The sequence below is a fragment of the Miscanthus floridulus genome, chromosome 13 (genome assembly GCF_019320115.1).
Source record: "Miscanthus floridulus cultivar M001 chromosome 13, ASM1932011v1, whole genome shotgun sequence".
Classification (NCBI taxonomy): Eukaryota; Viridiplantae; Streptophyta; class Magnoliopsida; order Poales; family Poaceae; genus Miscanthus; species Miscanthus floridulus.
The window spans coordinates 29,561,381-29,632,403 of NC_089592.1; the positions used below are offsets into that span (position 1 = coordinate 29,561,381).

General features: G+C 45.3%; 2 protein-coding genes across 5 annotated transcripts; one reads left to right on the top strand and one right to left on the bottom strand.

Annotated features, from left to right (window-relative positions):
• The first annotated feature begins 47,397 nt into the window (after window positions 1-47,397).
• LOC136501740 (WRKY transcription factor 44-like) lies at window positions 47,398-49,489 on the top strand. 4 transcript variants are annotated; one of them, XM_066497267.1, is made up of 3 exons: window positions 47,398-47,484; window positions 48,446-48,665; window positions 48,846-49,489. In XM_066497267.1, exons 1-3 carry the CDS (start codon window positions 47,420-47,422, stop codon window positions 49,236-49,238), a joined length of 678 nt encoding a protein of 225 aa, XP_066353364.1. In that variant the 5' UTR covers window positions 47,398-47,419; the 3' UTR covers window positions 49,239-49,489. The 4 variants fall into 4 exon arrangements, with proteins under 4 accessions (XP_066353364.1, XP_066353366.1, XP_066353365.1 ...); XM_066497269.1 differs by lacking the exon at window positions 47,398-47,484 and adding an exon at window positions 47,527-47,691; XM_066497268.1 differs by lacking the exon at window positions 47,398-47,484 and adding an exon at window positions 47,916-48,320.
• A 2,030-nt stretch (window positions 49,490-51,519) lies between these two features.
• LOC136501743 (enoyl-[acyl-carrier-protein] reductase, mitochondrial-like) lies at window positions 51,520-57,255 on the bottom strand. The gene is made up of 8 exons (XM_066497273.1): window positions 56,950-57,255; window positions 56,709-56,852; window positions 56,486-56,588; window positions 56,205-56,304; window positions 52,558-52,634; window positions 52,403-52,481; window positions 51,983-52,101; window positions 51,520-51,848 (listed from the first exon to the last, which is right to left on the bottom strand). The coding sequence occupies exons 1-8, from the start codon at window positions 57,131-57,133 to the stop codon at window positions 51,755-51,757; spliced, it is 900 nt and encodes a 299-aa protein (XP_066353370.1). The 5' UTR covers window positions 57,134-57,255; the 3' UTR covers window positions 51,520-51,754.
• Window positions 57,256-71,023: the final 13,768 nt, after the last annotated feature.

Consider the following 71,023-nt stretch of genomic DNA (forward strand, 5'->3'; position numbering starts at 1 on the left):
CTTGCGCTATGCCTCTGGCCCGGTTGGATGTCACTCACACGTGGTTGTGCTTGCCGTGGCCATGCCATTGATGGCACTATGGCGCATGGGCTATGCCTATCGTGATTGCGCGCTCCTGTCTACTAGCGCCTGGACATGGGTCTCCACAGTTGTGCCAACCACATCCAGCCAAGGCACGCACATGCCAAGCCACCGGCCGTACCCCACCACCCTCTCTCTATTTCTCATCTCTCTACCGCCGTCGAGCCGTGCCCACTTGCGAGCTAGAGAGCGGTCACCTCTAGTCAATTCTGCCCATCTGCACCTTCACCCTCCTGTTTTCTCATCGCTCGACCTGCACAACCATGATGATGCCCTAGCCAAGGGCCAGTTTGGCTCCTTTCCACCGGTGTGCCGTTAAGGCCATGCCTCGGCCATGACCGAGGGCAGACCTCCATTCCTCCACCCGAGTCCAATTACTTGCGCCACTACATTCGCCTTGCTCTCCTCTTAGCCCTGCGCACCCCGGTCCAGTCACTACCACCTCTACTCCACCGCGGACGCGACCATGCCACCGTAGTATGCCACCGCATGGTTTGGCCACACATGGTCGGGCTCCCTCCGTCGCTCTACGCTCCAACCCTCACTGTGGCTTGGCATATGGTAGTCCCTTGATGCTCTCATGGTAGCTGGTTGGGACCGTAGCAGCTCTAGTTCGTCAACGCGGCTGTGCCACCATCATAGTCGGCCACCCGCTGCCATAGCCATCTCCAGCTCGTCCCGCAGCCCCACGTCGTTGCTAGGTGTAGGTAGTACAACCCTAGATGAGTGTCGGCCCGACCGACAGGCTAGAGTGGACCTCTACTGGCCGGTGTAGATTCTCCATGCCGCCGCTCGCCGCGCCGCCATGCGCGGGGTCACCAGGGGGTGTGCGCAGGAAAATTTCTGAAATTCTAGGGGGTTAAGCGAGAGTAGTTGTGAGTGATAGGAATAGTGATAGGACTCCGGTGTAGTTTGGAAGAATCTGGGGTGTTGGCCGCAAAAGTGCCTCGCGTGCGGGCTCTCTCTCTATCGTTGCGTGGCTCGAGTCAGCGGGCCGTGTGTGCGCGCGCGTGCTGCACCACGTGTGTGGGCCGTGCGGAGAGATTCATTTTTCGTTTTCATAAGGAATTACAAATAGTTTTCTAATTTAATTTCTGAGCTGATCTTTGGTAATTAATATAAAAATCATGTAGGTGTCCAAAAATCGTGAAGCAAATTTTGTTAGATTCCTAAAATTGTGCTCTATCTATTGGTATATTTAGTTCATGTTTATATGTGTTGACATTAAGGGATATTAAATCAATCGTGGACGCTTAATAATATTAAGTTAATTATTGTAGGAATTTTTGTGGTAAATTGGTGATAGCTTTAGTCCTGAAATTTTTATAGTAGCTTCATTGTATTATTATGTGCTCACTGTAATTTTTGTGGGTTTAGAATAGACTAAGCATTAGGGTAGTTAAATGTTCTTTGTTTCAATATACATTAGATCATCAATAGAAATAAAGATATATCTTTCACTTGTAAAGCTAGGTGTTTGTTAGTTGAACCCAACCCTTTGATTTGTAAAGATGATAGTTAGCTTAGTACCTTGGTCATTAAAGCTAGCTTAGTAGCTTAGTATGTTTATTCTTAGTCTAAGAGTTGTTGTTGCCTAAATGCTAAGTGTTGCATCATCATCGCATGCATATAGAGAACGAGTTGGCGGAGATCGTGACCACCGGCGATCATGAGTTCGTGGAGATCATTGAGGAGTACGAGGAGGAGATTCTCATGCAGGAGGTCCTAGAGCCGCCACTGACTGACTTAGCTGATACCACGCCTGCCCAAGGTAAGCCTCGGTGCATAACCCCTTATTTTTTATAATCACTGTTTATATATGTTATGTGCATTTATATTATAGAAATTTTATGGAAACCACATGCATAGATATACCTGTCCTAAGAGTCTTACTAGTGCAGGTTCGAGTAGATACTATGCTTAGGTCATCGGTAGTGTGAGTAACCTGTCTTTGCTCATAATAGGGGATTATTATTACTCTCATAATAAAATAATGAAAGGAAAAATAGAGACATGGTAGGGATATTGTATGGATATTGGTGGGTGTAATAGGTTGTGTCCCGAGGCCAACGGGGCATAGCTTGGTTACACTATTCTTCTTATTCGTGTCGATTAAGGACCATCTGTTGTTGTGGATGTTAGTTAAGTCACAGATTTCTTATCCTAAGCACATACTTGCTTATGGGAGCGGGAAGGCTTGTTAAGCTCTTGTCGTGGGTTTTGACTTTTTCTAGACCGACTGATTGGAGGTGGGGAAAGATGAAGGTATAAGCACCATATTGAGACCGGGTCTCAAGTGTGGGGGCTTGGAGCCTAAATTTGGACGGGAACCTAGACCCCATGACTGGAGTGGAATAGGTTAGTCTTGCTTATGCCTAGGGCACAAGCGGGACGTGTGTTTTGAGGTACCCAACTGGAATACATTGGTTCACGAATCGTTGTTTCCGTGAGACGGTACGACTTGGCTAGGGTCTAGCACCGTAGTAAGAATTGGAAGATGAAAGATGGTGAACTGGTTCTGATTGCTTAACCCTTTCTTGAAAGTAGAACATGTGCTCACCTAGAATGGTTAGCTAATAAAGTAATCATGACTGCTAATAAAACTTGATCCTAAGGATATACTATTAGTAATGCTCTTTCGCAAACAAAGAAAAACAACAAACCATATTGCCTATCATATCCCTTGGAGTCGGGAGACTATTCCCACCAGTCGGGGTAAGTCTTGCGAGTACATCGTGTACTCATGATTTATTTACCCTTGTTGGAGGTGCAGTTTGAGAAGTAACTCTTATGTGGAGGATTCTTCTGGTGGGCACAGACGGATCCCTGTATCGTTTCCGCTAGATGTTTATTTTCATTCCGCTGTTTAATTATCATACTCTGAACTCTAGTATTGTAATAAATAATTTCCAAGAACTCTTATTGTATGAAATAGACTAAGTATTGTAAGCTCGTACTCATTATTAGATTATGGATGTAAAATGTGGATTGTTTTGAGTTCTTCCTTGGGGTGTGCTTGACGGAACTAACCGATGTAGCTTACTTTCGAGGTGCTTAGTATCTAGTGGAAGACGAGCACATCCGAAAGCGTGTTATTTCGGGCAGTTCTGCCACATATAACCCGTAGTCCCCAAGCCTAAAGCCGACTACTCGGTGTCGACTATAGGATCTTGTAGATGTCCTTAAGGGTGCGGCCGAGTCACCCCTGAAGACAATGATCAATGACCGTTTGTCACCGAGTGGTTGAATGCTTGTAAATTTGGTCTTCCATCCTTGAAACCGAGCCTCCGAGCGTAGTTGGAGTGAAGCCGAGTAAACTGTGACAATGGCCGAGCCCCCGAGCTTAGTAGTGTGGTATCCGAGTAGATGGATGAGCATATACGTGTACGCTTGTCATGAGAGCATGTACGTATGTCCTGCATGCTGCCTTGATAATGTTCATTGGTTTGCTTGCATGCCATTGGTGCCGATGCTTCTTGTCGAGGTTATCTAGTGTTGTGCCCTCCGTCTTGGAGATTCAGAGTAGCCGTTGGGGCTTGGACTGAAATGGCTTGCTTTTAGGAGACATGGTACGTGCATGAATACATGCAAATCCTGCTAGCTTGCAAGGCTTCTTAGCATATACGTGCTTAATTCTTGATTGCTATTGGCTTGCAGTTCGGATGTCTTGTTGCTCGATTCGCTCAAGGTGGAGACGGCCTGCTTCAAGCTCGGACAGCTCGCTAGCGGCTTGCTCAACAGCTCGCGATCAGCGAAGGTGTAGGAGCAGCCGTCCTCGCTGCCGACCAGAGTACTCGTAGCCGTCGTTCTTCGCTGAATTGCTTCGTGCATGCCCTGATGATTTGCTGGCTAAATCTCCCCGTGAAGGTACGATGCCACTTTGACGTTGCATGTCGTCTCGAAGATGGCGTTGTCCCTGTGTTGGAGTAGGACTCTCTTGCCGTACGTGCTGGGTAGCTGAGCCGTCAAGGCCCTGGAACCAGCAGCATGCGATACAGACATGGTCTGGCCTGTCTGGACTTGCTATCTTGTTTGCTTGGTCAAGCTTGATGTCGCGATCTGCATGTCAGGCTTGAAGCATGATGTCCAGGTGCCGCTGTAATATGACACAGTCGAATCGCCGAATACTCTGAGTTGGCGGAGGGGTGTGTAAATGTCAAAGATGACAACCTTGAGGTCAGCGTGCCACTGCTTGAGTGCTTTAGATTGTCCCATATTGGTGGACGCTGCTTGACTCGGCACAGCGAAGCGTGCTGACGTGAACTCCATCTGAACGCCGAGTTGCCATAAAAGTTTGTTGACAACAGATGACGTTGGCAAGTGGCGAAGGCCGTTGTAGGTGACCAAGCCTCCGAGCTTTGTGCCGACTAAGCTGAGGCGATGATCCAGCCCCCGAGCTTAGTGCTAACTAAACCGTGGCTTTGTTTTTGAGTCACTTAGGACTTTTTGAGAAATAGAATAGTGGTCAAGCTAGACTTAGTCTTGATATATCGGATGTTTACCATATTGTCTTGTTACACCTAGTAGGCGCATAAGACGGTGTTATCCGAGTAATGTTTTAGTAGTCGACGTAGTCATTATGGTTGTGAAGAACCATGGGAGACCTTCAGTCGGTGTGAAGTGCGTATGGTAGCACTTGTGATCAAGGGACCTTGATGACTGTTTCTCGATAGGCATATGCAACGAGGACATTGAAGAGATAGCATCTTCCTTTGCTAATCAGTTAAATTTGTCATAGACTAGCTTGTAGCCCGTAGACAATGAAAGATTGTATTGAATCGCCGATGGATTCTGTTGGTGTATTTGTAAGCCGAGTGCCCAAAGAGGTTGGCTTGTAATATAACTTTTGTTTAGAAGGTAGACTGTTTGTCTTGTGGAAGACTGTAGCCTGCATATATCGGATGTGTACTATATCGTCTTGCTAGGCATAGTAGGCACATAAGATGGTTTATCCGAGTAAAAAGTAGTTAACGTAGTCATTATGATGAAAATCATGTTAGACCCTTCCGTCGACGTTAAGTGCGTAATAGCACTTGGTCAAGGAGCCTTTGTAGCGATTGTTCCCTGTTAAGGTCCCGCCCCATAGTGAACGAATCAGGTGCCTTACTTCCGAGAATCACCCTACCCAGGACGACATGTGATAGTTTAACTAAATGTCGGTAATTGGCACACACCGCCATAGAGATGTGAGCCGTTCGAGTAGTCAGCGTATCTCGCAAAAAGGCAATATAGCCAAGTCTCTGGCGTATGCAACTTGTCAAGATTACGTGCCGGGTGACGACATCATAGTTGGAGAGATGTGTAGCAGCGTCGATAGCCGGCCTATCTTGTAGTTTAGAAAGTAGCTGCATGGCTACTTGTCGAAGATATGAACAACGCTAGGTTGTGTACCTTGTAAAATAGATGTGACATTAGTCGCAGAGATGTGAGTCATCAATGGCATATCTCTGTAGTGGACGTAAGGTAGTAGTGTGGCCACCCGTTCGTGTAGTGAGAAGGAACGACCGGAGCCGTTACATGCTGACGGTGATAACCGCCTATTGACGGTCATTAATATCAATTATAAACCGTCAATATAACCTGCATATATAATTAATTCCATCACCAAGCATAGTTATAGGGTTTGATTCTAACAAGTTCCATGAGTTTTGGTGCTCTCACTTGTCTCACAGGATATTTAATTTTTCATAGAACAAAATTATCTCAAATGGTGAATTGGAGTGCACCATTGTGAAGAGCTCGTCGAGCTGATCGAAATGGATATATTATTTGCTATATTTGGAGTTTGGAATGAAAAGATACAAATTTCACAAATAAAAGAAAAACTTCATATCATGAGCTGCGGGATTAATTGAGACATATGGTGGAAAGTTTAGTACCAATGAGACTAATTAAGAGGGGGAGGGTGCCCGGCGCCCCCATATATAGCAGCCTCTACCCCCTCCCTGGAGCCATGTTGGAAACCCTAATTCATATCTCTGATTCAGATCAAGACACACCAGGAGGCCGGATTAGGTCTAGAGCTCTCCAATGTAGTAGATTAGTAGCTCGGGAGTGAGGGTCGAGTTTGGCTCATGCTCAAGTTTCGGATCTAGTCTTAGATGCTAGGCAAAGCCTTATATCTTCACTTCTACATCTTGTAAGACTTATTATCAGTTTATCATATTCTTATCTGCATGGCTATGCTTACTTTGAATATATATTTTGCTTAGTTATGGTTATGAGTACTTTTGTGTGCGGATTCATAGAGCACTTAGCTTGCTAGTTTACCATGGTTGGGCTAAGTAGCCGAGCTGCGTATAAGCATGGTGCTTATATGATGCTCTGCCTGTGAGTACACCTAGTTCTCTAGTTGTATGGTAGCAGCGGGAGGTGGCAGCCCCGTCTATCCTTTGTAGTCCATATCAAATTGAGCAGATTCTTAAATTATAGGACCATAGTCACGTCAGTAAAGTTATCTTTTATGGATGCTCTACTGTCTAAGCGGCGCTCCGAAGTGCACAAAAGTAAAATTATTCTTAGCTATAGTCGGGTATATATATATTGATCTTCTAATAAGAATATCATAGGAATCTACCTCACTCGTTGTTCTCCCGAGTTGACTAGTTTACATTATCTTAGTGACCTATCCCGTTAGTGTCATTATGCTTTATTCCTATCATTACATTCACCCCTACTTTAGCTATGCTGGAATGTTGATTGATAGACATTCCTTTATTACTCAATAAGTCTTTACTCTATTGTTTCTCTGTGGTAAAATATAAATAACGATACCTAGAATACTCTCGGTAAAATGCTACAATGGTATTCTGTGCGCTTGCGGAATCCTTTATATTCTATTTGCACTTATACATACCAACAAGCATTTTTTACGCCATTGCAGAGAAACAATTGGCGTAAAGATTTGGATCATTAACATACCACTAGTTTTTAGTAGGATTACCCATGTTCTGTTGAATTGTGAAATAAGATAGGACAGGAGACACCGTTACGACCTTTCGGCAAGCTTCCACGAGAAAAGAAGAAACATTGGAGAACCCCAGGGTGCCTGAACATTCAAGATCCATCAACATTAGAACCCTATCATCTCATAGGTTTGTATAGACATATATATATTCTCTAACCATGTGTAGATTGGAGAAAAAGGTCGATGTCACAAGAATTCAAATTACATCTCAAGTGATGAAAACAGATGCTGCACTACTCACAAATTCCATCATGTGAGTCATGGTAAGTATGATCAAGAAAGGTGAGATAGTCTTGCTCATGGACTTTAAACTTAATGAGTAGTTATCTTTTAATTTTTATAATCCACTGCATGTTTACTTTAAATAACCCATGCATCCATCTCGTTTAGTTTAAATTCTCTCATATCAAATCCATAACATATTTAGTTCCTTGCATATATTCATGCTACTTACATCTTTTATTAAAAAAATCTCTCACCATGATCATGCTCTTTCATCTCTATTTGAGTAAATCTCTAAAATGCTTTCATGCTACTGTTGTTTGCTATAGTATGCTTGGGTTTGGGGTATCTTCATACATCTTTTAAATTAAGCATGGTGCTTAGTTTAGGAGTACTGATCTTACTTCCAAAGGCTTTTTAAATTAAGTGTGGTGCTTAGGTTGAAAATACTTAACCAAGAATATGCTCTAGTAGATGGCAGTTATTTTGTTGGACTAACCCCTATAGAAAACTCTAAAATTTAATTTAGGAAAGTCACAAGATGAACTCATCCCGGAGATGAAGCAAGGCACATGATGAACTCCAATAACTTTGCACAAAGAAGACATAGCTCATCCTTCATGGATGGAAGATCTATGAGTATCAAAGTTTATTCACTTCGTCTTTTGCTACAAGTTACTTTTGCCATGAACCATGCTAGAATGCAGCGGACAAATAAAATTTGTTAAAAACATGATAAACAAAACATATGCTAAAGTAATCCTAAAACCATCTTTTCAATAGCATAGATGAAAATAACACAAATTATGGATAACAACCCATATTTCAAATCGGTTGTATTCCTTCGGGTATGTGTCCATTAACATTTTGCAGGAAGAATGAATATAAGCTATGCATGTTTAGGGTTTGGTACGAACCTACTAAACCACCACTACAGCTGTGGAAGTGGATGAACAAATCGATAGGCTAAGAGCAACATTAAACGACAACCTAGCATTAAGCTTTCCCAAGACTCAAGCTTGGATGCTGATGAGAAGCATGATATAACCCACCTTGTATTATCCATAATACATCTACTCCCATCATCTTCGGAGACACCAATTCACACATCAACAACAAGAACCAGGACAACAAGATTCCACTACATCATAGAGTGCAATCTCATGTCAACAAAATGTCATCAATCAGTGGTGGTCTGTTGATGGTATCTCGTGGAATCATGAACAACCATGGGCACAAGAAGATATCCCTAAGTCGTCGGAGATAAAGCTTTCATACAAATTCCAATGTGGTTCCTTCCTCGACTATCAAGATGGCTGACGTATCACTAACAAACAAAGAAGAAGAACTCTCCGCCATGCCATTAGAGGACAAAGACAACCAAGGAGGAACTTGAGTTTACATCTCCAATGGATCCCAACTCGTCAACCAAGAATCAACAAAAATCAAGAAAGGTTGATGGAAGAAGAGCATGCAATTGTCTGTATACTCATCGGTTGGTGCAAAGACAAAGCTTAATGTAAGGAAAGGTCCTGCTCAACGGACTATGAGCTCTCACCAACAGGTAAATCGGATAAGCCTCCTTCAGGTATGTTTGTCATTAATCACTTCAATAAAACGAAGGAAAACATAGGGTATATCCAACCAAGCAATATGCAACATAAAATCAAATTCATAGGAGAATTCTATCATCCAACTTGATTCTGCATTCTGCAAAATTCAAGTATGGCGATGGAGTTATTCAAATCATCTTATGTCATGTTGCTAATTTGTCTTGGTCATCCCTTCCTTTATGATCAGCTCAACTTGTTAAATCTCTAAGAAGTAAAAATTTAAATAATCATGCTCCTTTGGTTCACCATACATATTCTTGTTTCTTCTTAAATCTCTTGAGCCTTTCAAGCTTTCTTGTTCTGTTATAAATATGCTTTGGAATACTATTCAAATATAATCATTGGATCAAAACATACTTGTATAGAATTCGGTTATACAAATAAGGAATGTTAGGAGATCATTTGTAGAAACAAATCAAGGTTTGAGGAATTCTTCAAAACAATTTCACACATCTTTGCCTTAACCTTGTTGAAAATTTGAAGTAGTGGTGAACAAAAAGGCATATTATTTAAAACATGGGATAAAGATTTTATGCTAACTAAAATGCTAAAGCCAACTCTGTTATAGCATAGAAATGACCTTCAGCTCTATGACAACACTATCCTTGCTTTGAATCATTTGTATAATCCTTCGGGTATATGTTGTCTACTAATCCCTTGCAGAGAAGAAATAATAAGAGGAGCAGAAGGTCCGATCAAAATGCCAAGAAAGAACAAAAGATGGCATAATGAAAGAGTGAGAAAGAAGGAGTGCAACATATGAGACAAGATGCTCATGAACAACTCAAGATGCAAGGAATGAAAGGACCACCAAAAGTCATCTACCCTTCATCACATGGTGTCATCACGCTCCAATGATGAAGGTAACATCTTAAGGTAAGTGGTCATTGTTTTCCCCTTGATCTTGGTATGCACATAAAAGAAGACACAAACATGTTCAAGTTATAACTTTGCTTGACCCAACCGGATTAACTCAACATGTCTTGTTCCTTAAGTTTGTTCATAGCACCACTTTCTTGAACTCGGTCTTAACCAAATCAGCTAAAAATGTTGCATATCTTATCTTTGGAAGATGATAGTCATAGTCATCAAAAGTTTGATACATTATATAAAGATGGATAATATTTCCATAGGTTAAGCAACTCCACTCTTTTTGTCATAGTCAAAATGCTACATTCATGCTCATCCTTCTGATCTTATCACCCATGTTATAAATGAACAATGCACACAACATCAATCTTATCAATTCAATGTGCCTAAGGCTAAAGAAGAATAAATAAGGTTTTGGTTTTGTTGGTGTTTTCCCACCAACAGAGCACTTGTACTTGATCTCTATGTTGTCTTTATGAGTAGAACACACTTTGAGTAAAGTGTGGGACAGTCGATCCCCCAAATTCTACAAGTAAAAGTTCTGAATCGACAATGGGACATAACCATTGATGAGAGGACAGCTACCATACAAGGTATGTTACATAAATCATGCACAATGGTAGGTAAGCATGGGACACGAGATGGCCAGCCTCCAGCAACAACAGCAACAGCAAAATCAAAATTGGGAGGCTCTGTTTCAGCACCTCACAAAACAAAATTATCTCAAATGGTGAATTAGAGTGCGCCATTGCGAAGAGCTCAATGAGCTGATCCAAATGGATATATTATTTGCTATATTTCAAGCTCAGAATAAAAAGATACAAATTTCGCAAATAAAAGAAAAATTCCACGTCATGAGCTGCGGGATTAATTAGGAGATATAGTGGAAAGTTTAGTACCAATGAGGCTAACTAAGAGGGGGAGGGTGCTAGGCGCCCCTGTATATAGCAGCCCCTACACCTCTCCCTGGAGCCATCTTAGAAACCCTAATTCATATCTCTGATTCAGATCTAGACACACCAGGAGGATTAGGTCTAGAGCTCTCCAATGTAGTAGATTAGTAGCTCGGAAGTGAGGGTCGAGTTGGGCTCATGCTCAAGTTTCGGATCTAGTCTTGGAGGCTAGGCAAAGCCTTGTATCTTCACTTCTACATCTTGTAAGACTTATTATCAATTTATCATATTCTTATCTACATGTCTATGCTTAGTTTGAATATATATTTTGCTTAGTTATGGTTATCATTACTTTTCTGTGCGGGTTCATAGAGCGTTTAGCCTACTAGTTTACCATGGTTGGGCTAAGTAGCCAAGCCGCGTATAAGCATGGTGCTTATACGATGCTCTGCCTGTGAGTACACCCTGTTCTCTGGTTGTATGGTAGCAGCAGGAGGCGATAGCTCCGTCTATCCTTTGTAGTCTATAGTGAATTGAGCATGTTCTTAAATTGTAGGGCCGTAGTCGCGTCAATAGAGTTATCTTTTATGGATCTCTACTGTCTAAGCGACGTCCCGAAGTGCACAAGAGTAGAGTTAGTCTTAGCTATAGTCGGGTGTATATATATATATATATATATATATATATATATATATATACTTTGATCCTGTAATAAGAATATCATAGGAATCTCATTGTTCTCTTGAGTTGATTAGTTTACATTATCTTAGTGACCTATCCCATGAGTGTCATTATGCTTTATTCTTATCATTACATTTACCCCTGCTTTAGCTATGCTGATATGTTGATTGATAGACATTCATTTATTACTCAATAAGTGTTTACTCTATTATTTTTCTATGGTAAAATATAAATAATGATACCTGAAATACTTCCGGTAAAATGCTACAATACTATTATGTGCACTTGCGAAATCCTTTATATTCTATTTGCACTTATAAATACCAACACCATCGTGTATGCTGACAACGATGGCTAGAGCCGTTGACGACGAGGGTCGAGGCAACGGCGAGTTGTCGACGAGAGCCGAGGCGGTCAGCAGCGGCGAGTTGTCGACGCGAGCCGCAGTGGCAAGTCGTCGATGAGGGCCGATGAGAGCTGTGGCGGCGAGTTGTCGACGAGGGCCGACGAGAGCCGTGGCGGCGAGTTGTCGATGAGAGCCAGTCCGCGGAGGCACATACCACACCCAACGAAGTAGTGGTCCGAGTAAGGTAGCCTACGAAGGCGCGTACCTCACCCAGATCTGGTTCCCTATAAGATAAATATATAAATTTTATAGTTATTGATATTCGGGATATCAAGTTGGGAGTAGGTCCCATGCATGTAAAATAATAAGTCGGGAGCGGATCTCAGTATTATGAAAGGCATGTAAAAATGTTTGCGTATTGCTCTTGTTAGGTTGTGTAAATGTCCCGAGTAGCTGACCCTGTATGTGTAAACACTTTATGTCTGGCGTATGGTTGTGAGGTTCATGACCGTGACCATGTGAGCTGTGTGAGTAAACAGTGCATCACATGTGAGTTCGCACTAAAGTATTTTTGCAACCGTTAAGAGAAGACTAGAGCAGCCGGCGCTGCATGAAAAAAGAAAATGCGTGCAGAACGCATGTTAGGTGTAGTGACTACAAGCTCGGAGCTGTGTGAGTAGTCGGGAACATAATTTTATAGTATGGTATGGCCATGGAGGCACATTTATAATATCAGAGATATGTAAAAATTAAAGAATATTTAGAAAAATATTAAAGCTGTGATTTAGCTTGATGGATGGCCAAGTAGAGGAGTCGGCGAGTCGTGGAGGCGCAGTCGGTCGGACGGCTTGATGCAGTCGGACAGCTTCCTTTCGGCTTAGATGGCTCGCAACCGGCTCAATCGACTCGCTGGAGGCTGTTCATCTCGTACATGTTGGAGTCATCTTGTTTGAAATCGACTTGCATGTAGATGGCTCGGTTCCTACGCCGGCAGTGCTTCCGTAGCATGGCCGAGTAGAACTCTTTGCTTGCTATACGGATGGCCGCGCTGTAGACGTACGGCTCCAAGACTTGCTGTAGCATTGGCATGCTCGATGGATGCTTACAACGTGCAAGTGCCTTAGCTTTATGTAGCAGTCGACTTGGACAGTACTCGGCACCAAGAATAGTACTCGGCTCCAAGACCCACTGTAGTAGTCAGCTTGGCACCGGATTCCGACTAGCAGTGCAAGCACCGGTGATGTCGAACTCATGTAAAAGTAGGACTCCCACAGCACGCGTATTATGTTGCGGCTTTGTCCAAACCTGGCAACCGACGCCGCGTGTCGATGGCGTAAGGTCGAGATGCATGAAGTGTAGCACGTCTAAGACTCTAATTTGAACTTTCTCTTGCACTGTTCGTATGGCACAAGTATGTGCATCGTTCCACCGGCTAGTACTCGTGCGGTACACGCGTTGCTAGAGAAGGCGACAACACCCGACGTTGATAGCCCGTGTTCCGTGTCCAGATACGATGCCAGGCTCTCTTGGATGAAATCATTGCTGCCGTCTCATGACCGAGTTGATGTCGACTTGAAGTAATTGACGAGGTGACCATGTAGGGCGACGGGGATCTGCATGGGGAAACCGAGCTGCCGCGAACGGCGCAAGAGATGCACGTTGATCTCGCCGGAAAATCATATTGTTGAGGTTCATCGAGCTCTCGATTGTGAAGTCGCCGAAAGACCCTGGCGCGCCAGCTGTCGGTGTTTGGAGACCGACAAGCGTCACAGGGTTACCTGGGACAATGGTTGGTGGGCTTCGACATATGTAGAACTCAACAGTAAATGTAAAGAGATGAACGATTTATACTGGTTCGGACCCTCTTGTCGAATAACAGCCTTTACATTCAGTCGGCGTGTAGCCTTTTGCGTTGAATTGATTGTATGATTGTTAGTCGTGGCCTGCCGATCTAGGGAGCCTTGCCCTCCTTTATATATCATAGGAGACAAGTCTTCTAATCGGTTACAATGTAAGAATTCTAGTAGGATTACAGGGTAGCAATGTTACTAGGATTACATATGGGAAATCCTAGTCGGACTAAACTTTCTTTCTTCCTTGCGGGGTACCTGGGGACTATGTCCCACACCTATGCTCTATGTTTTGGGGTTGGTTAGTTGCTACTTTGGAGTGGTGAACATACATGCATGTGCACTATGCTTCTAGGGTGATCTTAGGGATATGCTACGGTTAGACTAGTTGAGTCTTAGGCCTTGGCTAACTAGTGCATCTAGTGACTTGGCTACATCTCTTCCCATGAACCACTTGTGACAATTATATAAGATTGAGCAAGAAGGCTTACTCCAAGATTGAGATCCATGAAATGCTAGACTCCATGATAAGGGATTGAACATCCCTTGTCTTTGTGATGAATGAGAGGTCACCACACTCCATGATCCATACATGCATGAGAGATTGAGATTAGGGTTTGAGAGAAATCTTCAACTAAAGAGATGAGAGCTCATAAGCTAACCATGATCATGAGATAAGGATGACTTGACCATGATGAGATGGTGATCTTGGATTGCATTCCTTCACTTCATCTTCCACCTCCATCTCTACTTCCACCTTCATCTTCTCTCTCTAGTTCTTCCCCCCTCTTGTTCCTTTAGAGAGAGAGGGAGAGGGTGAGAAATGGGAGAGTGAAATGGGTTGGTGCTGCTTCAGCTGAGATTTGGTATATCCATGTCGTGCATATGACAAGTGGGTCCAAGGGTTGAGTGGAGGACAACTCACTCCCCACTCACTGCATGCAGCTCAATTACTGGCAGATGATCCGGTAATCACGTCGGATTGTCCGGTGGTCTCTAAACTCATGGAATTAGTCCAAACACTCAAGATTTAGCAATTAGAGTTACTTCACTTGTTCCAAGGGGTAACAACCTAACCAGTGATGACTTAGGTTATGGTAATATGATCCTTAACGGGTGTGCTGACTATTGTTAGCTTCATGCTCGTCTGGCTCACGGGTTGCTTGGTGAAGTAGAAACAAACAATGTAGCCTTGTTAAATATCCAAAATTTAGGGCCTGAGTGGTTGTAATGAACTCTGGTCGTTACAACTCTCCCCTTCTTAGAAAAAGCTCATCCTCGAGCTTTCCCAAGGTTCCATTGGGAAAATTTTGCAACTAGACAGGTTCTGAAAGTTCTTCCTTTGGCTCATAAATTGCCATTCTCTTCCTTTCGCAATTGTTTTTTTCTCTAGTGTCACCAAAGAGAGGACATTCTCTTGCTTATTATTGGCTGGTCCAATTGATCCGTTAGATGCTCCGTTTGTTCTATAACTGTCTTAAGACTTAACTGTCAGGCTTTCAAACTTATCGAACACTATGCCGAATTGACAGATGGTCCGATATCTCTTGGCTATATAAGGGGCTACCACTGGACGGTTAGGGTTTCACCCTCATTTTCCACTGCTGCTTTCCTCTAAGGCAGCCGCCGCTTGCACTTAGGTCATCATCGCTGTTGATTCGGGTTATTCTTCGCACTTCCAAGCTTCTCAAGATGGGAAGGTAAGCTTTCTTCTCTGTTTGGGCATTCTCCCTTCCTTCTTCCACGGAAAACTAGCTAGGATTTGCTCAAACTATGGATAGGGTTGGTCTTGTTGGAATCCCACTGGGTAGAGAGGTAGAGCACGCTTCCTTATTCAGTGGATGATTCTTGATTGCTAGAAATTGTTTGGTGTAGTAGATCTTGGAGATATAGGGTACTGTAGTTGCTCAAACTGCGCTAGATCGAAGTTTCATGGACTCTCCGTCGGTCCTGGCAGAATGTTCTGTTAAAATTTTAGGCGGTTTAGAAAAATTCTGAATTCGTTGGTCATTTCCAAGTTGACTCTGGCGGATGGTCCGGGATCATCGCGGGCTCTCTGTCACGCTTAGTCTATAGCTTAGATTCCTTTCTGCATGTTGTCGAATGACTAGCGGATGCTCCACAACTTACATCGGAGACTCTAGTAGGCACTGTCTAAGCTCGGGTACTTAGGCTTATAGTTCGAGCGGGTAGTCCATTGTCTCCATGGATACTCCACTGCTCCCTGGTCAGTTACCAATCCATTCCTACATGACATTCTCACTGTTCATCTTATGTTTGGGTCCATCAGGAACATTGTCCACGTCTACAGCACCGTACCATCAATGTTCCAAGCTAGTAAATGTTGTTACTTTTTGTCTTTGTTCTCCTTTTACGTCAATTGAAATGGTGATCTCATTCTGTGTTCGCATTCACAGGTCCGGTTTCGGTCGTCGCCTTTCTAGTGGGGTTTCCAGCCAAAAGAAACCATGCTTCGAGGAGCAAGGTGGCTGCCAGGCATCTCGTGAGCATGTGGTGCCACCTAAGAAGAGGAAGACACCGCACATGAGGAGGTCCAAAAGGGCTACTTCGCCTGGTGTTCTCAATGATGAGGATTGGGCCATGCTCGAGTGGGAGGAAGATGAGCAACCTCTTGAACATGGCAAAGGTTCAGCAAAAAGATCTGAATGAGAGGTTTCTCCATTCGACGAGATTGAGGTCGACTTCAGTGATGATTAGTATGACCATGAAGAAGATGGGGTCCGTCCCATCCGCTTGGGAAATCAACCCAAAATTTACTATTCTTGGAAGAGCATCATCAAGTATCGAGAGGATTGTAGCAAGAAGTGCTACCACAGAGAGTGACACTTTCAACGCTTACTTCCATTCTTTTGTGCAGTACAAGCTCTTTTGGGGTGAATTCATCAATAGGCCTATCTAGAAGAATTCCCACGTATTAATGACTTGATCCAAAGTTTTTGGGGCATGGGTCTTTGCAAGGTGATGGAGTTCAGGCATAATTGTAATGAATCCGTCATTCGTCAGTTCTACACCACACTTGAGGTTGACATGGAAGATGAGCGTCTAACGTGGATGACTGGCAAGAAAAGTTTCGCTGCTTTGTTAGGACTTTGCTTCTCTCATTGGTCTTGATTATGCAGAAATGAAGACTGGGAAATCTATGAGTGACCTTCCTGCCATGCAAGAGTAGGAGACCTATGTCTTCTATCCAACTAGGAAGCATCAGCATGGTGCCAGCAAGTATTTGAAGAGGTATCCTTCCTTGATCTTCAGCATGCTGAGGCGCACCATCGTGCCTAAGGTGCGAAACTCTGATGTTGTTCGCTTTCCCTACTATGAAGTGATCCGAGCTGTTCTGTCCAGGGACAAGTTGAACATGGTTGAGGGGATGGCCGCTAGGATGATAGAGTGCAGACTGGACACGAGAGGTGCCTTGGTTTTCTAGCCGTACATCATGGTGTTGGTCACCCACAAGACCGTTGTCTTGGACGCGAATGATGAGGTGCACAAGGCTTTCCGTCCATACAAGAACAAGAGGGAGGCCTTGGAACGAGAGGATTCGCCTCCAGCTGAGGTTCCTCTGCCACTGGTTGTATCTGCAGCTGGAGAGGGTGCTAGTGTATGGGTGCCAACAGAAGACTACTTTGTTCCATACTTTGCATGCCTCAACACTCAGTTCTTGGAGTCAATGACCCTAATCTATCAGGCTTTGGATGAGAAGTTCATCATGCAGGAATAGTTCCTTAGGGATAGCTTCATTAATCCGATGACTACCAAGGTGAACAGCCTGGCCGATCAGGTGGAAAGGATGGCCACCAAGGAAGAATTGGGTCAGCTTTGTTCTGAGGTTGCCACACAAGTCCAAGCTACTGGGCAACTCAAGCAATCCATTGACACCTTGTACCAGCATGTCTATCGCTATTGTTTGAAGCCATCTGCTGATACTATGATTGGTATCCTTTCTTCTCTCCTTATTGGATTATATTCCATTTGCCAAAGCTCAATCATATTCACTTATAAGATTGTTCTTACTTCAACCCTTACTGATTATGCAGAGCCCATTTTGCTCCAGGCGCATCCGTTGCTTCCAATGCCTCAAGGGACTGTTGCCTTTCCAGTAGGTGCCTTAACTACTCTGATGTTTATTGTCGACCATAGCCTATAGTACTACTTGCCTTCTACATTATTATCCAAACTTCTACTAATTACTTATGTTTGGCCCCTTTTACTGGTGGATAGCCAATGGTGATTCCTCCAAGAGCCTTCCATCCCCCATGATACCTGCAAATGCCGCCGCCACAGCAGCCTCGTTAGACTCCGTCCAACCATTGATTGTCGTCATGCCTCGTCGTCGTCATACTCCAGAGTTGGTTCCACTCCTATCCATTGAGGGAGCGTTTATTTGATACTTTAAACTCGATTTGCTTCATCGCCTAGGGTATTGGGTGTACTCATGTTGTGTTGTACTTGGTACTACTTGCTTGTGCTGTGCGTCATCCATCGAGGTGATGAGTTTGATACGCTGTTTGGATTACTTCAGTTAAACCTTTGGGCTTGCTTGGTATGCCATTCTCTTGTGTACACATATATACTTGTCCATCTTGCTTGACTATGATTGAGAGATAAGGCCGAGATACAAAGGAGATGCTATCGAAATCCTTTGCCAAGCTTTCATGGAAAACGATGGGAACCTGATGGGGAACTCCGAAGGTCTAGATAAGGGCATCGAGACTATTCTAACGGCGCTACTGATGCAACACGCACGATCTAGGGATGTTTTAGCAGATTCCTACTATGCCTCACTTAGGTAAACTATACCACCAACCTTAAGCCTATCATGACACTAATCAACTCCCTACCATTTCTTTTCCAAAACAACTCATTTGGACACCTTTGCAGCTTATAATATCAGGGGAACAAGCTAGAGTTAACTAGAGAAGAGAGTTAAAACAACTTAGGGTTTGCCTATAGCATAGAATGAAATTTTAAAGTCAAAGGCTGAAGTGCATATCGAGTGAGTTGAATGATGCCTTGTATAAGGACTGTAGGTGTAAGTCAGTCAACTGCTCCGATACCCATCCTGTGGGGGTGCTGGATGTCTCGACGCGGTAGTCTACCTAAACTGAGTGTCATCCACTTGATCAACTCAATTTAAGTAAACAACATTGAGAGACCCCCAGGAGTGCACGTAGCAACTCCTCTTTAGGATCTTTGCGCCGAGTTACACACACATACCCAATACAATGCATTTCAGACAACTCATCCACATACACCCTCTAGTCTTGCGCTCATCCTCAAAGTATCATTAAGACTACTAAATCTAATATTCCGGACGACTCTATCTCTGTACTGGGTTGCCACTCCGATCGCTCATCTACTCATCAGGTTACATGCAGCTCAGCTTGGAGATCGCCCACTCCAAGGTCTGCTAATTGTGCCTTCGCCAAAGCTAGACTTAGGAAGACACTCTATTTACCTACAAAACAACTTAATGGTTGTGCCATGAGTACATTACATACTCGCAAGACTTAATTCCAACATATAATATTTGTTGGATGCACAGGGTAATTATCGGGCATTTGTATAAGTGCGGAAAGCAATGATGTTCATTAAGAGTATGACATGCTATGCTCAACATAGAAGTAAAGGTATTTAACATTATAACAGAAGTACTCATAGTCCATCATTCATGCTACCATGGGTATAAAAAGAAAGAACAATTGAATACATCCATCTTGAAGGACTTCAGGCTTTCAAGACTCTACAGAGGTGTACAATTGTACCCACACGGAAAATGGGACTGTCGACGCCGAAAATCGACGCCGGGGACAGTGATCAACAACGGGGAGAGACCGCGCGGAGCAGATCTCGAGCTCTCTCCGGGCTTCGGAAGGGCACCACCAGACCGGATGGTCGTGACCTTGGGGGCGTGCCAACCAATTTGACCTGCAATTGACAAGGGAGCAAGATTGATTAGTAATTTAAAGTGGAACATGCTGGTCATTTGTCTAGACAGCTCTAAATGTGTGGCCAAATGGCCAGTGAGACAAGGCTATCGACTAGAGAGTCAATATCTAACATGTTCATGATGTATGATATGTAAAACAAGCGTATCGGCAATCATCAGTTACTCAATTACATAGATCTAACCTACTGATCATCATAAAAATATGCAAAAGATGTAAAAAATAAGCATGAAAGTATATGATTTGATTGAGAACATACTAGCTTTTAACCAGGAAAAAACAAGTAAAAAGCATGTAAGGAGCCAATATATATTCTCAAAAAGACAGGCTATCGGCTAAATAGCCGATTCCAGCGAAAGAAGGATCATAGCATGCAATCACTCAACCGTTAGACGCGTATAAACCCGTACGCCTATCAGATCTAAACGCTTAACGAGATCGTGGGAACACGCTATGATCGTGAAAACGCAGGCGATCGGCTAAACAGCCGATGCAGACATAGCATGCAGCCGAAGACTATGCTTGGTCATAAGCAAGGCTTACTACCTGACGATTCTCGATCTATGATGCTAGCAGTGGGGTCAGACCTAACCGATGCAGCCATAAAGGCACTTATAGACCGGATCTCATCAACTAGCATTACCTAGGGCTAAACATGCCTTTGACCACACGCTATCTTCGATCAAGATCGGATTAGAACGGCTAAGCTAATGAACACCATCATCAGAGTAAGATGTAAACAATGTAAAGGATACAAAGCTGATCTAATTCAATCTTAACCGGGCAGGAGATTCATATCAAAATTCGTACGAGATCAGACTTAACCGAGGGCAGCCGTGCGGATTTTGATAAGAACCAAAGATAACTATCAGCAATTGCAAGAGATCAGACTTAACCAAGGGCAGTCTTACAATTAACTAACGATAACTAACTTATACCAAGCTTGTAAGAGATCAGACTTAACCGAGGGTAGCCTTACAAACACAATATAAGTTGTGACGGATACTCATAGACAAACCAGAGATCGGACCTAACCAAGGGCAGCCCTGCTTGCCGAAGAACTCATCGAAATCTACTCTACTCCTACTCCTAAGGGGTGGCATAAGCCGAAAAGTAAAGGTACTGGTTTGTATTGATCGTTGGAGATGGTTGATACAATGGTCGGGGGTTTATATTTATACCCTGAGACTCTGTATGTAACTTGCCTAACAATATCTAAAATTGACATATTAAAATACATGGACTCTAGAATCCTTGCTAATAATGCTTCCCTGACCGACGTGCCTTCTCTTGTTATGCATCTTTGAATTCATCGTGTATGTGCGTATATGCCTGTCTTGCTTCTTACGTATCCTGATGCTTTCCGTATTGCACGTGAGACTTAAATGGATGTGGCCAAATATCAATTGGTCGTGCGTACATAAGCACCCCTGATAACCGACATGCAAATCTGGTGTTCCACGTGTGCATGTATATCTCTAATCTTCTAGCTTTCCTTCTTCTATTCACGTGATGCACATCTTGTCTCTCCTTGCCGAGTAAATAATCTTTCCTTCCAAATATGTTAAACACTAATTCTTACTCGGGAATGAATACCAATTTGGTTTTTGGCTCGTACGACAGCTGGACTCATCTCCTTTAATTCTTAGCTCCCTCTAGCCGATGATAACCAAGTGCTTGAAGACGCTTTCCCTTACTTTTCCTTTATCTCCATACGAAGAATATCTTGACACCATGCATCTCCGAATATATTAAAGAAAATTCCTTGGTCGGCTTGCATTATTTTTGACACTATCGGCCAATTCCTTCCTTTCTAGGAGAAGCTTACCAAATTTTGGTGTCCAACACATGCCCCCTAATTCAGAGTATGAATTCTTCATGCTTCGAATTATTCCGGTCCGATAATCTTCTTTCCTCAACCGATGATATCTGGTGAAGATTGCATCGGCCCTATATCAGGACTGACAGAGTATCTTGAAACGACGGAAGTGAAGGAGCTGCGGATGCATCATGCTAGATAACAACAAACCATGCATGATCAAATTCCAACCCATCCCATCTACCTGCCGTCTTGATATAATAGTATTTTTCTAAATCAACTCCCTTCCTGTATGCATAGCAGCTGAACTTCATGATCCCGATTGCACACCGCTTCATATACGTACTTCTAGCCGATGGTCTTCTTCTATTTTGATTCCCATGGAGCCGATAAATTTGTTGGCAGCAATAATATCTTCATTCCAAGCCTTGCCTATACATGTGAACCTTGAAGTGTCTATCACACCATCGTGGGTGGTTGAGGAATGGAACGGATTAGAAACCAGTCATCCTCACTCCTCCTGCTCAGAAAACTTGGGTTTTTGAAAGATTTTCAAATTAAAAACATAGCTTTGCTCCTCGAATGACCCTCTCGGATCGCTCAATGTGTATAGTTCCTCACCAAGGCATTGTTTTGCCTCTTTTTCACCCTACTTTTAAAAAGCTTACGTGGAGTTCAGGTAGCGATAAAATATGTAGCATACTTACCTTGCATATTTTGTAAGGTCAAATCCCGGATCTAAGGAAAGAAGTGTCATACTTTTAGATCAAGACGTGCATGTGTGTGGAATATTTGGTAGCTAACCTAATTTTACTATGCTCTTTGAAACATATTTCTCTCTTGCGGAATATTTTTGCGAGAACATGGCTATCTTTGTTCTCATCTCTTTCTTCTTTTTTTTATTTTACTTTGGACCTTTTGTGTCCATTTTTTTTAATTTATACTTTTGCATAACTCATGTCTCTTTTTGCGATAAACTTTTGAGAGAAATGTTATCAAGAACTTGGAGTATTTATTTTGATAAACCTAACAAACCTATTTTTGCCTTCAACCAGTGTTGGAGCAGAACATTTTGAGACAGATAAAAAGCATGTTTTGCGTACTTTCAGTGTAGAAGCAGCACATTTTTGTGGCATGTATGTGATCTTGATCTTGGGAGTATGATAAATCTCTCAATAAGGGTCAACAAGACTGGACAAAACTCAACACAAAACAAGCAGCTTGTGTGGAAAGTTTTAAATGAGACTAATATATGGTCTTGGTAGGAAATTCAATATCATTGAGGAGACAAGCTATTGATTTTGAATTTTTATAAGAAAATTCCCCAAGTATTTTGCAAAAGAAGCAAGGTTCCTTTCATCATACTATATCTCATTCATCAACTACTTAGATAGCATGCTTTCCCTATGATAGATCGTTCACAAGTGATAGGAAAACCAAGGAAAAAAGAATATGCAAGCCAAGCATAAAGGGGTATGTACCTCATATCTGCATGTTTGTACCTCCACTCTAAGCCGATGAGTGCCTCTGCTGCGACTCTCTCCCAATATGCATATGTCAGCTAGATTACGTCGGCTTTATGATCTCAATCAAACATATGATACGGCATGATGGCACGCACTTCCAAGATCTGATTTATCCCTTTGTTTGATCCTGTGTGAATGTTTCGCCACTAATACTTTCTCCATATGGCTTTTCTTCTTATTTTTGTCACTATAGGCGATGCATACCACACCGGCTTTTGCCTTCTTAGGTCGAATTAGGATTGTTAATTTTTCTCTAAAGGCGATACTTTACTAGTACCAGCTGTCAGTCCTGGCGATGGTCCAAGATTGATCACACTTGAGTTTTAATCCCAATCACCCGGGCTAAAATTTCCATAACGAAAAATGCTTCCAAAATAGCCAACGATGATTCAAGCATTAAATCAAAAATCACCGGCTATCAAGCTTCTTAAGAATGTTGTGTTTAAATCCAATTCTGACTCCTTGAAACAGAAGGGCTACATTCTGATGAATTAATCCATAAGAGCAACGTTTAGCCGTTCCATAACGACAGTCTAGAGGAGTCATCAAAACAAACTCTCAGAGCCGATTGCTTGGATCGGCTGTTGACGTTCATCATTGACTTTGATAATGCCTCCTTCCTAGATTGAACCAGAGAAGCATTCGCAATCTTCAAACTCCCAATACGCTAGATTGGCAGTTGCTATGCTTACAGATGTGTCGGCTTGAACAACTTTAACATTATCCCCCTGCCACTGAATAAGGCATTGGTGTATTGTCAAAGGGATGCAACAATTAGCGTAAATCTAGTCACGACCAAGGAGCAGACTAGATGTTCCTTTACCATCAATGACGAAGAAGGTGGTCAGCAGAGTCTTACTCCCAATCATCAATTCGACATTAACTGCCCCCCAGGTCTTAGATGCATTGCCACTAAAGTCCTTTAACATCATGTCAGTTTTAAGCAAATCTTCAGGGCCTTTTCCCAGCTTATGGAACGTGGTATAATGCATCAGATTGACAGCATCACCACCATCAACTAACATCTTAGTCATTGGCTTTCCATCCACAAATCCTTTCATGTATAAAGCCTTCAAGTGTCGATGTTGAGATGACTTGTCAAATATAGCTTATTGGGACTGGAGGGTTAGCTGAGCCACTGCTTCTCCCAATTCTTCTTCATCATACTCTTTTCCATCGGATCCTTCCTATTTGCACTTGGAGGGAGCTCAGAATTCTGCAGGTAGGATAAAGACCATATCAATATTAGTCGATGGCTTACCCTTATCGGCTGTTTGCTTGACACACCATGCCCGAGGTCTGTTATACTTCTGAGTTTCTAATTCTCTATTCCTCAAGCGTTGAACTCTTCTTTTTCTAGCTCCCTGTTAGACCTCCAGGACCCAATTAGCCCTCTTTCCAAACATGCTCTTTTTCTTCATCACGATCGGCCCAATTTTGATCATGGACATGCTTTCCTAACCGATCATGAACTTCTCTATTTTTATGCGCCGATCCATGCTGTTAGATTGATAATTCAAACGCTCATAAATGGACCGGCGATTGGCTTGAAATTGCCTAAACTCTACATACTGATTACTGCACTCTAGGCAGTTACGTCTTGTAGGCAATTTCAATCCTTCGTCCCAATAGTGTCTAAAGAAAGGACAACTCCAATGTAGCTCGGCTTGTTCTCTTTCGTACCTTTCTTCTTCATACCGATGCTCATATTCTTCTTCTTTTAGCTAGGACTGATAGTCCTTGTCCTTCTGGCATTGCCACTTGTTCAACAAGATTCTGGAAGTGACCCGAGGACATAAAGCACCAGCTCTGGATGTCTCACCTTGTTCGTATCGGCTCTTTTGCTGATCATCCTTTTTGAACTCATTTGCCGATATCTGAACTTTGGGGTCAATCGACCCATTTTTCTTGGCCTTAGCTGATGTCAAGACCTTTGTCTTTTCCTTCGCCAACTGAAACTCCACCATATGCACCCCTAGGAAGGGATGTCCATCTATGCCCATTGCGGGATGCAAGGTTGAAAGGAAAAGCACTTCAGGCACATGTCAATTGTTGGGAAGATCACTTGTTTCATGGTCATCAAAGAAACAAAATAGTGTTGTATTATCAACTGTCGAAGCTGAATACATATCCATCGGTAGTTGTTGTGCACAAATTTTTTGGATAAAGGCCACTTTGAATTACTTTAGAATCAAGTTCAAGAAAGTGCCATTGCTTTGTGACAATGAGAGTGCTATCAAGCTTACCAATAATCTAGTTCAACATGCAAGAATAAAGCATATTGATGTCTGCCACCATTTCATAAGAGATCATCAACAAAAAGGGGACATTTCAATTGAGAGTGTAGGCACCGGACATATTCACCAAGCCATTGGATGAGAAAAGGTTTTGCAAGCTAAGGGATGAGCTGAACATATTGGATTTCTCAAATATGTGTTGATGCACCCCCCCCCCACTTATATGACATGTCTCTCCTTCGAGCAATCCAAGGTAAAAGTTGATTAGCATGCATACATCCTTTTCTAAGGACTTGTTTAGTACATCTAGTCATTCCTCATGATTTATAGGCTCATTCATGAAAATAAAATGAATTTGATACTTATATGGTACCACTATTGCTTCTATGTTTGACTTGATCTAGTGGTAGCGTATAACATATTTTTGGGTTCATGAACCTAGTGTTTGATCTAGAAAATGAGTTATAAGTCTTTAACTCAACATGGTACAAGATAACCCTTGAAATGAGGTGTGAAGAAGCTTGTCCTTGGATCTAACCGAGTTAAATACCTTTGGCAAGTGCTCTAGATTGAACCAAATTTGTAAAATGATCCTCACCCCATTGATTGATATTGATAATCTTAACATATATAAAATTAAATCTTTGTGGTCATTGATGACAAAGGGGGAGAAATTAGTGCACAAAGATAGAGATAAGATGACAAAGGGGGAGAACTTTGACATAGGGGGAGAAATGTGAAAGTAAGGGGATCAATTAAAATTTGAGCATACAAGTAGGGGGGCAAGCTCAAACTTGATTGATGCATTTGAATGTGCATTTCATATGTTTGCTTGCATGGCACAAGTTTTAATTTAAAATTCCATGCTTGTGTGGTGTATGCTAAATGTAGATTTGAATCATGAAATGAAAAACTAGCATGCATAGGTGGTAGTTAGATATGCCTTACTTTGCTTTCAAGTGGTACTAGAACCTTGCTTCTAATGTGATCTCACGAGGTATCTAGTTCTTGTCTTTACAAGTGGTATCTAACTAACCATGGTGCTAAGGATGGTATATTTGGTGCACTCTGATTGTTATCACGCTTCAAAGGTCCATCTCTTATACCTTAGCATCATTTGGTAGACATTACTCTCTCACAACTCAAATCTATGCATATGGGCAAACTTTCAATCCAATCTCTTAGCACATATGTAGGGGGAGCAAATGCTACCAACAGGGTTCATGAAACTTGTCCAAATCCTTTACACATGGTAAATATGCTTGGGCAAGCAACATGGATTCATTTGAATTTATTTCATATCTTTGTAGACATTGTCATCAATTACCAAAAAGAGAGAGATTAAAAGCCCTAGTTTGGTTTTGGCTAATTGATGAAACCTATTTGGACTAACCCTATGCTCTAAGTGTGGATGTGAGATAGGTTGGACGAACCCAAGTGAAGGAGCTAGGTGGCACTCATGGATGGAGATGGCCACATGACATGAAGATCATGGTGATGGTGCGAACACATGTGATGATCAAGCTCCAGAATTTGGAAAAGAAGAAAGAGAAAAATAAAATGGGCTCAAGGCAAAGGTGATATCCATAGGACCATTTTGTTTTTGGTGATCAAGATACTATAGAGGGTGTGATCACATTTAGGATAGATGGTCATACTATTAAGAGGGGAGCTCTTATTGGACAACTCAATCATCTAGTGCCACTAGGTGTTGGAAAACTTACAAATGCATTTTAGGCCTAGTGCACAATCGGTAAGAAAGTGATTAACCTTTGAAAAATAATTGTGAAAATGCTAACACACTTGCACGTGATGGTGAAACACTTGTGGTGTTGGCACATTTACAAAGGAGTTGAAGGAGGTGAAGTAGGGGATGAGGTGCTAAGTCTAGGGGCACCACCACCCCCTATTCGGTGCACCATCACCCCTGTGGCAGTGACCACTTTGCCTTAGCCGAGAAGCCAGTGTTGGCGCTGGCACCGCCATGTGCATGATGGTGCACCACCCTAGCCTATCCGATGCCACCGCTGTTTTTATCCTGAGGCTGGAGGAACTAGCAGTGAGCACCGCCGTGGGCACCACCACCCCTATGATGGCGCACCGCCCCATTTTCCTAGAGACTATAGAAAATGGGGGGTTGGCCTGGAATGGCACCGTCGTGCCATGTCCGGTGCCACCGCCACCTTGTTCGGTTACCACGTCCAGTCAAACTAGCCATTGGATTCGACCATTGAGGGGCACTGCCACCCTAGGGCAATGCCACCACCGCCATGTCCGGTGACCTTGCAGAAGCTGGCTCCAAATAGTAACAACTCTATTTGCTTGTGGGCTTATAAATAGAGTTGGTGGCCGGCCATTGCCACCCTCTTGGCACTTCTAACACCTACATACACCCTTTGAGAGCTAAGCACACCACTCCACTCACTTACACACTTGATTTGATCATCTTGAGTGAGATTTGAGAGCCTCTAGTGCATTGCTTAATGGTCTAGCATCTTGTGGCACTAGTTGGGCGATTTGGGCTGGTGGAGATCTTGTTACTCTTGATGTTTGCTGACACCTAGACAACCCGGTGATTGGTGGATCGTCGAGTGGAGGAAGGTGATTGTTGAAAGCATCTAGGCCCCTAGTTGGGTTTCAGTGACTAATGACAATACAAGATTACTATGACTAATGTGTGTTTTGCAGAGGCAATTAAGTTAGGACATGGTAATGGAGATCGATTGGGCAATCAAGGTGGTCATGCCCCTACGATGGAAATCATTTCAGTTTTCAAAGGATGGACAACAAGGTTAAGGATGGACTAGTTCTAAGTATCGATTGGAGTTGAAGAGACACTTAGAGTAGTTTAGGACTTTGTTTTTCCTTTGGCCGTACTATTAAGGGGGGTATGGATGGGTAGCTTGACCTAGGTGAGTCTAGTGAGTTAGGTGTGGTGCACACTTGTTAAAACTAGCGCTAGGTAGCTCCTACATATGCCTAAGATCCAATGGAGCAAACTTCATTCACATATGATCGAGAGTTGGAAGTGAATGGAGGGTCAAATACTGACCGGACGCTGGCTTCGTCGTGACCGGACGCTGACGTAGAGTCCGGTCAGTTCATTTGACCAAGGTGATTGCGTCTGGTTTGACCGGACACTGAGAGGTCAAGTGACCGGACGCTGTGAGGCAGCGTTCGGTCGACTCTAGTAAGGTTCCAGAGAGGGAAAATCATGACCGGACATGTCCAGTCAGTGCTGACCGGACGCTGGCAGCGTCCAGTCACACTGTAAACTCTAGAGTTTGGGGTGTACTGACCAGAGCGTCCGGTCAACATGACCGGAGCATCTAGTCACCCCGCAGAGGCACATAACGGTTCATTTTCAGCCAGTGTTATAAATACCACCTCCACTCGTGTGTGGGGGTACTTTTGCTCATTCCAACAGCTAAGAAACACCATAGAGAGTGCTAAGAAGAGCAAGGTCCTAGTGAGGTGATTGAGATTTGAGAATCCAAAAGAGAGACCTCATTAGTGAAGATCGAGAGTAGCAAAGTGTGCATCACCGTCTCATTAGGCTTGTCGTGGTCAAGTGAGAGTTCGTGCTTGTTACTCTTGGTGATCGCCATCACCTAGATGGCTTGGTGGTGATTGGGAGTTTGGTGATCACCTAGCGGAGCTTGTGGGTGACCCAACTCACGTTGTGAGTGGTTGTGGGTGATTCACCATGATGGAGTGTCGAAGAATCAACCCGTAGAGAGCACTTGATCCTTGCGCAGATCAAGGGGGAGCTACACCCTTGTGCGGGTGCTCCAATGAGGACTAGTGGGGAGTGGTGACTCTCCGATACCTCGGCAAAACATCACCGCGTTCCTTCCTCTCTATTTACTTTGAGCATTTACTTTGTGCAATTCAATTCATGTCTTTACATTCTTAGAATTGTCATGCTAGAGTAGGATTGGAACTTAGGTTGTAAGTCTTTTGTGTGGTAGAACAATTAGAAACACTTTCTAGGCACAAGGGGTTAATTGGGCTAACCATAGGATTTAATTATTGCAAAGAAATTTAGAATTAGCCCAATTCACCCCCCCTCTTGGGCATCTTGATCCTTTCAATTTGTATCGGAGCCTTTTGCTCACGTTTTTTGGCTTAACCGCCTAGAGCAAGATGTCTCATGGGGACGGACCTCCTCCTATCTTTGAGGGAGATGACTTTCCTTATTGGAAAATTCACATAGAGGCGTATCATGAGGCTCTAGATGTTGGTATACTTAGAGCCACCTCACAAGGCTTCCTAAAACCTCAGGATGCTACTAACCTACAAGGCGATGAGGTGAACTATGAGAAGTGGAATGCAAAGGCTCGAAACAATATCTTTAGAGGTCTTTGCAAAGATGTGTTTAATCGGGTGAGGAACCACAAAGACACCCATGCACTATGGTCAGACGTTTGTGCGCTCCATGAGGGAACTAAGAGTGAGCGTGAGGAATGCTATTATCTTGTCATGAAAAAGCTCAACTCTTTTGAAATGCTTCCTAAAAAAAGTGCTAATGAAATGTATTCACGTTTGAATGTTCTTGTAGAGGAAGTCAATGGGCTTGGACTCACTCAAATGCAACCATCCGATGTTGTAAGAAAGATCTTGACTATCCTCCCCATTGACAAATGTGGGCATATTATGACCATGCTACATCAAGGTGATCTTTCCACCGCTACACCAACACAAATCTTGGGGAAGATCAATGCTCATGAGATGTACATGCACATCACGCCATAAGATGGCTCATCCTCTACCAAGAAGAAAGATAAGGACTTAGCATTCAAAGCTAGTAAAGAGAAGGGCAAGGCAAGACTTGAGTATGAGAGCTCAAGTGAAGATGAAGTTGATGATGAAAGTCTTGCCCTCATGGTGAAGAAAACTGTCAAGATGCTAAAGAAGCTCAACAAGAGTGGCATCAAGTTTGATGGCAAGAAGAAGAAGTTCTTCACAAGCTCAAGAAGAAAGCCAATCTCTGAGATGGATTGCTACAATTGTGGCAAACTTGGCCATCTAGCTCATCAATGCACAAAGCTCAAGAAAGACAAGTTCAAGAATAAGAACAAGGGCAAGAAAGATGACTCAAGCAATGAAGATGAAGATGAGAAGAAAAAGAACAAGCCATACAAGACGAGAGATGGCAAGAAGGACTTTCACAAGAAGAAGAAGAGTGGAAAGGCTTACATCATCGGTGATTGGCTCATGGACATTGATTCATCTAGTGGATCATCCGATGATGAAAGTGACAATGAGAAGGTGGCCGCCATTGCTATTGACTCATCATCTTCACCACCACCACCGCCATCATCCTCTACTCACCTATGCCTTATGGCCAAGGGTAAACGCAAGGTATCACATGATGATGATAGTAGTGGTGATGATCATGCTCATAATGATGATAGTGAGAGTGATAGCGATGATGAATATGAGTCACCTACCTATGATGATCTTGCTAAATTACTAAAGAAATACACTAAGATCATTATAAAGACTAGAGCTAAAATGAAAAGCTTGAGATTAAGAATGATTCTCTTTTAGCTAAATGTGAGATAGCCAAAAAGGCTAGTGTTGAGCTTAGAGAAGCAAATGATGCTATGTCATCCGAACTCAAGGAGCTCAAATCTTCTAAGAAAGAGCTTAAAGATAAACATGATAAACTTGAGTGGGTGCACAAAGAGCTCATCACTAGCCATAACAAGCTAAAGGATGAATATACCACTCTTAAGGTTAATCATGATACCCTTGTTATTGCTCAAGAATTTTTACCCAATGAGCCACATGATGCCACTAATGATGTTGTTAAGATTGATATAGCTACATCATGTGATGATCTTATTGATGAGAGCATTGAGCAAGGATCTAGTGGCAAAGGTAGGACTGAAAACGGTAACGATAATTTCCGTTTACCGGGAATCATTTTTGAAAAATTACCTACTTTTGCTCCTAAATGGAAGGGGTGACGGTAACCGAGGAAACGAAAATGAGAACGGTAAAAACTATACGGTAATGAAAACAAAAATGATTTGCCTCACTTCCGACCGTTTTCGAAAAATACCGTAATTTGCCAGTATTCTATCGTCGATAATTACCGTATCCCAGGCAGGCCACAAGCCCACAGCGCCATCCCTACCTCTTCCTGAATCATAGACTAGGCCTAGCCTGCTGAGTGTTGAGCGCTCCCCTTGCCACCCTTATCCCCATGCAAGAATCATGTCTCTTGCATTATTTCTCGTTTCTATCCTTTTTTAAGTCCAAGTATCCAACTAAGAACTTGCTTTGGTTACGATGTACTGGTACATAAGTTTGTGAGTGGCTAATATGTCTATGTGGCTGTCTGCTTGTGTGCTCGTGAGATCTAACTCTTAAGTCCAGGACGTCAGAACTTGTGGTTGTGGGCTTATCTTCTAGTTCTTTTGTATCAAGTATAACTATGTGCTAAGCTATATATCTATTGTCATGCGCAGAATATTGACGTGTTTATCGTATTTCAGATACCGCTATGATGAGTTTTGATAGTTGTCGATGCACTTTCGAACAAATAGTTTCGTTTCTGAAATTATCGGAATATCGACACCGTATTCGTTTCCGCCAATATCGTATCAATTTCATTTTCGAGAAAATATTGTGAAAATGAAAGTGATTTGGCCTCCTACCAATCATTTCCGACCGTTTTTAGCCCTAGGCAAAGGCAAGCAAGTGGTTGAGTGCAATGACTATGATGAGTATGTCAAGCTCAAGCATGACAATGAAAAGCTAAAGAAAGAGTTTGAAGAGTTCAAAACCCACAACACCATTGTGCTAGAAACTCTTGATCATGATGGCAACTTGATTCTTGAGAATGAGAAGCTAAAAGAAGAAAACAAGAAACTCAAGGAAGAAAGAAACAAGGTTGCACTCAAGGAAGATAAAAGTAGTGATGCACTCAAGAAGCTCAAGTTAGAAAAAGAGCATCTCAAGATTGGATTGAGCAAGTTCACTAGAGGCAAATATCTTCAAAGTGAGCTCCTAATGAACACCGTCATGAAGATGGATAGAAGTGGCATTGGGTACATGGCAAACAAAGAGAAGAAGGCTCAAGTTCAACAACAACAATCAAAGCCAAAGCTAAAGAGATGCTTTGAGTGTGGACAAGAAGGCCACTTTGCTCATGAGTGCTCCACCACCATAACCCTTGCCCAAGCATGCTAGACCCTTTGCTTTCAATGCTCACTACATGCTTAGAAAGGATTCTAGTGGAAAGATGAAAGTGATGTTCTTAGGACCTCCAAACAAGAATAGGCCTAAGAAAATTTGGGTGGCAAAGTCACTTGTTGAGAAGGTGAAGGGCCCTCAACAAGTTTGGGTTCCTAAAGCTTGATCTCTTGTGTGTAGGTGAACTACAAGACCGATGGAAGTCATTGGGTTATTGATAGTGGTTGCACACAACATATAACCGGTGATCCTCGTATGTTCACCTCACTAGATGAAGAAGTAGATGGGCAAGAAAGAATCACATTTGGAGATAACTCAAAGGGCAAGGTCAAAGGATTGGGCACAGTGGCAATATCAAATGATCATTCCATCTCCAATGTGCTATATGTTGCTTCATTGAGTTTCAACTTGCTATCCGTTGGACAATTGTATGATCTTGGCTTCCAATGTTTGTTTACCGAGAAGGAGGTTGTTGTATCCAAGAAGGATGATGATCATGTGATATTCAAAGGATTTAGATACAATAACCTATATCTAGTGGACTTCACCTCTGAAGATGCAAACTTGAAGACATGCCTATTCACCAAAACAACACTTGGGTGGCTATGGCATAGAAGACTTGCTCATGTTGGGATGAGCTCACTCAAGAAGCTTATGAAGAATGATTTGGTGAGAGGGTTGAAGGATGTGAAGTTTGAGAAGGACAAACTTTGTAGTGCATGTCAAGCCGGCAAGCAAGTTGTAAATACCCATCCAACAAAAGCTTTTATGTCAACCACAAGAGTACTAGAACTCCTTCACATGGATTTATTTGGACCAACAACATACAAGAGTTTGGGAGGAAACCTTTATTGTCTTGTGATTGTTGATGATTATTCAAGGTATACATGGGTATTCTTCCTTCATGACAAATCCGAAGTTGCATCTTGCTTCAAGAAGTTTGCCAAGAGAGCACAAAATGAATTTGAAGTGAAGCTCAAGAATATAAGAAGTGACAATGGGAAAGAGTTTGAAAACACAAACATAGAAGCTTATTGTGATGAAGTTGGAATCAAACATGAAGTCTCTGCAACATATACTCCTCAACAAAATAGTGTAGTTGAGAGGAAGAATTGGACATTGATCACTCTTGCCAGAACAATGCTTGATGAGTACAACACCCCCGAAGCTCTATGGGCAAAACCAAAAGCAATCAACACCGCATGCTATGCATCTAACCGCCTATTCCTTTAAAAGTTCCTCGGCAAGACACCTTATGAGTTGCTCAATGGGAAGAAGCCGAACATCTCCTTCTTTAGGGTGTTTGGTTGCAAATGCTACATCTACAAGAAGTGTCAACACCTAGGGAAGTTTCAAAGATGTTGTGATATTGGTTTTCTTGTTGGTTACTCATTAAAGTCCAAAGCATATAGAGTATTTAATCATGCCACCGGCTTGGTTGAAGAAACATATGATGTTGAATTTGATGAATCTAATGGTTCCCAAGGAGCACATGAGAATCTTGATGATGTAGGTGATGAACCATTGAGGGAGGCTATGAAGAACATTCCGGTTGGACACATCAAGCCTAAAGATGATGAAGACGATGTACAAGTGATTGATCCACCTTCTTCATCAAGTATGCCACAAGATGATGAAAAAAGATGGGAGAGTAGAAAATGAAGATACTCATGTCTCCCATGAACAAATGGTGGTACAAGCACAAGATGTTGATGCTCCACAACCTCCCCCTCAAGTGGTCAATAGAAGAAATACACCCCTACTTCAAGATTATCCACAAGATCTCATCAAAGGGTGTAATGACTCGATCTCAAAAACTTGCTTCATTTATTGCTCATCACTCTTTTGTCTCTTGCTTTGAGCCTACTAAGGTAGAAGAAGCTCTTCAACGTCTGGATTGGATAAATACCATGCATGAAGAGTTGAACAACTTCACTCGCAATGAAGTTTGGACTCTTGAAGAGCGGCCAAAAGGTGCAAGAGTCATTGGAACAAAGTGGGTGTTCCGAAACAAGCAAGATGATTAAGGTGTTGTTGTGAGGAACAAGGCAAGACTAGCTGCAAAGGGGTTCTCTCAAGTTGAAGGTTTGGATTTTGGAGAGACCTTTGCCCCGGTTGCAAGATTAGAAGCCATCTGTATCCTCCTTGCATATGCAACACATCATAAAATAAAACTTTATCAAATAGATGTGAAAAGTGCATTCTTAAATGGCTTTATTAATGAACTAGTCTATGTTGATTAACCTCCCGGGTTTGAAGACCCGAGATATCCTAATCATGTTTATAGGTTGTCTAAGGCACTATATGGGCTTAAGCAAGCCCCAAGAGCTTGGTATGAGTGCCTTCGAGACTTCCTCATTGAGAAGGGCTTCATCATTGGGAAGGTCGACACCACACTATTCACCAAGAAGCTTGATAGGCATATCTTCATTTGTCAAGTGTATGTTGATGATATTATCTTTGGATCATCAAATGAAGATTCATGCAAAGAATTTGGTGAATTGATGTCGAAGGAGTTCGAGATGTCAATGATTGGAGAGCTTATATTCTTTCTTGGTTTTCAAGTCAAGCAAATGAGAGAATGGATTTTCATCTCTCAAGAGAAATATACCAATGATCTTCTCAAGAGATTCAAGATGGATGAATGTAAGTGAATCAAGACTCCAATGCCAACCAATGGACATCTCGACCTAGATGAGGGAGGTAACCCGGTTGATCAAACTCTCTACCGCTCTATGATTGGTAGCTTGTTATATTTGACCGCATCTAGGCCCGACATTATGTTTAGTATGTGTATGTGTGCTAGGTTTCAAGCTAATCCTAAGGAAACTCATTTAATTGCCATAAAAAGAATCCTTAGGTATCTTAAGCACACACCAAGCATTGGCCTTTGGTATCCCAAAGGAGCTAGATTTGAATTAATTGTCTATTCCGATCGGATTATGCCAGTTGCAAAGTGATAGAAAAAGCACATCCGGAGGATGCCATTTGCTTGGTAGATCACTTGTGTCTTGGTCCTCCAAGAAACAAAATAGTGTGGCTTTGTCCACCGCTAAAGTGGAATACATTGCCGCAGGTGCTTGTTGTGCATAAATACTTTACATGAAACAAACTTTGCTAGACTATGGTGTAGTTCTAGATAAAGTACCTCTTTTGTGCGACAATGAAAGTGCAGTAAAACTTGCAAATAATTCGGTTCAACACTCTCGCACCAAACACATAGATATCCGTCATCGCTTTCTTAGAGATCATGTTGCTAAAAATGATATATCACTAGAAGGTGTAAGGACCGAGGATCAATTGGCGGATATCTTCACTAAACCGCTAGATGAGGCAACATTTTGTAGATTGCGGAATGAACTTAATGTGCTTTATTTTAGCAACTTCACTAAAAATTGAGCTTGTGTTGTCCCTTGCATTGCATTGTAATATACAACATGTTTAATGCTTTATAATGCATATATGGCTTGTCTAACATGGTTAAGATCACCGCCGAAAAGCGTGTGAAGAAGCTTAACCTTGGATCATACTTGACAAGCAACTAGATTTACTTTCAAGTATTGCATTGCATATGCATGAATGTTGTTTTGTCGTTTATCTTAAATCACCCTATTATTGCCTATTTTCTTAAAATGAATTATAGCCTAAGGCAAAATATTTTGAAAAACTTGAGGGTTTAAGAGAGGTCACTCACATCAGTCCCAATTGGTGTTTATTTAGATCTTATTAGAGTTGGGACTTGATTGGGAACAGGCAGCGCGAAGAACTTTGAAGATTTGCTGAAGGAGTGACCAGACGTTGCACCGGACTCTGGTGTCCAGCGTCCGGTCAGTTCACAGGAGGTGAACCTGCTGCCGAAAGAGTGACCAGATGCTGAAACAGTGTTTTCCCAGTGTCCGGTCAGGAGGTGCTTCTGCGTCCGGTCGATCATGAAGACATCAAGGCTAGGTGACCGAACTCTGGCTGCGTCTGGCCGGTGTCCACTGGACGCGTCTGGTCATGATTCTAGAGGAATTGGACCTCTCTGGAATCGACTGGACGCTGGGTTGTAGCGTCTGATCGCTACCACCGGAGCGTCTGGTCAGTAGTTTTTGTGCGGCTTCAGAACTCTTTCTTCCTTTCCTTTTCTGATCCACCGGGGCCCACCTTATTTAATCAAAGTGATGGGGCTTTGACCTATTTTATCCGTCGTCATCACCGCCATATCCCTTGCCCACGATCACCTCTGCCCAGCCGCTGAGCTCACCTCCGCCGCCATAGTCCAGTGCCCTAGCTCCACACCACCACATCGCCGCCTCCTGTGCCTCGCGCCGCCGCAAGCCCGTGCACCACTCGCCCACACACCGCCACTGCCCCTGCTCCAGCGCCGCCTAGCTGCCTCGTGCGCCATAGTTGCTCCAGCGCCGCCGCCGCTCACCCACGCACCGCCACCGCTCTCCAACGCTCTATCGCCGCCCGCAGCGTCAGCACCGCCATGCCCCAAGCCAGCAGTCGTGCCCCATTGGAGCCTTGCTGGTGACCACAATCGCCAGTGTCGCCGATCCACCACTGCAACCCTAACCCTAGATTTGGTGGTTTCCCGTGGATTGCTTCTCTTCTTTTCGGATCGCCAGTTCGTCAGGTAACATGCCCGTGTTTCAATTACATATCTAAATTGCTTGCTTCCTAGGGTTTCGCATCTATTAGATATATCGTATTTATTGTATATCCTATCTATTCCATCGTGCAGTGAGTCGGTGCCGTTGAGATCATGTGACAGTTGTCAGTTAACTCGGGGCCAAGCTCGCGAGTAAGGATCGAGGCCAAGCCTCGAAAGTGTTAGCGGTAGTTGATCTTCGACAAAGGCAGTTGTTTCTTTGTCAGCGGCAGTTTTTCCTCAGATCTTTCAGATGGCTCGGACGAAAAACGTCGGAGGTGGTCCAGGAGATGAGGATCGGAGGCCCCCGCCTCACCAGCCTATAGATCCTAAAGGCAAGGCGACCAAGAAGATGGCAGTCAGGAAGCACAAGTATCCAAATGCAGATACAACGAGGGCCACCATAGTTGTAGAGGCCACAGAGCGTGCCGAGACAGGAGGCGCTCGTAGTGGAGTTGTTATTGCAGATCATCTGTCCCCAAAGGCACAGGGCAGACTTGAGCGTATTAAGCATCTTCATGGTAGTCCACCTAGGACTATCATGATGCAAGGATGATGTCTTCCCATTGTGGAGCCTCAGCCTTAGGGGGAGTCATAGTAGGAGCCACAGCAGCAGCCCCCACCAGTAGAGCCAACAGAGCAGACTCAGGAGGGCCAGCAGGCCGAGAAGACAAAGCAGGCACCTTAGCCACAGCTTCGCTGCTCTGGTCGTACTTGTGCCCCAGTCACGCCGAGGGCTGACACACAGTGGAGGGGTTCTCATCCACCGCCCAGACCACAGGGTCCACCTCTAGTGACCCATCTTGACTTAAGGGCCGCCACAGCCAAGCAGGTTCAGCAGCTGAGATTTGTTGATTTTGAGGTATGGTTTCCACCGAGGAGGGATGAGAGAGCTTCAAAGGGCTTCTACACTCCACTGCAGGAGGATTTCTACAATGCCTATCTCAACAGTGGGGCAGTTTTTAGATCTCAGAGGGTGTGTCACATTGACTCTATAGTTGTAGCAGTTAGAGAGCACATTCGCCCCTACCTTACATATCTATCGGGGCTATTAGGTTTGATTGGACAGACTGGATTATATGTTCCATCTTGGGTTCAGTAGTTCTATGCTTCTCTCTTTATTGTCCCACACCATCACTTTATTCACTTTGCATTTGGTGGGAGAGACTATCGATTGACGAGCACCAGGGCCAGGGAGATTCTTAGACTTTAGGAGCAGCCAGTCAAACTTCACGAGGTGTGCTATGGCCAGACAGCACCCCCCAAACGCCCTCATGGTGGCAATGTGCCCCCTATTGACTTGGTCTGTCACTGTTTCAAGGAGCCTTTTGGCGAAGGGTCGAGGAGGAACCCTAGTGACCTTAACCCCACTACTTGTGTGCTTGAGGTTGTTATGAGGAGGACACTGCTTCCTAGGATGGGATACAGAGAGGGCTTGACACGTATATAGTTGTGGCTGATCAACTCTTTAATGCAGCAGACAGTCTTTGATATTTGGGATCTTATTCTATCAGAGATGGAGGACACTATAGCTGAGGGCTTCAGAGGACACAGGCAGCTACCTTATGCTCACTGGATCACATGGCTTATCCATAGGGCAGTCATAGTGAGGCCTCCAAAGATACTAGCTAAGTATAGTGGTGACACCACAAAGTTTCCTGCCTATAACATGACACAGATGATCAGGCACAGTACACCTACAGCACCCAGTCAGCCGCGTCGACGTCCTAGGGTGCCAGAGTCTGTAGCCCAGCAGGATGATATTATCAGGGGCATTACAGCTACTGAGGAGGAGCTTGCTCAATAGGAGGGTGTAGTCGTGAGTGACCCTAGTGATAGTTCTGATGATGACTACCAACCCGTTCCTCGGATGCCTCCACAATGACATGATCATGAGGCCGACAGTTCTAGCTCAGCGCCACCTGCCCTGCAGACAGACCCCGCTCTCCTTACTATACTTGAGCAGATGAAGCAGGACCAGGCACGCCAGGCTCAGGAGACAGCTGCTACGTTTGCACAGTTCTAGACTCGGCAGGATGAGTTCCAGCAGCAGCAACAGGTGATCCAGCAGCAGTAGCTAGCTATTCAGTAGTAGACTCAGGCTCTACAGTAGCAACAACAGGCCATGCATCAGCAGCAGATACTCATGCAGCAGCAGCTTCTTGGATTTATGTAGCATGTAGTCACAGCTATTGGGGCTCCACCACCATAGCCTTTGCCCCAGCTTGGTCAGGCAGCCACTACTTCGATGACTCCAGCGTTACAACCCAGTGGGCTTCAGAGTCAAGGACAGCCACCAGGGTTGTTTGCTTCTCCTACAGAGCAGGTGTCCCAGTACTTTGCTTTGCCAGCACTAGCCCTGTAGTTCACACCTTTTTAGACAGGCTTCACACCGGCTGGGACATCGTCGCTACTTGTGCTAGAGACCACAGTGTCTAGGAGCCTTGGTGCTTCCTTTAGTGAGTTGACAGGGATGCCTACTCCTCCATATCTACATGTCATAGGTCCTTCTATAGTTGCACCTGTTACCGGGACTACAAAGATGCTCCCTTCCTTAGTGGCATCATCAGAGCCTACTATAGTCCTACCAGCTCAGTCTACAGCAGCTCCAATTCCTAATCTAACCCAGACTGCTACAGCACCGATTATAGCTACAGAGGGTCAGACTGCTCAGAGCTCAGGGTCAGATGATGATGGCACTTAGTTTTAGCTTGCTCCTCGTACTTCAGCGCCCGACTCGTCCACTTCAGCCCCGTTGACCGACCCTTAGGTTTTGGTGTTTGACGCCAAAGGGGGAGAGGGTTCGAGTATGATAGATTTAGGGGAAGCGATGTATTTAGGGGGGAACTTAGTTATCTTATTAGCTTATATATTACATTTGGAGTTTTATGTGTGATACACTATTATGCATTCATCATGTGTTTACTCTCGTGCATTGAACTATATATATGTGATGGTGATATCTACGTGATCGTGATATATGACATGTGTGCTCTCTACTTTGAATTATTTATATGTCATATCACTTGTGTTATGCTCATTTGCCTTTGCTTCTACATCTTACTCCAATGCAAATGAGCTTTATTACTTATACTCATGCTTATTTCATATCTTTTGAGTACATCATGTTGGCTTGGTTCATATAAGCTTGACTAACACTGATGAGTACAGGCCCGATCTTCCGAGAGGTAGCCGGTAAGTTCGATTTGTGAAGATCTCGACATTGGCGATCCGGCTTCAAATCAGACACGATTCGAACCCTGCAACCATTATACCACTGCTCCGTTGGTTATCAACCAAGCACAACTTGATTGACCTCGCCAAGAAGGCTTTTCCTGCAAGCGAATCGAAGAGCACAAGCAAGAAGGTAAAACACGCAATCTGAAATTGCAAATATGAATGACGCGGATATCAATAGAGGATTCAAGAACTCGGTTCCAAAGGACTAATCGACACAGTGGAGGAGATCAAGAACGGGGGCCCTGGATCACTGTAAAAGGATTTGTCACCACAGTTACAATGAACGATTCAGTTTCTCAATGGAAAACTAAACTCTAAACAAAACCCAATTGTGTAGCAGCGGCGGCGGCTGTGTTTATAGTCTAAGACTTGACCTAGGGTTGGGGACGGCCAGGGGTTGGGTGCCCACAACTTGGGCTTAAGGCCCGACACGATACATGGCCAAGTTGGCCCAAATAGGTGACACAGCACCTTGCCGTGGTCACACAGAATGATCCACGGACCTTCTGGAGCTGGGACCAGATCCAAAACGACGGCATCGTCGTCCCCTTTCCAACGCATCCAAGAACGGCCCGTTTCGATGTCGTATGAGGAAGTTATGACCGAAACAGTGACGACGTGTCTGCTGAATCCGAGGACGACGTGGTAGCTGAGTTGGAAACGAATTGCAACTTGGGGAAGACCATGGCGTCGATGTGTCCAGCGTGGCGATGTCCTCATCATCGTCCCCTTCTCGAATTGGAGTCGTCCTCGACTCCATCTTGGCGATGTCCTCATCAAACACCTTTGTTCTTATTGACAAAAGCTTATATGATCCAAGCATGTTAAAAACCTCAACTCTTTCACATACTTGAGGTGGTATTGTCATCAATCACCAAAAAGGGGGAGATTGAAAGCATCTAGGCCCCTAGTTGGGGTTCGGTGATTAATGACAATACAAGATTACTATGACTAACATGTGTTTTGCAGAGGCAATTAAGTTAGGTCACGGTAATGGACATTGATTGGGCAATCAAGGTGGTCATGCCCCTACGATGGAAATCGTTTTGGTTTTCAAAGGATGGACGACAAGGTTAAGGATGGACTAGTTCTAAGTGTCGATTGGAGTTGAAGAGACACTTAGAGTAGTTTAGGACTTTGTTTTTCCTTTGGCCATACTATTAAGGGGGGTATGGACGGGTAGCTTGACCTAGGTGAGTCTAGTGAGTTAGGTGTGGTGCACACTTGTTAAAACTAGCGCTAGGTAGCTCCTACATATGCCTAAGATCCAATGGAGCAAACTTCATTCATGTATAATTGAGAGTTGGAAGTGAATGGAGGGTCAAATACTGACCAGACGCTAGCTTCAGTGTGACCGAACGCTGGCGCAGAGTCTGGTCAGTTCATTTGACCAAGGTGATTGCGTCTGGTTTGACCGGACACTGAGAGGTCAAGTGACCGGACGCTGTGAGGCAGCGTCCGATCGACTCCAGTAAGGTTCTAGAGAGGAAAAATCATGACCGAACACGTCCGATCAGTGCTGACCGGACGCTGGCAGCGTCTGGTCACACTGTAAACTCTGGAGTTCGGGGTGTACTGACCGGAGCGTCTGGTCACCCCGTAGAGGCACATAACGGTTCATTTTTCAGCCGGTGTTATAAATACCACCTCCACTCGTGTGAGGGAGTACTTTTGCTTATTCCAACAGCTGAGAAACACCTTAGAGAGTGCCAAGAAGAGCAAGGTCCTAGTGAGGTGATTGAGATTTGAGAATCCAAAAGAGAGACCTCATTAGTGAAGATCGAGAGTAGCAAAGTGTGCATCCACCGTCTCATTAGGCTTGTCATGGTCAAGTGAGAGTTCGTGCTTGTTACTCTTGGTGATCGCCATCACCTAGACGGCTTGGTGGTGATTGGGAGTTTGGTGATCACCCGACGGAGCTTGTGGGTGACCCAACTCACGTTGTGAGTGGTTGTGGGTAATTCACCGCGACGGAGTGTCGAAGAATCAATCCGTAGAGAGCACTTGATCCTTGCGCGGATAAAGGGGGAGCTACACCCTTGCGCGGGTGCTCCAACGAGGACTAGTGGGGAGTGGTGACTCTCCGATACCTCGGCAAAACATCGCCGCGTTCCTTCCTCTATATTTACTTTGAGCATTTACTTTGTGCAATTCAATTCATGTCTTTACATTCTTAGAATTGCCATGCTAGAGTAGGATTGGAACTTAGGTTGCAAGTCTTTTGTGCGGTAGAACAATTAGAAACACTTTCTAGGCACAAGGAGTTAATTGGGCTAACCATAGGATTTAATTATTACAAAAAAATTTAGAATTAGCCCAATTCACCCGCCCTCTTGGGCATCTTGATCCTTTCAATTGTCTCCTGCTCTGATCATTGTGATTGTGAGGAGTTCTTGTGCCTTCCCCGGTGGAGCGCTAAAGACAACTCTAGTGGATTGCGTATGGCTTGTGGATCCTCATCTTGTGTTGGTTGTGCGGCACCCGGTTGCGGGTTAGGCGTGTGATGCCTATTAGCACGTGAACCTCCAAGCGAGTGAATCGCCACAACGGGGACTAGCTTGTCGGCAAGCAAGTGAACCTGGGAGAAAAAATTGATTGTGTCATTATCGTCTCCTTGGTATTCATTGTGATTGATCACTTGCCATGGTGGTATATCATCTCTACCTCTCTTGCATTACTTTTCTAGTGTAGCTAAGCTCTTTAGTGTAATTAGTTTTGAGAGCTAGTTTGTGTCTTGTTAGTGGTTAGTGAGGCTCTTTAGTTAGTCTTTGAGAGCTCACTAACTTAGAGGTAGTGACTTAGCCCTTTGTGTGTGACATAGAGATTATAGCTACTAGAATTGTGGTAGGTGGCTTGCATTTTTAGTAGGCTAGCGCAAAACTTGTTTCGCCTCATATTTTTCTAATCATTTGGCTTAGTGTTGTTGTAAATTTTTTAATAGACTATTCACCCCATAACCATTAGAACCTTTCACTTGGGCAAGCCCGAAGGCACGACGAACCACTGCCTCAACTTAGTTCTTATTCTAGCCATATATGTTGTATAAATGATTAAGCATAATGTTCCGTATGCTAATATAACATAAGAACTTTGCTCCAGTTCTATAGCATAATCACTTTGATAAGTAGAGAACAAGGCCATATTGGAACCAAATGTATTTCTCATACCAAGAATTACCAAGATGTCCAAGCTCTTCACAAGATCTTTGCCTAACTCCAAAAGTACTACTAAAAGGCAAGAGTACAAGTGAGAAGGGAGAGAGGCTCTTGAGTGAGGTGTGAGTGTGAGGGGGCCCTCCCCTTCTTTTATACTGAACTAATGACGGTTTGAGGGGAATATTCGAACGAATCACTCCAAACCGTCCTCCTGAGACTTGACTGAATCGCCATGCGCGAGGTGGGCCCGAGGTGCAGCGGTAGAGGTGCGGCCGCCCCGGGGCAGCGCCTGCCTCTGACCACCTTTGCCTGGCCGGCTGTTAGTTGGACCTGGGTCGCGTCTATGTGCATTTGAGCCAGTGCGTGGGCTGCGTTTTTGTACGTGTTCTGTGTTCGTGCCTGCTGAGAGGAGAGCAAAGACGGTAAACATGCCATGCACTTCGGGTGGCCACCAGCCAGTCAACTTCTGGCGCTGCCTGCGTGCTTGCTCGATTCGCTTTTTACGTGCATGGTAACTGGCTAACTGCGGGAGCGGGAGTCACATTTTACAGATGCAAGGAATATAAGGGAGGCAGAGTCGCAGAGAGAGAGAGAGTTTCTGTAACTACAGCAGGAAGCACTATGGCAGTAAGGGAGAATTATTTTAACAATAATATTAATTTGATAAAGAATTTCAGAAATAAATGCTGTGATGGAAAATTTGTAAGAATAGAAGCCTGTCAGGCTAGCTGAATGCCGATAGTACACTAATCGGCTCCTTGTCGGAAGTCTAGCCAGTGTAGTCCACGTAGCCTAATTATTTTCGATAGTACAGTAATCGGCTCCTTGCCGATAGTACAGTAATCGGCTACCGCTGATTAACTCATCTGTAACTCTGTTTCCAAAAACTTATCTGTAAGTCTGTCAGCGCCTGAAAGCTGATACCACAATCGGCTCTCACATATTTACCACTCCTACGGTTAATTGATTTTTTTTTTTTTTGTCAATCCATATGAAGGGCCTAATGACCTCTAAAAAATCTGTAACTTGTAGGATTACTTACGAGCTGGGATGGGAAGTAGAGTATAGCCTTGAGTTTCTTAGTAGGAATACAACCTTAATGGAATTCGGAATAGGACTTTAGCATTTCCCTCCAGCAGCACTTTGTTTGGGGATGGTTGATTGCTTTTTGATTCTCTAAAGAAAAATCCACCATCACACTTCTCTTTCTTATTCTTATTTATATAACTGTCCGTCATGTCTCTGGGTCATATGCCTAGAACAAGAAAGGTCGTCGTACAATTTCCATTTCGGCGATTACAAAAAAGGAGGCGAGCTCCCTATCCCTCTTTGTCGTTCCACTTTCCTCGTTCAGGAACAAACACTTAGTAAAATTCTTTTGAGTCGAGGCCTGGTTTTTCCCCACTAACCAATTACGTCACGACCACTGAACAAACTTGGTTGACGAACATGGTTTATGCGCCGCTAATCTAGCGGCTTGTCGAGCATTTGACAAACTCACACCATCCATTTCAAATGAGATTTGTCCCGTGGACACACGAGCAATCCAACCCGTAGGATTTCCTTTTCCTCTTCCCATTCGAACTTTCCCCGTAATAGGAAGATTTGCGAGAACTCTTACCCATATCTTACAATTTCTTCAGAATTGTCCGCTCATAGCACAATGGAATTTTTCGATTGTAGCCCGCTTTCCTTTCTTCAGCATTCATTCGTCTCAAAAGAATCTTAGGCTACGCTCCTTGTGAGGAGGAGAAGGGATTGACTTCGGCTCCTATTATCTTTGTTTACCAATCTTTAAATTGGTGAATTGGTTAATAGGAAGTGCGCGCTAGCACGCTTCATATTTCTAGTAACAATGGCCATTGCTTGCTTGTTTGATCGTTAGATCAGAGGGCGCTCATCCCTTGGTATGCCTTTTCCTATTTTACTCCTCCATTTAGTAAGCCTTCCCCTGGGATTTTGTTAGCAAAGTCTATGAGTCCGGAAGCCTAAACCACTCTCTTCGGCACATTTTCCAGCTCTACAAGCTACTCTTTCTTTTCTCTTGCTCCTCTTTGACACTAGCAATGCGAACAGTTAACTAGCAGAAATGACTCTTTTAAATAAAGGATGAACTTTGGAAATACCTCTACTATACCAGCCAACTAGGTAGAACTTATAGGCTTTCCGGATACTACACGTTTTACCCTAACATCCCACTTCTGAGCAATTAATCCCTCAAGAATATATTCCGTGCAGAAACCTGCTTTGCTTCCTTCTTACTTCTTCGAGTAGTCTAGAGCTGCTGGGAAATAGTGAGTTGAGAAAGGAGATAGTGAAACTTAACTAGTCTTTGTCATGGAAGGGAACTACTTCTCTCGAGCACCTACAGTACAGAGGACTTACTCATAGGCAAAGGTTACCAGTACATAGTGGTTCTATTCTAGTAGATGTATGGACCACACCAACCTCTCTTTCTAGCCGTAATCGATAAGAAGGAAATATCATGGCATGTCAAAGCAGTCAGAAGATTGATGTTCGTCTTGCATTGAATTCGCAAATTGATAGATCCATCATCAACACTCTCATCCAGGAGAAGGCCAAGGCCAATTCCACATCCAAGGGCGACACAGACCCAGGGTCATTACAATGATAGGCAGTAGATTAGTTGCTGGTTGTGATTTCTCAAATCTGGTGCCTCTTCTTGATCTTAATCAAGGTCTTTGTTTACTGGAATTCAGTTCAGGATTTGAGAACTACATTACAGGTGTTTTGGCTGGATTGGTGCTGAAGTTCTATGCATTTGGAGTTTGGTTACTAGGCCACTGCATATACATGTATTTCTTTGTTTGTTTGGAATTTGGATGACACTTGAGAGCTTGATAAGAGAGAAAAAATGGTTGGTCGAGCAGTTCATGTGTGATTTCTTGAAACTTCTTCACTGGAATTTTAGAATTCGAGAGCTAAATTACATGTACTTTCACATGTCCCTCTTACTCAAACGTTTCACTCAATATGACATTATGTTGCAAAACATGCAAGTTTCTAGTACATCATCCAGGAAACAGATGGTGTTGAACTAGGGAATCTTGAACCTTTTTTACCTGAGATCTATTATGTTCAATTTGTACTTTATGCTTTCTGCTATTTTTGTTATCTCAGCAACTCTAGAACCACAGTTGGAATGGTTCATTATCAAATGTGTTGTAATATTTTAAACTGCATGTTTATATCTTTTCGATTTGATAGTCAGATTTGAACTGCAAAGTTCTGCATGAGGGTAGATAATCCAAACCCGTGCTCTTTGTTGAACTGAAACAGGCTTATGATGGTAGATAATCCAAACCCATGCTCTTTGTTGAACTGAAACAGGCTCACAATGCAGAAGGCAGATATGTAATATCCCTTGCATTGTGTCCATCAAATCCACATACTTTTACTAGCTTTGTCACGATGTTTCTGGCTGCATGACTAGTCCCAGCTGCGAGCAAGTGTCTTTGAATCTATTGAAGAGGAGGATTGGGTGCTACAGAATGACGATTGTGGGAATCCTGCTATGAGGTAGCTGCAATAACTGAGTTAAGCAACTGCATGCTTCACCTTCAGGTTTGCCCTTTAAATGTGCTGGCTAATCAGTTGTTTCAAATTTGTCTGTTACTCAAGCTAAGCCTTGTCTCTAATGCCCCCATCAAAACAAATAGAATAAAAGCTTGTCTCCATTGCTGCTACGCACATGCACCTTCATTTCTCTCATATACTGACATCTAAAACCTTTATATTACTGTTCTCAAATATTTCAGAAGGATAAAGGTTACACATATTTGTTAGCAAGCAATTTAGGACTAAATATGAAACATACAAATTCCCTTTCTCTGATTGATGACCAGCGTGAGTCTTTAGATTTGAATGCTTTAAGTCCCATCATAGATATTTTAAATCTTAAGGCTGCTGTGGTAGCATGAAATGATCTTTAGTACTAAGTTTAGCCATGTTTTGCAAGCTGCACATAGCATGGAATGGTTTTACATTAGTTCTAAGTTTAGCCACATGTTTTGCAAGCTGCACATAGCATGGAATGGTTTTACATTCTGGAGTTTCTGTTGTTTGCAGGTAGGTTATTAACAGCACTTGCATGCAAATACTTGAAGTGGGCACAACTGAGTCACATGAAGAAAGTTTATCCTTCAGTGTAACCTGGTAAGTGGTGACTGTTCCTGACATTTTGTTTGTGCATTTCAGAAATCAACATTTACTAATGTTTCTCCGATTCATTTGTAAATTGGCCCAATGACATCTGGAAGAATAAACTGATGGACTTTTCTAACAAAAGTGAAGCTTAAGGGAGCAGGAGTGCTTAATGCTTTTAGATCTCCTTGAAGGTTACCTGAAATATGAAGCTTAAGGGTACGAGGCTATGAGCTGCATCTGTGCTGCTGTCTGCTTATGAACTTTAGTTCACTGCATATAAGAAATTTGATTTTGTTTTTCAGCTTGGGTTTTCACTGTCCTCGAGCAAGTAAAGTAGCTTTGCATAAAAGTGGTTTTTGTTATTAACCCCCAAATATAATCAATATGCTCTAGCATAAAAGTTTTAGTTTTCCACTGCATGCTTTGGTCATCTAAATTTGTTGTGTTGGTCAGAGTTTGTCTCAAACAAGGATGGACAGCAGGAGGATGATGGGTTTAGAGTCTGATCCAGCACTAAATGCTGACCATCGGAATATATCTACTCCCCTGCTTTGTGCCCATACCTAACAGTCTTACATGCATGTGCCCTAACTACCTCCCTCTTTGTCCTCTGCTCAACAACCTTGTTGCCTTTGCAATTGCATTGCTTCCACCAGTATATACAGCTGCAACAGAGTGGAGGACGAAGGTGACCGCCTATGCGAACCCTCCTGTTCTTCCATTACTCTCTTTACTAGCTCAGTTCGTTGCCTATGTGAATGCCCTTCCTCGGATTACTATGATTTGGTTGATTTATTGTGGGAGTTTGCAAGCTGCACTACAAAATAGTTCAGTTTGTATATGAAGTATTGGTCTACTACTCTCTTAAGTTCCATAAATCCCTTGTGCATTTGTTTTCTTTTTCTTTCTCCCCCCTACAAACAAGCAAATGAGCTACTGCTACGATTACAGAATTGTCCCGTGTTTTCAGGTCAGGGAAGATGCAACCTCATGAGAAGGTTGTTGTTCTGAAGCCTGTGGCCTCCAGGCCTTTCTCCAGGTTCAGGCCCTTCCCAAAGGTTCTGCAAGACTTCAACGCCAGTTGTTCCCCAACAATCACCATCCCAGAGGAGACTGAGCTAATCAGGCCAAAAGCCACTCGGTTGGCATCGCTACCGGGTAATCTTCCAACACAGATAGCAGCAACAATAGTAAGTCTCACACTGGTTCTCTGCATTGGAAAGACGCTTCATGTATTTTGATAACGACAATTTCTTTTTGTGAATTGGAGCCTTCTAAATTCAAGTATTTGTGTGTCGTATATTCGGTTATTGAACTATCCAGGGTATCATCATGAAATCTTGTTTCAGATGTGCTAAACTAACTCGCAGGATGCCGGGTCGGATGCCATATCTGAGGAGGTGGAAGTCAATGCAGAGCATTTCACGTGCTGTGACCATGTAACAGCATGCCAAGCTGCCAGGCGGAATGGTGTGCGCAGTCGTTTGTCGCTTGATGGGTACAACTGGAGGAAATATGGGCAAAAGAAAGTGAAAGGCAGTGAGTTGCCACGGAGCTACTACAAGTGCACTCACCCTAGCTGCCCTGTGAAGAGGAAGGTGGAGACGACAATAGATGGCCAAATCGCTGAAATTGTGTACAGTGGTGAACACAACCACCTGAAGCCAGGCAAGCCTTGTGCCCCCAGGAAGCCATTGTCGTCGACAAGCACAGATGTTGTGATGTGCGACATGCATGGTATTGACGACACGATGCGGGAATAGAAATGGAGAAAATCTGGAGGTCAGATACTTTGGCAGTAGCATTTTCTTGGACGAATTTGGAAACAATAGTTAGCTTGCTGGTTGCTAGAAAAAAAAGGTATGTTCTTGTTCCAGGACATCCAGTGGGCATCATAGAGTGGCAAATAGCAGAGTAGCTGTTGTCGATGTACATATATGAATCAGCCTGCATCTGATGCCCACTAGTGTGCTGTTGAAACTGCCTCTTTCAATTCAGTTGCTGGTGTTTCTTCTCTGTATTTTTTCTGTGATGAATAATCGATCTAGTGGGAGGGGAGGAGGGAGTTCTCATCAGTTCAGAGAATTTTGACACAGTGCAACACAAGAATGCTTACCGTACTTGTAATTAGCAGTTGATTTGAACCATGTGGATAAATGGAGTAGAATAGAATGTTCATTTGGAAGCTTATTAGATGGTGATGAGACAAGGGAGAGGGCTGTGGAGAAGTGGGAGTGGGAGACTACATTGGGATTGTAGTGAATCAAGCAGGAGCAACCGGGCTAGGAATCTGAAACTTCAGCGGGAGCAACAGGTCTGCGATCGCCATCTCTCTGCTCTGATGAGACAGTGAACCGTTCAAACAAAAAAAAAAGAGGGGGCTTACTGGCGTCCGGACGGCCGGACGCCCACGTCTTACTCGCCGCTCAGCCTAGCGTGTGCTCGCCTGTGTGGCACACGCGGCACACTCGCCCCGCACACTAACGGACGTGCGGCCAAACAACCAGCGGAGTACACCTCCTTAGGCTGTCAGTTGGTCCACCAGTGGCCAAAACGGATCGGCAGTGTATATGCGACGAGTACCACGTCGGTTGGCTGTCTTTCACGCGCTCGCTCTGGTTGCCTCCACACACGGACGTGTATGGGAGCATGCATGCCCGCCCTGCTGTTGCTTGCCCGCGCCCTGCTGTTGCTCGTCTGTGCCTTGCTCCTCGCCCACGCCATGCTGCGCGCCTGCGTCTGCTTGCCCTGCTACGCCCCCCGTGCTCGCCCGCCCGTGGGGACTGCCTACGCCTCATTAAACACTTGTAACATGGAAGACTTATTGCAACATATATGTCTAAAACAGATGAAACGTTTGGAACATATGCTTGCAACATATGTGTGTAGCCACTCCCCTACAATATATGCCTGAAACAACTGAAATATTTAAAACACGCACTTATAACATATGTCTGAAACAATTTAAACATTTAAAACACACTTGCAATATGCTTCTGAAACACTTGAAAACCTTTGCAAACATACACAACACCCGGATAAATACACATGCAACATACGTGTAAAACATATGCAACATTCAGATAAACACACTTGCGATATACGTCCAAAAACACATGAAACATTGGTAACAGACCTTTGCAAAATACGTGTACAACCATTGCAACATATGCAACATCCCGATTTACTTTTACAACATCCATCTGAAACACTTGCAACATACCTCTAAAACACTCGAAACATACACTTGCAACATACGCGTTCAGCAAAAGCTGGCAACTGAGCAGGCGGAGCACTAAACAGCGGGATCCGGTTGTGCGGTCACGGTGGAGGAGGATGACAGGGGGCGGGTGGCTACGTGGCCCTGGTGAGCGGCGGCGCTGCCCCCAGGTGATAGGGGCGCAAGCGGTGCCCCCGGCGAGCGATGCCCACGGTGGAGCCGACAACAGCAGTCGGGTGGGTGCGACCTCGCTTGGCGAGGCTACAACAGCTTTGTGGTCTAGGGGGAGCACGTCGTGGTAGTGCGGGCGCAGCGACGATAAAGAGGAAGGCCAGCAAGAGGCACGGCAGAGCGTGGTCACTTAGCACAAAATCACCGTGATTTTTTTTACTCTGTGGGGACTAGAGGGGAGCAAACAGGATACATGACCTTCTGGACATCGGGTTCACCAACAGGACCGTACGGCGCGGGGCCATGGACAGACATCTGATTCCTAGCATTACCTGAAAAAAAGAGCCAATGCAGTATCCGAAAAGAGGCCTTGCTTCATCAACGACCACGCTACCGCCTTCTACTTGGCCCACCTCTCCGCCGTCGTCGTCCAGGCGACGACCTCCTAGGCTCCTACTCTCGCCCTCCATTCCCTACCTCCTCTTCAACATCTCTGATACAGCCTCTGTCGCTGCCATAATGGTAGAGATCTGAGCGAGGCGGTAATGGGTGAGCCGAGGGCGTGAGATAAACAACTCTCTTGAATTCGTATTAACCATCCGCATCCGCCTCAAAAAAAAAAACATTTTCTCAGAAAGAAAAAATACTTCACGCACAACTTGTGTACAACCGCCCACCGCTACCAAGTGATCCTTCACTCACTTAGCCCTTAAATCTAGCTAAGCTGCTGGTTTCACAATTCCATTAAAGATTGCTGCCTTTACTTTTTTTATTATTTTATTTACATCTCCAGGTCACTCTTACACTTGCCATACCATCTGGTGGATTCATCATTCATACAGATCGATGGCACTTGCATGCTCTCAGATCCCCTAGCCTACCCTCGTCTCAGAACCTGATAACTTGCTTTGGCTGGCTTCCATGTTTGCCCAGGGCCTTCTCCAGAGCCAAGCTGAACTCACCGAAAGAAATCGACTCCATCCTGCAAACAAATTAATTAATATGTTTCCAAAGGCACTTAATTTTTCTCTTTACAGATCCAGCAATGTCTAGATGAGATCATGTCAACAAGATCTAATAGCAACCCAACAACAGAATGACATTAACATTACATACTCGTATTTGAGTTTGCCTTCATGCACAAGGCCCAAGAGGTAGTCTATCATTCTTCTGCAGTCTTCTGTTTTATCTGAGTTCAGCCACTTCTGGAGCCAGAACCCTCTTAGGGAAAGATCCTTTCAAAACATATATTTCATTGTGTTAAGTAACTTATAGACATTTGGGGCAATATCATATGAACAATAGGAACTCACCATCCCTTGAACACAACGTGAAACCATCTAAGTTTGTTTGTCTTAACATGCTGATAATTCAGCACTAGTTTCTTAGCATTGTCATCTACTGAGAGTAACATTGCTCACATAAAATAGGCAGTTTACTATAATAAGCATTCAAAATGTTTGAAGTGGCCTAACAATATAAGTAGAGCAAAACTGCAGATGCATAAGTTTCACAAGCTGGGTCTTGTGTACAGACCTTAAAAATGAAATATGAAGTAGGGACAGTGACAGGTCTCTTGGACATTCCACCATATGTCACCATGGTGCCTCCTTGCCTACAGAACAAGAGTTATGTCTATGTGTGAGAGAAAAATGGATTATTCTACCTTTTTTTCAAATTCAGCACATTACTTCAAAAGCTTGAGTATTAGAGAAGCAGCATTTCCTCCAACACAGTTAAATCCTAATGCAGGCTCTGGCAAAGCACCCTGAGAACACAGGAAACAAAACATTAACTAGATACATGTTGGTTCAAACTTGAAACAATCCTACTCTTTGTAGGTAGAAGAAAAACTGCAATTTGTATGTCATAATGCCAATGTCAAGCAGTAATAGCACTACAAGAAAAAAAAACAATGAACTACACAGTTCTATCGCATTTGAGATTGGGTTTCCATAAACTACAACTAATCTCTAATAATACAAATCTTGCTCCAAATGCGGGCCACTCGTCCGTCTGATGCGGATCGGTTTGGGTCTCGCCCACTCGAATCGTCACGATGTTTTGTGGCACATCCCCTCAGCTGCTCAAGCTTGAGACGTCATTCCCCTCCACTACTTGAGCTCGAGACGCCCTTCCTCTCTGCTACTGTCGTCTCCTCTACCTCGCCCATCCTCCATCTTCCAGGCCCACCAGGCCGCCATGCACATGCAGCGTCTCCAGCCTCAACCCCCTACCCCGCTTGCTGCCTGACACCAAGGCTTCCCTATGCCCACGAGTGCCAAGCAAGGCTGAGACACGGCGCCACGCCCTCCACCGCTCCCCTTGTCGCCCACCTTCTCCCCCATGAGGCACCTCCTGGGCCATCCAGTTTAGTATCCTCATTGCAACCAGGCTGAGGAAACAATTGATCCCTTGCTCACTAGCTGCGTGTTTGCAAGGCAATTCTGGTTCTCCTTCCTAAATCGCTTTGGGCTGCAAACTGTAGTGCCGTCGATGAATGATACTTCTTTTGAGGACTGGTGAAATAGAACTAATGAGATGGTTTGATGGCTTTGATGCCAATATGGCTACTGCCTTGCTGCTTGCTGAGGAGGCCCAGCTTTGGGCAATGTCTGGAGCGCGAGGGATCTCCTTGTCGGCCCTCATTCCTAGGGGCTAGGTCGATCCAGATTGTGTGTATTTGTAACAAAAAGGCATTATGTAATTCTGTGATCCTATGGGTGTGTGTGGGTGTAACCGGGGCTCTTTACCCTTTTTCCTTCTTCTTTAATATAATGATACTCAGCTCTCCCGTGTCTTGGAGAAAAATGTGTACCTTTCAATATTCAGTTGCTGATTTTGTACAGCCCCCATCTCTATCAGTTGTGCTTGAAATATTCGGGTTAGATTATTTCAGTGCAATTGATGGGGTGGGAACTGTACCGAAGGCTTGCGTGTTCTTTTGATTGGTTCACCAGCTACATTGGTGCTCCAGTCTTAAATCACAAGGTGCGGCCTATTTTACCTTCTTCCTACACATGCTTGCGTATTGCATGCTTCAAACTATATGTATGCACATTTCAAATGGACTGGTAGTTGTTTCTTGATTTCCTATAGACCATTAATGATTTTCTTTAAAATTGCAATAGAAGGATCAGGACATGCTAATGACCCATCATTCCTTCTTCACTCCTACCTTAGCATTTCTACAAGAATATATACAGAATTTCGGTAGTGCAGAGTACAGAGTATAATGCGGTAACTTCTCTGTTACTGCTTGCTTGGATGTCTGAATTATGGTGAAATTCTTTGGAGACTAGTACCATGTGAATCAAAGATCATAGAAGGACAATTGTCTCCTTTATCATGAATCTAATTTCAACTGATTGCTCGCTTTCACCTAACATTTTGGTTTTCTTAAGACATATAGTTGACCTGTACTCTGAAATCTTGTTATATCGATATTTTTATCTGTGAAGAGCTTTAGGAACTTAGCAGTATGGCAATTACAATTTTACCTGTAATTCCTATGCCACTGGGAACTACAAACACAGAGATACAGCAACTTACCCTATATTTAAGAATTCTCAATGCTAACTTTTGATGTTTATCTGCTACGGAGAAACATGTTAGTAAATTCATTCATGCAGATATGTATCAAACATGTTTGTTCACAAATATTCTATACCTTGATTTATCGCATTATAGGTAGCACAAACCATGAAAAAGATATAAACATGAAATCACAAATAGTTCATCGTTAGTGCAAATTAGCTAATATCTAGCTCACCCCAAATACACACTGCAGCTTGTCATCTGACAAACCATATACCCTTGGCAGCTGAAAGCACCGGTCTCATGGCTCCAAATCTGTTTGTTCCATATGCATGCTTTGACTCATTTCTTCATAGCTAGCTTTGTCTCGGCGAACTATTGATAGTAAACTACCGTTACTTATTAGCTTAAGCAAGCACCTCCCTACGTTGCACCTTATGCATATGTCGTTGCTTGGTGGTCCCCATAAGCTTGATTTAATTTCTTCCCAATAAAAAAAGTTTGTTAATATTTGACGGTTTGAGCTCCACTTTGGAAATCATGCCTGCTTCCAGTGTCAAATAACAGTGGTAGTAATTGAGTTCGGCTTGTTTGTTCTTGTTATGTGCAAACAAAGAGGATGGAAACAACCTCACACTGTGGATGTCCTGAAAATGACATTTGGGTTGATGGCGAATTCAGTTGTATGAGCCAGAGTGCCAGAAATTATGGGAGGATAACCGGTTTCTGAAAATGGTATCTAAAAGGGAGACTCGGGTGAATTGATTTCTTCATGGCTGTTTGGATCTCCTAATTAGAAGCTAGTTTTATTAAAACAAGCTTTGTTTGGAATTTTAGAAGAAGAAAAAAACAGTTCCTGATTGTGGTTAGTTCATTACTTAATGTTTATGTTTAGCTGTGGAGGAGGCAACACACCACCAGCGATGGATAGCACTTTCTCTGATCTAAATCTTTGTTCAATAGTTAGTTTATGCACGCGGCACACCATTGCTGCCAGGAGAATTAAAAAAAAAATCGAGGTATAGACGCTGGGTGAAGAATGATTGCTAGATTTGTTGGATGTTGGCAATTGAGATACCGTAGATAAGCCAGTTCTCTGAAAACAACAAAAACTCGTTTTTATTAAAGCTCACTTTTCTAGGTTATCAAGAACTTTGTTTGAGATAAACCCAAGTTAGTTATAGTGTCCAGACATCATCGTGCTGGATGTTGGGCTAAAACTTGTTCTATAAAATCTAGTTTCTATAAAACATGGGATCCAAATAACCCCTTCAAGAAACACCTCTGTATATGTTTCTTTTATTTTTCATAAGTTAGTTTTCTTGGCACTTCTTTCTAAAGGAATATCATGAGAACGGTGTTTATGTTTAGGACAAAAACTCCTATTCAAGTTTATCTGGAAAAAAAGGGCGTACCCAGTGTAGAGATTTAACCTTTTTTTTAAAAGTGTCCTCTTTCTCTATTTCTAAAATTCTCCCGCAACTAGATCCTTGCCTCTTCATCACTGCCCACACCTCTACTGACAACCATTTCTAATTACAACGCTGCTTCTGAGCTACGATGAATGTGTGATGAATGACAACCCAAAATTGGCTGAAACTGGCAAGCTCTCTAAGCATGTGCGCGGCAATGCCGCGCGTAGTTTTCTAGTCTAAACTGCATTTGTCAACATCAGATCACAACCTTCCTACTTGGCAAAGCTTTTAAGTTCTCACACAGAATTTTAATTTCATGCATATGTAAACAGATACTAGCTGGCAAGGATGACAGCAATTTGGAAAAGCAGGTAGTGGATCAGTACCAGCAAGCTCTTGACATTCTTCATGTCTAGCTGAGATTCTGTGAACACCTCATCTGCACCAAGTTGTTTGAGTTTGTTTTTTGCTTCCTCTGACCCAGGCCTACATCAATTCAGCTAGTACAGATTACTATTGAACATTAGTGGGACAAGAAGATGGGTAAACAGGAAAGTGAATCATAAGAGAGAACTGGCACAGGAATCATGTAGAAAGGTAAGACACCAACAGAATCTTTGATCCTTGTTGGTGGCACCCAACTTTGAGAAGGAAATTTGTATTGCACCTGTCCCTTATAATGTTGATGGTGTGGATTCCATGTACTTTGGCGAGCTGAATAACACACTGGCCAACAATGCTGGTAGCGCCATTCTGGACGATGGAATCACCTGGTGACAGTAGAGATTGGAGGTCACAAGATGGCTGGCATGCAAATTCTAGGACGTGTCAAATGTCAAGGGAAGGAAGGAACTACTTGAAAGCATGGTGTAAAGAAGCAAAAAGAGCACCAGGATTGAGTTTTACAAAGTCTTGGAGCATCCTGAGCGCGGTCGAGGGGTTGACGGTGATGGTGGCAGGGTATTCCATGGGTACATCGCTGCGGACCTTGTGCCAGACGCTCTCATGCTTGACAATGTACGTCTGCCAGGTCCCTGAAGAGCATAAAACGGTACTAGCAGTTGAAATTTGAGTGGAAGAGATCCCCTCCCAAACCCGAAACAGCAAGACAAGGTAGCCAGAGTTACCAACCGAACGATGGCGGGGACGGTATGACCCAGTCGCCGGGGGAGAGCGGGGCGGTGACGGCGGGGCCGACGACGTGGGCCTGGCCGACACCCTCGTAGCCTCCGACGGCGGTGGGGAGCGGGGGCCTGACGGGGTAGACGCCCTCGACGCGGTTGATGTCCGAGGGGTTGATGGGGGCAGCCAGCATCCTGACGCAGACATCGCGGTCGCCGACCTCCACCGGCGGTACGTCCACCGTCCTCAGCACCTGCTCCGGCAGGCCGTGCTCGTCGTAGACCACGGCCTTGGATGGTGGCGAGACGAGTGGGGGCGGTAGAGAAGTGCGAGTGCGAGGCGCGGCAGCAATCGGGACTGCAGCGCCATCTGTCTGCTACCTTGCTTGCTCTGCACAGGATAAACTGATACATGAGAGAGTCTGTTCGTTTGCTCATAAACGATAGTAAATTTTCAGCTGAAGATAGTATTTTTTTCTCACACCAAATCAGTCAGTAGTAAATAATTCACAATCATTTACGATCTCCCGAACAAGTTGTGAAGTGTACAAGGCCACGTATTAGACGTGTGTGCTATTTAAAAAGTTTGAAATTACGTATGCATCGTTAAAAAAAGTTGGCCGTGTTCTGAACTTCTTTATTCTCATAACTTCCATTTATTCTCATAGCTTTTATTTATTCTAAAATAAGCTAAAATCAACAGCCAAATGTTACGTTTTTTAACCGCTTATTTTAACCACATTTATTCTTATAGCTTCTATTTATAGAAAAAAAAGTAAAGTTAGATCAGATCAATTTATTTTAATCGTCGTTTTTTATATACAGCTTATCTAGAAAGCGGCTATACCAAACAGAGACATCATGAGACGGCAAGGAGCAGGAACGCGTTGGCGCGGCGCGGGGCGCGGTCAAGTCCGCGTCACGCAAGGTGAGCAGCCGAAGACGCGGCGCGCACGTTCGCCTGTCCTGGCAAGTACCACCGAGACTTCGAGGCAACGCACTCGTGTCGTGTCGGCAGCCAGCGCCGCGCCGGGACCCGGACCCGGCCCGGACGGCGGGAATTTTAAATAAAACAAGTGGTAAAGCGACGCGTGTGTGTGCGGTGCGGGAGGGCACCGTCCAACCCCCTGACAGCGGCGTGACGGCTGCTCCCCGCGATGCCGCCCCCGGATTTTAAAAAGTCCACACGACCCGGCGGCGCGGCTGTGGGCCGGCGCCGTTCCGTCCGTGCGCGTGCGGGTGGGGCCGTCGGGGCACTCGCAGTCGCCGCCGCCCTCGCCACGCTACGACGCTGCCTGTCTGGCTGCCCTCCCACCTGCACATATTCCCTCGCGCTGCTTTTCTTTTCTTTCTTTTTCTCAAAATCACGACGTCGCTTTCTTTTTTAGGAAAAAATCACGACGTCGGTTTGAGTACCAGTGCCTTTCTCTTGAACCCTTGGGCAGATTTTTTCAGCTGTTTACAAAGAGCAAAAAACCTCCTGCTGACCTGCCGATCTAGGCATCGGTAGTTTGAGCATGCACCGTCCTAAGAAAATACTCCGTCTCTTCCAAATTATAAAATATTTTTGTTTTTTCTAGATTTTATACGCTTAGATGCACACTATATCTAAATATATAGCAAACACAATAAACCTAGAAAAGCCAAGATGTTCTATAATTTAGAAAGATACAAAATACGAAGTGCATGCTCGGGCAAGAGCTCGCTGCATCGGCTACGGCTACAAGCAAGCAGACCTACTATTAATGTTCTTCTATCTACATAGAGCAAATAAAGACACTCTCAATATATGTGCATTAATTACCTTGTTATATATGCTTTTATCGATGTGGCGAGAACTCTCAAAGAAGGAAATAAGGGCGTGGTTGGTTGCCTGCTCCGGCCCTCAGCCAGGCACTCCACATGCGAGAACAAGTGATTGTTTGGTAGGCGCAGCTATCGTATCTGGCTCACGCGGTGAAGGAGCACGTCCCCTGCCTCCCGGGATACGAATTCTTACTCCTGCCCTCAGGCAAGCCCTCCACATGCGAGAATAGACGATTGTTTGGTAGGCACAACTGTCGTATCTGGCTCACGCGGTGCAAAAGGAGCACGCCAGCCTGCCTCTCGAGATACAGATTATTACTCCTGCCCTCGGCCAGGCCCTCCACATGCGAGAATAGACGATTGTTTGGTTGGCACATGTGGCAGAACCGTTCAAAATAACACACTTTTGGAGACGCTCGTCTTCCCCTAGACACTAAGCACCTCAAAAGTGAGCTACATCGGACAGTTCCGTCGAGCACACCCTAAAGAAGAACTCAAAACAATCCATGTTTTACATCCAGAAGCCAATAATGAGTATGAGCTTACAATACTTAGTCCATTTCATACAATAAGAGTTCTTAGATATTATTTATTACAATACCAGAGTTCGTAGTGCAATCATTAAACAGCGGAATGAAAATAAATATCTAGCGGAAACGATACAAGGATCTATCTGTGTCCACCAGAAGAATCCTCCACACAAGAGCTACTCCTCAAGCTGCACCTGCAACAGGGGTAAAATAAACCCTTAGTACACAATGTACTCGCAAGACTTACCCGACTAGTGGGAATAGTTTCCCGACTCTCAAGGATATGATAGGCAATATGGGTTTGTTGTTTTCTTTTTGTTTGCGAAAAGCATTACTAGAAGTACGTCCTTAAGATCAAATTTAATTATCAGTCATGATTACTTCATTAGCTAACCATTCTAGGTAAGCACATGTTCTACTTTCAAGCAAGGGTTAAGCAATCAGACCACTTCACCATCTTTCATCTTCCAGTTCTTACTACGGTGCTAGACCATAGCTAAGTCGTACCATCTCATGAAAACGGCGATTCGCGAACCAATGTTTCCCAGCTAGGTACCCCGAAACACATGCCCCGTTTGTACCCCAGGCACAAACAAGACCAACCCATTTCACTCCGATCAAGGGGTCCAGGTCACCTTCCAAACTTGGACTCTAAGCCCCCGCACTTGAGACCCGGTCTCAGCATGGTGCTTAGACCTTCACCTTTCCCCGCCTCCAATTAGTCGATCCGGAAAGAGCCGGAACCCACAACAAGAGCGTAACGAGCCGTCGGAGACCAATTACGGGGGTACCCAAAGAGGTGGGACTAATAACCATCAAACGCTGATGCTTCCGAACAGGTAGGAACACAACTACACTCCTTGTCCATACAACCAAAGATTGCCTGCGCCTCGCTCTGCCTCAAAGGGTTAGCTCCGCCTCGCTCGACCCACGAGGGTTGGGCTCCGCCTCGCCCGATGTCTGGGGGCAGACTCTGCCTCGCCCAACGACCGAGGACTGGCTCCACCTCGCCCAACGACTGGGGGCTAGCTCTGCCTCGTTCGACGGCTGAGGGCAGGCTCCGCCACGCCCGACGACTGAGGGCAGGCTCCGTCTGGCCCGACGTTTCCAAGGCTGGCTTCGCCCCGCCCGACGTCTACACCCTGCCCCTTCATAAAGACGAGCACAGGGTAAGATAGGACACTCAGGTCAACCACAATACCAAGGACCATGCCCTGCGCACCTACGAGAAGGTACCATTAGGATACAACGGTACAGGCGCTTTAAGCCCTCCTAGGTATGGCAGAGCCTGAATAGTGTTGTAGGCGTCAACTTTTGTCCTATAGTGTTGTGGGTGCCGCCATCAGGCCTCGTGTGCGGATCCTAACACAGGCATACGACAACCACTATAGTCCAGAGGGAACTCACATCATCAATAGTAACGAGCTTATGGTCACTTCCCCGTCTACTTCCCGTAGGGTCATGGCTCGATACCCTGATGCGCCGCATCGTCCACCGGAGTAGGATGGGACGCGACCACTAGCTAACTGAGCTAGGGCATGGCCCTATCAGGATCAGCAAACGTGCTATCCCTGGCATGGTCTGCCATGACAGCAGGGTAGGCTCGAGAGAAAAGGAAGACTCGACACCTTCGAAGGACCCTTTCTACCTCTGGTTTTTCCTCTTTCTCCCATCTATAATCCTTGCTCCCCCTTGGTCTATAAAAGGGAGGGCTGGGCGCCCCACTAAAGGGACAGATCGATTCCACACACAACACATAGCCAAGTAGCAACTGAGCTCTTGGCATCCTTTTGACCTTTCCATCAGAGACTTGGGACATGTCCCTCTCTTGACCGTTTGTACCCCCTACTATGAACCTTTTTCAGTACTAATAACACGAGCAACAACAAACTAGACGTAGGGACATTCTGGCCAAACCAGTATAAACCTTGTGTCCTTTAGTACACCATCCGGGCCTAACGCGCAACAGATATAAATTTACTAGTTGGTGTTTATTTGAAACACCGACAGTTGGCATGCCAGGTAGGGGACCTTTGCGCGTTCCATATCAGGCCTCAGATGGCTAGCCACACAATTAGCTAGGTCCCAAGCACACACGTGCATTTCGGTGACCTAGACTTCATCGTCATGGTGGGAGGAGAGTTGGCGTTGGCCCACGCCGCCATCCAATCTCTCCCCTCCATCGGCTTCAACTATGGGAGGCTTGAGCACTAGCCCGGTGTCTCCCTTGGACCCCAGCGATCCATAGAGGACCCACGCTACCTCACCCTCTCTCCACAACACTCCGTGCAGAGTGCCCCGATGGTGCTACCGTTCGGACTCTGCCACGGCAACCGTTAGCCACCTTGTGGCACAGCGCGCGATCCCGTTCCCCATGAATAACGAGTTCGTGGGGATGATCAAAAGCATCATGGAATCCCTCCATGGCCTCCTCATAGAGGAGCCGAGGTTGGACTCTAGCTCTGACTCCAGCAGGGGGAGCCATCACCCCTACCGGGAATGTTTCATGGCGAGTACCCCCGAGGGGCATGTCGAAAGCATCTCCATAGAGGAGGCTACCTTGGCGGGCAACCTCGGTGGTGAAACCAAAGGGGAGATAGTGGCCCCACCTCGCATAGGGGTGGAGAAGCTAAGAGCCCGAAAGCAGGAGATCGAGGAAGCTAGAATCCAGCTTGTGCGGGAATGTGTGGAGGTCGATCGAGAGATCGAACACCATGGAGACGGTGGGCGTGCACGCGCTAGGGCCCATGATGTGAACCGAAGGATCATCGCTGATGATGAAGCCCTTCCTTGCTTTGCCCGAGCAAGCTAAAACATTACCGCCACGATGGCCTTGCTCCATGGCCTTCCAGAGGCCACGACGTCCGAGGATCATCAGGCACACCGCGAGATTCGCACGCTACTCGAGCGTGTGACGGTGCAGCAGGTGGAAAAGCTTGTTGTCTCGACGATGCGAGCTTGACACCAGCCAGTGCATGCCCTCGGCGTGCCTCGCTAGGGACGTGTCAGTCCATCAGGTACCGCAAGGCGACAGGTAGCGCGCTGTGGTCCCGGTACATCAACGTCTTGGCCACAACCACGACGAATGCAACACTCACGATGCCCATAGACGCACCTATAGCGACCCAAGAGAAGGAGCCCGCTGTGGCTATCATCCTCATCATGGTGGGCGCTATGACAGCGGCAAGGACTGGAGCCCGAGCCCTGACCTACCGAGCCCTCAAGCCTTTAGCCGCCACATCCTGAACACTGCTTTCTCGCCAAGGTACCGACCTCCTACCAATATCCCTAAGTATTCTAGGGAGACAAACCCCAAACTTTGGCTCAAAGACTATCGGCTTGCCTGTCAAGCTGGTGGTGTGGATAATGACGACTTCATTATCCGCAACCTTCCACTATTCTTAGCCGATTCAGCACAAGCATGGTTGGAACACCTACCGTCCAACGTAATCCAGAGTTGGGCGGATCTAAAGGAGATGTTTGTGGGGAACTTCCAGGGCATGTAGAAGCGCCCTGGGAACCCATGGGAGCTCAAGAACTACCATTAGAAGGCCGGTGAGACCCTCTGACGGTACATCTAGCTCTTCTCCTAGCAGTGCAACGAGCTTCCTAACGTCGTCGACGCCAACATTATAGGAGCCTTCCTGTCTGGGACTATCTGTGAGTCTTTGGTTCATAAGTTGGGACACAAGGGCCCATGAACCACTAAGGAACTCCTAGACATCGCCACTAGCCATGCCTCAGGAGAAGAGGCAGTCGGAGCGATCTTCGATCATCTTGAGGGCAAGGCAAGGCGAGATGAGGGTGCCAGTGAAGGCAACTCCAATTGTTCCACCAAAAGGAAAAATAAGAAGCAATGGCGTGAGGACTCGCTTGTGGCCGCTGTTGACCGCAAGGGTGGTCGGAAGCCTATGGAGGGCACTCCGAACCACTTAAAAAAATTACTCGAGGGGCCATGCCCGAACCACGCCTTCCCGGTAAAGCATCTACTCAAGGACTGTAGCCTCATGCGGCGGTTCCTGTCCGGAGGCTCCAACAAAGGGGAGCAAGGAAAGGACCCTACTCCCACCATGGACGACGCCGAGGAGAAGGACGATGGCTTTCCAACATCGGATGGCTGCCTTATGATCTTTGGAGGATTGGTGGCCTACGACTCCAAACACCATCAGAAGGCCACACGCTGTGAGGTCTACACGACCGAACTGGCCACACCTCCCTTCCTCTGGTGGTCAGAATCTGCCATAACCTTCGATCAAACTGACCATCCGGAAAGTGTCCAGCACCCGAGGAGATATCCATTTGTGGTCAACCCGATCGTCGGCCCGAAGCGGCTCACCAAAGTACTGATGGATGGAGGTAGCGGCCTCAACATCATGTACACAAAGATGCTCGACGAGATGGGCATCGACCGGACACGCCTTCGCCCAACCCGAGCGCCTTTCCACGGCATCATGCCTGGGAAGCAGGCCAAGCCACTTGGGCAGATCAATCTGCCCATTACCTTCGAGGATTAGTTCAATTATAGGACTAAAACCCTCACCTTCGAGGTGGTTGGGTTCCCCAGAACTTTCCATGCCATCCTGGGATGTCCATAATACGTGAAGTTCATGGCCATCCCCAACTATACATACCTCAAGCTAAAGATGTCGGTCCCCCATGGGGTCATCACTGTCGGCACCTCCTTCTAGCGTGCCTATGAGTGCGAAGTCAGTGCTGCGGTCATGCCACAGCAATCGTCGCCTCCAGAGAGCTCGCCACCCTCAGGGAGGAGGTCACCGAAGAAGCGCCCGACGCCATGAAGTCAACTGGGTCGTTTGAGTCGGCCAAGGGCTCTAAAGAGGTCTTCATAGATCCCAGCAGCTTCGAGGGCAAAACGGTATGCATTGGTACCATGCTTTCCTCCGAATAGGAAAGCGCGCTCATCGACTTCCTCCACGGCAACAAAGATATCTTTGCGTGGAAACCCTCGGATATGCCAGGCATTCCGAGGAAGGTCGCCGAGCATACCTTGAAGATCCACCCAGGCTCCAAGCTGGTGAAGCAATGCCTGCATCGCTTCGACAAGGAGAAACATAGGGCCATCGATGAAGAGATAGCAAAACTATCGGCTGCCAAATTCATTAAGGAAGTATACCACCTAGAGTGGTTCTCTAATCCTGTTCTTGTTTGAAAGAAGAGTGGGAAATGGAGGATGTGTGTTGACTATATGAGTCTCAACAAGGCTTGTCCAAAGGATCCATTTCCTTTGCCGCATATAGACCAAATAGTCAACTCTACCTCGGGCTACGAAAACCTCTGCTTCCTTGATGCATACTCCGGCTATCATCAAATCACAATGAAAGAGTCCGACTAGCTCACAATATCTTTCATCACCCCCTTCGGATCGTTCTGCTATGACTCAATGTCGTTCGGTCTAAAGAACGCTAGGGCTATGTACCAGCGTTGTACACTCAAATGCTTTAGGGACCTCATCGGGCGGACCATTGAGGCCTACGTCGACGACATCGTGGTTAAGTCCAAATGGGCTAACCACCTCATTGCTGATCTTGAGCAAACCTTTGCAAAACTCCGAGCGAATGGCATCAAATTGAATCCTGAGAAATGCGTTTTTGGGGTCCCGAGGGGCAGGCTGCTCGGCTTCATCATCTCTGAGCATGGCATCGAAGCCAACCCAGAGAAAATCTTAGCCATCACAAGGATGGGCCCTATTTAGAACATAAAGGGGGTTCAGCGAATCACAGGGTGCCTCACCGCACTCAACCGATTCATCTCGCGCCTCAGCGAATGAGGTCTCCCCCTTTATCGACTCTTGAAGAAAGCCAACCGCTTCGAGTGGACATCCAAGTCCCAGGAGGCACTTGACATGGTCAAACTGTTTCTAACAAGGGCCCTGATCTTGGTTCCTCCAAGCGATGGAGAATCCCTCCTACTATACATAGCGGCCACCACGCAAGTGGTCAGCGCTGCCCTGGTAGTGGAGCGGGAAGAAGAGGGGCGGTGCAGCGCCCTGTGTACTTCATTAGCGAGGTACTATCCGACTCTAAGACCCGCTACTCCCAAATCCAGAAGCTCCTGTATGCCGTCCTCATCACCAAGAGGAAGCTACGCCACTACTTTGAGTTACACTCGGTGATAGTCGTGACGTCGTTCCCCCTTGACGAGGTCGTCTAGAGCTATGATGCCATGGGAAGAACTGCAAAGTGGGTGCTCGAGTTGATGGATCAAGGCATTACGTATGCCTCCCGAATGATGATCAAGTCCCAGGTGTTGACTGACTTCATCGCGGAATGGATCGAGGTCCAAACACCACCGGCGATCGTCGATCAAGAGTAGTGGACGATGTACTTTGATGGATCACTGATGAAGAAGGGCACCGGTGTGGGGCTAGTCTTCGTATCACCCCTCTAGGTCTGCATGAGGTACACGATTCGTCTCCATTTCTCCTCATCCAATAATGTGGCTGAGTATGAAGCGCTCATCAATGGCCTACGCATCGCCATCGAGTTGGGCATTCGATGCCTCGACATCCGGGGTGACTCCTAGCTAGTCGTCAACCAAGTCAAGAAGGAGTCGAGCTATCACAACACCAAGATGGTTGCGTACTACCAAGAAGTCCGATGGCTGGAGGACAAATTCGATGGCCTCGAACTCAATCACATCCCAAGGCGCCTCAATGAGGCGGCCAAAGCACTTACGAAAGCGGCGTCTGGCCGAGAGACGATGCTAATGGGTGTCTTCGCCAGTGACCAACACAAGCCCTTGGTGCGCTATGAAGGGTCAGAACAGGCCGACGATGGTCCGTCTGATCCAGCCTCGGGGGCTAACCAACCGATGGCTCTGTCCGGCCCCGAGGTCATGGAGATTAAAGGGGATCCAGCGATAGAGCCCGACCCTCTGGTCGACTGGAGAACGCTCTACCTTGACTACCTCCTCCGTGACATGCTGCCGATGGACAAGATGGAAGCTCGATGGCTCGCACATCGTGCCAAGTCCTTTGTTCTTGTAGAAGGCAAACTCTACAAACAAAGCCACACCGGGATCCTGTAGCTCTGTATCCCCATTGAACAGGAGAAGCTTTTGCTGAGCGATATCCATGGTGGGATCCTACGGTCACCATGCCACACCTAGAACCTTGGTTGGGAACGCATTCTGACAAGGCTTCTACTGGCCCACTATAGTAGCTGATGCCAAGCAGATCGTACGCACCTGCGAAGGGTGCCAGTACTATGCTCGGCAAACTCACCTCCTGGCCCAGGCACTCTAGATGATCCCCATCATGTGGCCCTTTGTGGTGTGGGGGCTCGATCTGGTTGGGCCTCTCATGAAGGCACCTGGGGGCTACACCCACCTGCTTGTCACCATAGACAAGTTCCCAAAATGGATCAAAGCTCGGTCAATCTCCATGATCAAATCTGAGCAAGCCATGTTGTTCTTCCTCGACATCATCCATCGCTTTGGAATACCAAACTCCATCATCATGGACAATAGCACATAGTTCACCGACAAGAAATTCCTTTGATTCTGCGATGAAAACCACATCTGGATTGATTGGGCTGCCATCGCGAACCCCTAAACTAACGAGCAGGTCGAGCGTGCAAATGGCATGCTCCTATAGGGCCTCAAGCCCAGGATCTTCAACCGGTTGAACTAGTTCGGCGCACGATGGGTCATCGAGCTCCCCGCGATGCTCTGGAGCCTAAGGACAACCCCCAGCCGAGCCACCGGCTACACGCCTTTATTCATGGTCTACGGTTCTGAGGCTGTCCTCCCAACTGACCTCGACTATGGAGCACCAAGGATCAGAGCATATGATGAAAAGGGAGCCGAGGCATCCCACGAAGACGCCATGGACCAACTAGATGAAGCTCGTGACATCGCCCTCCTCCGTTTGGCCAAGTACCAGCAGGCGCTGTGATGGTACCATAGCCGATGGGTGCGGGACCAAGCCTTTAACGTTGGGGACCTAGTTCTCCACCTCATGCAGAGCAACAAGGACCGCCACAAGCCCTCCTCGCCCTAGGAGGGGCCGTACATTGTCGCGGAAGTACTCTGGCTAGGCGCCTACAAGTTGAAAACCATCGACGGCGAGGTCTTCACCAATGCTTGGAACATTGAGCAGCTACATCATTTTTACCCCTAAATAAACACATACTTTCTCTTATCAGTTTTGTCATCAAAATCCCCAATCTTTCGTGACATCCGACCCCTGCAAGTGCAAGGGGTCGGACCTCACTCGGGGGCTGGTATGAGTACATTTATCTTGTTACATTTATCTTGCAAACACTCTCTGTGTTATCTTGCAAACATTCTCTGTGTTTTCCCTCTTTTCTCATGGTAAGTCATAAGGACTAGGATTTCTGGAACAAAATTTGAGTATAACTAGTAGGACTACGGGAAACCCATGCCCCAGCGGCTACGGTCTCCTTGCTCACTAGTGTGATCAGAATTGGCTCACCCACACTCCAAGTTTTTTGTGACCTTAACTACAGGAAGGTTCGGAAGGCACTAAACCTATTTTACGAAAAGAGGGAGAAGGGCTAAAAAGTTGTTTGCCATAATGAAATTTAAGAACTTGTTCATTTTTTTGCACAAATTCATCGCTTACAAAGTGATTTCATCACGAAAAGGGATTGATGTATTCATGAATACAAAAGACTATTCCCACAAGGGCTCCCCCACAACTTAAATGATTACACTTTCTGACCAGATCTACTCTAAGCACTACTACGGTCGTCGCGCCATGCTCTCCATCGGCAACGTCCTACCGCTCCAAAGGATCCTTGAGGGTGCCATCGTATGCAACGTCGAGCACCGCATCGGCGACCGTGGTGTCTTCACCAGGACATCCAGGGACTCACCATCGTGATCAGCCACAACCCTAACAACGACACCTGGATGGGGGGGCGCTGCCCGCTGGAGAATGACCGCCATGGATGATGGATGTCTCTGACATCTCATCAAGCTTCATGAACTGGTTGATCTGAGCGGCTGCAAGGGTGAAGCCCCCCACCGACGCAGTCCTAGGTGGCTTCCCCACTGACAAGACTCGCCCAGAGAAGATTCATCGGAAGAGCTTCCCATATGGCTCCATCCTGATGAAGGCCTCGCGGACGATGACAAAACCGACGACGCTCAGCACCCTCCAATGCGCCTCCTCCTTCGGCGGAAGTGGCCCCTTCTCCACAAAGACAGCCGACACCATCTCATCTATGTTGGATGACCTCTAGCTCGACATCACGCCTTGGATTCATGAGTGGACCTATGAGTTGTTCTCTCCCTGGCATTACCCTCTCTCACTTAGGAACCGCTGTGATGCACGAACGCATTCGGTCAAAAGGAAGAAGGACAGGTGGTAGCAGCTCAGGAATAGGTGAAGGAATGGGGATGAGAACCCCCTCCCTCCCCCTATTTAAGGAGGACACACAGCAGTGGAGGAAAGTCGAAAGGTTGGGACAAAAAACCCTCTCCCTTCCCCTATTCAATGCAGATGGGAAATCGATGCTGACGGAAATTCAAGGGGACATGCCTGGACCGACGGGACGTGCTCTAATTGACAAGACATCACCTAGTCAGACAGGATGTTGCCTAGGCATGGCCCACCACTACCACACGCCGTGCACGAGAATCAGGGTGCACCAGCAAGTAGGCGACTCTTCGCTACCCTAGGCAGGACACGGAACGACCCGACAATAGGACCCCTATCAATGGGAGCCCAATGGGCCTCCTAGGTCAAAAGGACGGCCTAGGTGAATGCCGAACGAACAGCCGCCAAAAGATAAGCACATTTGTTTACTTGCTTTGCGTGTCAATTCTACTACCGAGTCTCTGACCCCAGCAACGGCAGGGGCACAAACATCGCTCGGGGGCTGCCGAGAGTGTCTACTCGTTTAGACATCCTCTTCGCCCGACCCCTCCTTATGTTAAAAACTAGAGGCATGGTGTGCGGGTATAAAACTTTGAGTAAAACTAGATGAACCACTAGACCCTATGCCCTAGCGGCTACGGTGTTTTTATTCTCCAGCATAATCAAATTCACAGTTCCCCGCACCCTAAGCTTTAGCATCCGCCTTCTCGAGAAGGGTTCGGAGGGGTCTACCTATGGAATCTCCTTTAAGGAGAAACTGTCAGGACACCTAAGTCAATCGAATGGCTCGGATTGCCGTCGAGAGATAGAAACGAAAAATTGCGATGCTCGTGTAGGTTACACCGGCCCCGTCGCAAACATCGGACCCGAACCCTGCACGGACATGTCTGGTAAGAGCTTCTCATCGCTCATGCCACCAAGGTAACATCACTGACCCCTGCTTTCATTTCAATTAAATCATATATTAATCCCATACATCTAAATGCTGCATATGCAATTGCTGCATCTCAACGCTTTGTGTCGCGTCACGAAGAGGTAGTCGCCTTATTAAATATGAGCGGAAACTGACCGAGGTTCAAAGGCTGACCCGCAAAGGGCTCGAGGCCGCCTCGTGTCAAATAGAGTCAGGGGAGAAAAACCAAGATGAGCCCAAGCGGCCTTGCCCGACCCTGCTCAAAAGCAGACTAGGACATCTCGACCTTTCTCGTTTGATTCTAACCTCGAGCCAAACCCATAGAATCTCCATCGAGGAGAGGCCAATGGGCCACCTGAGCCTATTGAACGGCTGAGGCATCTACCAGGAGGCAGGTTAAGAAGTAGTGGAATGCCACATGAGGGCTCTACCGACCCCGTCAGTGAATGACGGACCCAGATTCCACACAAACAAGCCCATTAGCGAGCTCATTGAGCGCGACACTCGAGCCATCGAGGCAAGTGTTGTTAGGTCGGCCCCTTCGATTGCGGAGACCAAGGATGGGGTGATGTGCGAAACACAGCCGACCCCTATCATGCCCCAAGGGGCTCAAGGGCTCGAGCCGCTCGATCCTAGATCGGGAGACCTAGGTTTGAAGGGCCCAAGGCCGCCTTGCGTCGAACAAGAGCCATGGGAGAAAATGCAGATGGGCCTCAGCAGCCCTCGCCCAACCCACATAGAGGTGGTTAGGGTCATCTCAACCTTCTAGTTCAATCCAAGCCTCTAGTCGAGCCCATAGAATCCCCATTGAGGGGGAATCTATTGGAAGGCAGGGTAAGGAGCAACGAAATGCCACCCGAGGGCTCTGCCAACCCTGTCACAAGCGACAGGACCGGATTCCGTTCAAACATCCCTGTTAGCGAGCTCATCAAGTGCGTCACTCGAGCCATCGAGGCAAGTGACGTCGCATCAACCCCCCAGTTGCAAAAACCCCGAACGGGGCGACAGTCACAAAAATGAGCTGATCCTTGACCGAATCCCCGCCACACGTGGGGGCTCGAGGAAGGCCGGACTTGCGATGAGACCGAACGCACGGTCATAGAATGATAGCTAAAATCCTAAGTATGGGCTATGTGTGAAAACAAGAGTAAGTTCGCTACCCTCGCTTCGGTCTCCAGTAACATCCGGCCCCATCGACCGCAAGGGGTCGGATCTTACTCGAGGGCTGGTAAAGGTATGAATACTTCTTGTTTTTTTTGAAATAGTCGCCGTGTCAGACCTCTTCCTCATGTTAAGGTTAAGCGGCAAGGTCTATGGGAACGAATAACCGAGCATGCATGGTAAGGCTACAAAAAACCCACTCCCCGATGGCTATGGTAACTTTGCTCACTAGCATAAATCAAAATTTCCCTTTTATACACCTTCGGCCCTACGGTCTTAATGAACGAAAGGGTTAGATTGCACAAGCACC

Excerpts from the sequence above, each read along its gene's own strand:
- LOC136501743 (XM_066497273.1), bottom strand. The coding sequence starts at position 57,133 with ATGCTGGCTGCCCCCATCAACCCCTCGGACATCAACCGCGTCGAGGGC. Across the intron at positions 56,589-56,708 it reads CTTTGTAAAACTCAATCCTG|GTGATTCCATCGTCCAGAAT; the intron begins GTGCTCTTTTTG and ends TACTGTCACCAG. Across the intron at positions 52,635-56,204 it reads AGAATGTCAAGAGCTTGCTG|GGTGCTTTGCCAGAGCCTGC; the intron begins GTACTGATCCAC and ends CTGTGTTCTCAG.
- LOC136501740 (XM_066497267.1), top strand. The coding sequence starts at position 47,420 with ATGCAAATACTTGAAGTGGGCACAACTGAGTCACATGAAGAAAGTTTA. Across the intron at positions 47,485-48,445 it reads TTATCCTTCAGTGTAACCTG|GTCAGGGAAGATGCAACCTC; the intron begins GTAAGTGGTGAC and ends CCGTGTTTTCAG. Across the intron at positions 48,666-48,845 it reads CACAGATAGCAGCAACAATA|GATGCCGGGTCGGATGCCAT; the intron begins GTAAGTCTCACA and ends ACTAACTCGCAG.